Here is a 71,826-nt window from a genome sequence, read left to right on the forward strand (position 1 = left end):
GTGAACGAGGCTCACCTAGGTCTTTTGCTACTACTTCAACTGCTTCTTGAGATTATTACGCGTGTCTAAAATGCATGTTTTACACCTTGTTTTTCATATGAGTTTTACCTTATTATTGCATTATGTCTATAAAACTCATGTATTTTATGATTTATTTGCAATAACTGGTCAAAATAGGGAGGTGAAGTATGCAAGAAAAAAAGGTTGAAAAAAGGGTGAAAATGGCAAATTGGATCATGTGGCTTTGTTCACTATTGGATCGAGCTCAAATTTGGATATTTTTTTTACACTTCTGGATATGAAATTTTATTGGTCGGATCAACAAAATAATGTTTGTGCTGAGAAAACAAGTCAAGGCATGGAGCCAGGACCGTGTTGAATGTGCCAAGGTCGTGGATGTTGAACATTAATTTAAGCATAGTCGTGGCACTTAGGGCCACAACCATGGTGGCGAAAAGAGTCATGAAAGAGCGTCTAGAACATCTCCTAGACGTGTTTTAGATGTCTATATAAGGTTTCTATACCATAGAAGACTATATCATGCAAGACACCTTCATTCTAGAGTGTCGTGGAGGTAGAGGAATAGAACAAAGCATTTCAAAGGCAAATTGAATGCGGAGAGATCTTGTATGGTTCTTCTCTTTGTCTTTTATCCAGGATGTTAGCTATAATTAGGATTTATATGATTTCCATGTTTATAATGATTGGTTAAACATCATTCTCAAGGATGCAATTTACTTGATGATGTGAACCCCTTTTATATATTATATTGTTTAGTTTTATATTATTGATTGTTATTTTCTTTTGTACTTTAATTATATTGCAATCTGATCAACCATGGTATACATCCTAGTGGTTAATTTGATCTTGACAGGAGGGATTAATTTAACTGAATTGAGAAGGAATCGAGTGTATGCAATTAATAAAGAATCGCTCATAACAAGAAGTTTTAGGATTTGTTTCGTATGCTTCCAACTTCATACGTTAGATAGTGAAATATGTCGAGGACACTGTTATGCGATCAAGCCTAGTTTTACTTATCACCTTACAATGACGGTTTGCTTGTAAGTTAGTGCAGTATGGTAGGAAAAATAACAATAGCTTAATCGGTGAGTTAACATTTTAGGAGGGTATGGTTGGCTTTCATAGGAATCATATATAAATATAAAAAAATTTGGGGGATCTAATTCAATTGCTTTCGTAACATTGAGGCTTCCTTACCTCTGAACTCTCTTCCTTATCTCAATTGCTTTCTTTACATTCTTGCATGGTAAAAAACACATCCAAATCTTGATTTCCTAGACACTGAGTCTATCCTTTGAAACCATGTATTTACTTAGTCCTTTGGGTACGATAACCGATACTTACCATCCTATATTACTTGAGCGATAAAGTGCACTTGCCCTTTGCGTGTGTACTTTTAGAGCAACAGATTGCTGCATTGGGAGAGAGAAAGTTTTCTCAAAATTTTCTTCATCCCAATTACAATAAGCATTGTCATCAACTTTGTCATATCGGCTAATGTGAATTTCTTAGTTTGCAAGTTGTAGACTCAGTTTCTTTTTTATTGTGTGTTATACCCTAAGAAGATACATTGTGCAGTCTTATTTTCTAACATGAATGTAGCTTATAGATCCAAAGACTCGTAGGTGTTTTCCTTTTGGCCTCTTCCCGCTCCAAGCTTCAATTCGAGTCTTATCCTTTACTACCTGGGTTGGAGATCCGTCAAGTATGTAAACATCAATGTGAACTCCTTCAGCCCAAAAGGTGTTACGTAGATCCTTCTCCTTGGGTATCGACTCCTTGAGTATCATCTGACCATTTCAATAACAATGTGATTCTGTCTCTTAGATACTCCATTTTGTTGTGTAGAATATTCAATTGTAACTTGTCTCTCTGTGCCTTTATCCTCGCATAATTTGTCAAACCTGTGGGAAATGTGCTCCTTACCACGACCACTCGTGTATTTCTCACTTTACTTCTCGACAAAGGCGTTGAACTTTTTCTGTGTAAATGATGAAAACATTGATTTATATTAGTTTATAAAAGTACATAATATTTTAAAAAATACATTTTAAAAAATATTATGCACTTTATATTGGGGTGAAGATTTCATTAATTTCTCATTATTTATATGACATCATATCCTATCATTATCTTATCCACATCAACAAAAGATAAGATAGGATAAAAACAAATCCTACTACTATCCAACTCTCATACACATCATTGATCTTATCCTAACACCAAATAAGGTGTCTCTTCAATCTCTACAAATATCTTTTTATTTAATATTGAATTATTGTCATTAATGTAAATAACTTTTTTATTATTTTTATTTAAAAAAAAAAACACAAAAAACGTATATGGAAGTTTAGGGGTAGAGAGATGCCTACAATATTTAAAGCCATTTCTGAGAATTCAGATTTCAGATTCTGCCTCTCTTTCTCACTCAAACAACAACAACAACACAGTGCGCAGCCTCCTCAACACCGACCATGGAAACGGCGGAATCCTCTGTCAATCATCCCATCTTGTCTCTTCCGCTTATCGACCTCCGCCTGTTATCCCAACCAGAATTGCACTCCCTCTCCTTCTCCTCCGCCACCAACGGCGGCACCAACCACCACTTCGACATCCCCAAAATTCAAATTGACCGTTCAATTTTCAATGAGTCCGCCGGCAGCCGCAAGCAGACCTACTCCCGTCTCCGCCTTCTTCCGCGGAACAAATCCAATTCCCGTCGTTCCCCCTCCTCCTCCTCCTCCTCCTCCTTCCGCATTCCGCCGGAGCCAGAAAACTCCGACGTAGTTTCCTTCCTCAAAGGGCTTTTCGGCGTCGTACCACTCCGCGGTGCCAACAACGTCAACCCCCATGATCCTCTTCGGGTATTGGCCCTGCCGCCACCACCCGTGGCGGGCACCTTGCATAACGTTCCGATCGACGTCGTTGGTGGTAGCGGCCTGAACGTTCCGGTCGCCGTCGTTGATGGTAGTAGCAGCCAGACGAAGTCGAGGAAGCGCGGGCGGCCGCGCAAGAATCAAGAAGCTGTTGTTTCGGTTCCGGTGGGAAATGGGGTTGCGCAGGAGGAGGCGAAGGCGATGGCGATGGTGGTGGCTGTGGTTGAGGATGAGCAGAAGAATGGTTTGGTGGTGGGGGATGTTGGTGATCCGTTTGTTGAGCAGCTGATTGAGAGGACGCAAGGGTTGGTGACCGAGTCGCAGATGAGAGAGTTTATGGAGAGTTTGGAGGGAGTGTGGGCGAGTGATAGGAAGAAGAGGAGGATTGTGGATGCTAGGATTCTCTGTGATTTGTTGCCTCCTGGGTGGAAGCTCGTGCTTATTCTTCAGAGGAGAGCGGGTCGTTTTTCAGTGCTTTGTCGCTTCTACAAAAGGTATTTCTCTTTGCTCCTTGTGATGTATAATGTCTCACTGCCTTGAATTGGTCCTTTGAAATCCATGAGTAATTGCTTTGAACAATGCATTTGCCTTTTTCTGTGTGTTTTCTTTGTTTTGCTGTGTTTGAGAACTGGGAAGAGTTGTGCCATGCCATGCTAATATGTTGTGAATAATTGTTGTTAGTTTACTTTACTGTTGAGGTGATATGCATTCAGGCAGTCATGCATTAGTTCTATTAAGAATTGAATTGGAAAATGCATGCTTGTTGTTCTTGAGAGTTGTTCTTGCTTGTTGAGTTGTTTGAAGAGATGGGATGATGTATCTTGAATTTGTGCTAAGTCTAACTTTAGATGAAAAGCTAGCCCATGAGATCAGGTTTGCCTAAGTCTTGATATTTTCTCTACATTGGCCATATCTCTAGTCAATGTGAGATTTTAGCACATTCCCTCATGTCTCGGATTGAACATCTGGTGTGAGAAGGTTGTATGATTATTATTTTTATTTGGGAAAGTTGTGGGGGGTAGGTTGGTTACATTGGGAAAGTTGTGAGGACTTACTTGGTAATTGCACTTGGAAAGTTGTGGGGCTAGGTTGATTACATTGGAAATCCATGGGGTCAGGTTGGTTGCTGTGGGTGGCCCAATATTGGATGTAGGGTAGGCTCTGATACCACTGTTGGGTTGTAGGAGAAGCCTAAAATACTAGGGAGATCTCCACAGTGAGCTAAGAACAAATGACATGACTGAATTGGGTATCACAACTCAACCCATAATCGTAAGGTATTAGGTGTATGATTCCCCTTACTTATATGTTGCTCAACATATCTATTTCCATCCAATGTGCTTGTTACTCCAACAATCCCCCCCCCCCCCCCCAAAGTGTGTGCCCATTCCTTGGTCTCATAACTCACAACATTGCCCTAATAATCATGCCCTAATTTCTGAATTGGGTTGCACCAACTCCTTCTGTAATTCCCATAAAATGATGAACAAGAACCTAAGACAGAAGGAGACACAGACATAAACACAGCTAGAACAAGAACTTCATAGAAAGAGATAGAGGGTGAGAGGCTCTTCTTATGATAGAAATGAAATGGGAAAGGTTTCACCAAGGTCCGTGGGAGGGGATGAGGGAAAGAGTAAATACAACAATAGCTAAGTGATGACAAAAGGTTTTATCATGGAAGAGAGTAAGAGGAAATTTGTTATAGAAGTGGGGAAGTGGAAAAGATAAGTTCTGCTACAAATATCGGAAGGGCATATCAAAAGGGGAGTGTGTTACAGAGTGGGTGAGTTGGTTACGGAATGATGGAAAGTATAAAAATAAAATATAAGTTTAATTAATGAAGTTAGTATTGGAAAGAGATATAATAAATGTGAGCATGTAAAAAATAAATAATAGAGATAAATGATGCTTATTATAAATATTGACATGTGGAGATGTAATTAATATTAAAATTATATGTTTGTCATTTTTCATTTTTTTAACTAGTTTTAATTTTTTTTATTAGCTTATCAATTAATATCTTAAAATGTACTATGAAGTATGAACCCAAACTGTGTTTGCCATCTTTTTTTGGTGGAGGGGGGCGTGAGGGGAGATAAGTGGGCTGAAGTATTTGAAAAAAATGAAGAGTTAGGGGTGGCATCTCTAATCTTGGATTCTCGGATCTAGTCCTGGCTCCTTGCTGGGGACAGTTTTCTGCAGCTTCTGTGCCTGTTTGGATACCAAAGAGCACTTATGGAGCTTCTCTACTAAAAAATGCACTAGATAAGCTCTAATAAGTGCTATTTGGTCCAAATCCAAATGGGTTAATGGTTCAACTTCAATTAAATTGCTTGATTAGCTAATTTAGAATCCATGATTCCCTTTTGGAATGCCATCATTAATCATCTATGATTCTCTTTATGTAAAGTTTGTATCTTCCTATCTAGTATTCATACTCCTTATCTAATGATCATATATTTCTTTTCTGCTATATCTAAGTTAGGATGTGGCATATTTGTTTTCCTTTCCAGCCATGTTGTAATTTCTCTTAAATTGCTTTACATAATTCCTGCATTTTCTGCTAAAATTCATTCCTTTAACAACTCCTCCTGTTGGGAGTGATTTTTATTTATTTATTCAGTCAAACACTAAACCCACAACAATCCTATACTTCTATTCTATCCATTTCACCGTAACTTTGTTAACAGACCGTTTCACCTCAAAATACACCAATTTCTGTTGATGCAGTTATATGAAATGGAAGTTTTTTTTTCTTTTTGAAAAGAATACATGAAATTGAAGTTATTGGGGATTTGAAGTTTAAAATAAAATTGATTAGATTAATTCTGCAGGCTCAAAATTGCGAACCTACATTGATAAAAGTAGAGTTACATGTGACCTTTTAGGGATACACATCATGGGTTTAACTGTAACTTTGCTTTGTAGCTGCTTTAACCTAAATTCTATTGATATAGTTTATGCATAAAGTGACTATTTCTTTCTTGTGGCTATAATAGTTATTTATATTGGATTCTTATGCAATTTCCCTAATTTGATTCCATCCAGCCCTGATGGACACCAATTTGAGTCGTACAAGGAAGTGTGTACACACCTTTCTTCCAACAATGGCAATTTCGCCATGGCATCTGAAAATGTAAGTTAGTATTTTTTAATGCTGTATTTTTTCTTCTACTCCAATAACAAGGGGATAATGTTTTTTTTTTTTAACTCCAGCATCAGCATGTTGGTCATGTCCCTACATCCATGGAGACTGATGCCAATGCAATTTCTGCTTATCATGAAAAGCAGACCAGCATAGCATCATCGATTGGAACTGAGAAGCAGGCAAGCATAGCATCATCTATTGGAACTGAGAAGCTAAACATTTATGATGGGAATTCCAATAGTCATCTGGCTTTGGGTCATAAATTAGGAGATGCTGGTAGAGACTCTGACCAAACTGAAGATAAGCAACCATTGAAGGCTGATAAAAATGATGCAAATTCAGTTCAGGGATGTTCTCTTAAGCAGGATAATGAACCCCATGAGAATTCGGTTGGTGCTATTCAGGCTAGTGATGCTGCAGTTAATTTATATATTCCTCTGGTTTTCACATCTCCTTTATCTAATAATGATATTGGTATTGACCAACTTTCTGATGAAAGAAATGCTGTAACACGCACAAATAGTGGCATTTATAATTTTGATGGTCAGGATAGAAATACAGTATCCTATGAAACTGTTCCATGTGGAAAGGATCAAGCACATTTTGACAACTGTTCCACAGTCATGACACAGACGTCCATGCTGAAGGACTCTGCTGTGGGAAGTTTGTTTGATAATTATTTTCCTAGTGGTGGTGTCCCAGATGCATCCGGGTCTGGTGGAGTTGATTTTATTCCTGGCCTTAAAGTAGGTAAGGATGTTAATGATAATCATGTTTATCCAAATGAGGAAGTTGTGACAAGCTATTTACAGAAAAGGAGTTCCTCAGATGATCAAATGTTCACAATGGACAATTTGTTGGGTGGAAGTTTTGAAGGTAACTTATTTCCTCTGGCCAATAATCATCACCCTTCTGCTTTTCAAGATAATATGAATATCACTGCTGGAACTTTTGACGTGCTCAAATCTGTGGATGCTGGTTGTGTGGAGCCTCAGTTAGGCATTATTTCTTCTAGCAATGTTGTTGCAGCAGACGCATGTACATCTGCAAGAGTTATGCAGGGAACTTCTGAAGGACGTGTATCTGTTCCTCTTGGTGGAAGTATGTCAAACTGTTTTGACAAGCAATGCGATGATGATGTTAATAAAGAAAAGAAATCTTGCTTATCTGAGAAGGCTAAGAGTGAAGTTGAAATGTTCCAAAACGACTCTATGGGTATGTCCAAATTCCAGTAGCAGGCAGATAGATTCAGATGCAGAAGTGGTGACAGAGCAGTGCATGAAACAGTTTCTGAATAAAACATTTCCTATCGAGGATGGTATTGATAGCTTAGAAAAGGTAATATGATTTTATTTGCAGTATGTTAAAAGAAATATTTTCTGCAGAAAGACTGATTTGTTATCAAGGATCCATTTAAGCTTCGGATCAAAGTTATTGAAATTCATAATGAAATGAAAGTTAGTTTTGTTTAATGAAAAATTATTCTTAAAGGAACTTATGCCATCATATCACATATTACTGCTTTTCTATGACTAGTTTTATAAAGTTCCCATGTAATATTAGGGAAAAGATATGTTTGAAATGGGTGGATTTTGTATATTTAGTTAGAAACTATTGATTAAGGCTGTTTTAAGTGATAATGTGCTCATTGCTCACGTGCTTGAGTTATTGGTTTTGCTTGTTCAACCTTGTTAATAATTTTGGCTTAAATACTTTCTGAACTGGATATAATTCAAATCAATAATGATGTCATGTGGTGTAGAGAACCTGAAGTTTGTAATGATCGAGCAGATATTGAAACTTGCCGTAGGATCCCTGTATCAAGAATAGGCTTTAATCCAAAATACTTGAGGTTGAATGAATGGTGTTCACACGCAATATTATTTTGAATAAAGTCAACTTATGGTTAAACAAGTAACATGAACTTCTTTATGGTAGTTTAAGGTATGTTAGAATGGCATTTCTTTGTAGAAATATTTGTAGAATTTGATGCAAAAATTAACATGGTAAATTAATGGCTTCAAGCCTCTGCATTGAGATCATTGAAATGCCATGTTCTATCCAATAGCAAGATTTAGTATCAATAATAGATAACTATACTCATTGATTTTGGGTGTTGGTGCAGTCACTTAGCTTATATTAGGGTCTTGTTTCCACACACACACACAGGGAGAGGGAGAGGAGAGAGAGACAGTTTTGGGGATTCTACTACCAGCTGATTTCTTTGTGAGTGGGAGTAACATGTTTTAAGATCTTGTGTTGAATAGTCATTATAGTTTTTGTATATCAATCCAATTAAAAGACAATTGTGCTTATGAACCTGAACTTCAGTTGTGTCTTGTTCTTCTGATAAATACTATGCCAGGAAATGTACTGTAGAATTCTTCTTCTTCTTATGAACCTTAACCTTAACTTGAATTGTGTCTCGTTCTTCTGTTACATACTATGCTGGTAAATGTACTGTAGAATTGTTGTTTCGAGTTCCATCCTATATCATTGCAGCTTATGATTTCCCCGAGTTTCTGCTTATACTTATATTTCTTTTATTTTGGGACAAAACAGACAATAACTTGAAGGAAGCATTCTTTTGTGGGTAGATTCATTCCGCTGGTCGTGCACTGCTGTGACGCTTCTTTTGCTTCTTGCTAGAGCTCAGATCAGATACATTATTTATTTTGCAAGGGAAGTTCTTGTTTTAAGTCCATTCAATTCAAAACATTCTTTTCTCATCTGGGTAGACTGGTATACTGATATCAAATTTTTGGTAGATCCTTCAAATTCAGAAGGAACTAGTTTTTCCCTTAATTTTATAGGAGAAAAGTCAAATGACATTTTCATTTTCGTCTTTGACATGGATATTAATTATTCGCACAATCGCGCAATTAATTGTTTGGGGACCATCTCTAGCTAATGCTTGGGTGGCCGGTTTATTTATTCATTTTTTCATAAGTATTTGCACGGCCACAACGATTGTTTTGGGGCTATGTAATGCCTGAATGGCCGGTCTATTTATTTATTTATTTCATACTGTTATCTCTTGTGTGTTCGTCGGAGTTTTCATGCTATGGTGGAGGCATAAATAGCAGGGAAACCCTATCCCTATTCTGTCTCTCCTCTCTTTTTCTTTCTTTCCCCTTCTCCCTGCTAATCTATGGTGGAAGATGGTGCAGCATGGTGGAGTTTCCAATGGGCTAGCGACTGAGCAAGGAAGGTGATTGGTAACACATGTTTTTATGGTATGCACATTTATGGCGGTGCCAAGATGACATACACAAGCTGGCAGTGGCATGGAGTTTGTTTTTTTAATCTTAGTGTTGGGCCGCGGTGACAAAATCAATCTATTTGTCTATCTTCTATCATGTCTATCCAAAAAGAAAGTTTTAGATCATGAGCCTGTTTGTTGCAGTTTTTTCCAGAAAAGAAGTTTCTTGACAAAAAAAGCAGTTTTTTTTTTTAAATTCTTGTTTTTTAAAGGTATTTGTTTCACTTTTTGAAAAAATTATTAGTATCTAAAGGCAATTAGAATTGTAATTATTAAAACCAAAAACAATTTGTAATTATTATTTAGTGTAGTTACTTTGAGTAGCTTTTGAAAAATAAATTAGTTACTTTTAAAATAGAAGTGGTTGTTTATAATTCTAAGTTCCAACCAAATGGGAAAAAAAAAGCTTTCACGTCACATATGTCTATCAATTTTTCAAAATTTCAAACAAATAGCTTCAATGTCCCAATCCTCTTGCTACACCACAATGGAATGGTGTTTTTGGGAGGAGCAATTAGACTTTGTTGGATATGGTTTCAAGATTCATCCATGATGGCCAACCATGTTTTTCTAAGCACTTTCTAACAAAGTCTTGGATTGTATACAGCATTATGACCCACCCAGGAACTCAGAGGAAGATTTCAGCAATACTAAAGATGAGGAGTTGGGAGAATCAGGGGGGAAGGAACAAAGCTGGCATTGAGTTGGATCAAGACCGGGTGCTGGGAAAGATGGAAGGCTGGAAGGAGGTGCTTCTGAACCAGGCGGGGAAAGAGGTGTTAATTAAATTTGTCATTCAGGCAATCCCTACATATGCTATGGCGATAGTTAAATTCCCCAAATCTTTCTGCAGAAATATGAATGCTAATGTGGCTAGGTTTTGGTGGCGAGGCAGTAAGAAAGATAAAGGAGTCCATTGGAGAAAGTGGAGCATCCTAACCCAGCAGAAGAAAGTGGAGGTATGGGGTTTAAGGATTTTCCGCACCATAACATGGCTAATTTTGCCAAGCAAGCTTGGAGACTTTTAACGGAACCTAACACTCTATGGGAAAAGGTGCTAAAGGCCATCTATTTTCCTAATTTGAGCTTCCTAGAGATAACATTTATGCCTAACTCATCCTGGATGTGGAGAAGTCTATTGGAGGGCAAGGAATTCCTCAAACGGAACTATAGATGGGGCATCGGAACTGGGGACAACATTCGAGTATGGGAAGACTCTTGGGTATGGACAGGGGAAATTCTCCAAAAGTGATGCAGGGCCCCCCATGAAAGTGAAAGATCTACTGGAAGACCAACCTAAAGGGTGGAGCTATAGGAGAATCCGGGAACTGTTTGACTTACCTACTACTTCATGAATCCTACAAACTCCGGTAAGACTCACAGGGGGGGGAGATATTCTCTTTTGGCCACACTCTAATGATGGACTCTACAATGTCAAGACAGGGTATCAGAGAGAGAAAGTTGAGGAAAACTCAGTTGGGATGCCTGCTAACTCCTCTCACCATGTCCTAGAGGAGATTTGGGGTGGTATATAGGGTAGTAGGGTACCACAGAAAATTAAACTGTTTCTCCGGAAGGCTTGTAACAATGCCTTGGCAGTGAAAGCAAACATACATCGTCGAGGTATCCTAAGAGATGATAGATGCCCCTTATGTGACACTGGACCTGAAACTATAGAGCATGCCCTGCTCCTATGCTCGTGGACTAGAGCCGTGTGGTTTGGACCTCTTATCCAATGGAGAGCTTCCCCCATTGGACTGAGTTCTTTTGGCAGGTTGTTCCTAGCCAAGATGTTGATTATCAAGAGCCAGCCTACAGATCAAGAACTAGATCTAGCAGCTCTTACATGCACTATCTGGTCGATTTGGAAAGAAAGATGCAGACCTGTATATGGAGCAAGAAACCAAGTCCGGAGAATGCCCCGAGACAGATTCAAGCTGCCCAACTTAAGCAACAGGAAGCATACAAGAGACAAAACAAGGCAGGAAATAGAACAACCAGAGGTGATAGGAACACACATGAGATTAGATACTGGCATCCCCCACCTACTGAAGCCCTGAAGCTAAACGTGGATGCAAGTTGGGTAAAAGGGCAACCAACCTGCACTGTTGGTTGCGTTTCAAGGGATTCTCAAGCCAGGATGGTGTTTGGTACATATAGAAGAATCCATGCATCATCCCATTGAAGCTTGCAAAACCTAGAAACAAGTGGGAGAAATTAGGACCATAATTGAAGACATCCTCTTCTTCTTCTTCTTCAATGCCTCGCTCTAGGTGCGATGTTGACGGTCAGGAGCTGGGTGCTGAGGAGGACGACAGTGGGGATCTAGAGGCTGATGGAATTAGGGATGGTCATGGAAAGGGAGGCGCGTCTCGGAGTTTCATGACTCTCTTTATTGATGGAATCAGGAGCTGGGTACTGAGGAGGACGAAAGTGGGGATCTAGAGGCTGACGGAAATATGGATGGTCATGGAGAGGGAGGCGCGTCTCGGAGTTTCATGACTCTCTTTATTGATGGAATCTTAGAATCATTGGGGTATTTTCAAGTTAAAGATCTATTTTGTAAAGTACATAAAGATGTCGAAATTTTTCGTTCCAAGATTGAAGAAACATGGGAGGAATTTTTTATTTGTATTTGTTCGTTTTGTGGCTCAGGACCATGCTCTTTTGGCGTTTAAGTATCTATATGGGGGAAGGTGGGAGAATAACAACCGTTTGTGGCTCTAGCTAAGTTTCCTAAGACTGATTCAAAATCAAATTCTCTTAGTAACCTTGCAAGGAAGGATGAGGAAGGAGTTGGATCAAGCTCTCGTTCTAAGTCGTGGCATGATGCTTTCACGAGGAAGTTAAACGGTTGTCAGGAGACAGTTTGCTCTGTTGTTAGAAATAAGATTTCCTATTTGCAGGAACGCTGTCAAAGAGTTTCGTAGGCAGGCGAAGAGTTTTTTTGTATTCATAAATTGAGAATCAAATCCTCAATCACTTATTTAAGAGACAAAATGCTAAATCACTAAGTGAAACCCACTTCATTAGGGATAATTTTTTTCCCATTCACATCTAATGAAAGTAAATTTTAAATTTAAACAAAATAATAAATCTAGCAATTTCAGAGCGAATGATGTCACATAAAATAATTGAATGTTATAATGTAAGAAAGTTTAGGTTGTTGTCCCTCATCATATTGCATTACATTTATTAATGAAAATTTAGTTGGAGATGATCAAATAGAATAGAATCAAAAGAATAAAGAGAAGTCAAAGGCTAAAAACCATCCATCCATTCATTCATAGGTAGTGCTTGAAACACAAAGGCCATGAAGCATCCATCATCCAACAACAACAACAAGGTCTCTCTCTCTCTCTCTGAGAAAAGCTAAATGGTGATTCCTCCTCCACCGATCACACTCACACCCACTAACCGATACCTGTAACCTCATCACCACCTTCCTCTTCCCAATTCCCAAACCAACCCAACCCTCTCCTTCATTTTTATTTTTCAAAAAATAAATAAAAAAATAAAATAAAACCTTCCACTGAGGTTCAAGCACGTCACATCCTGTTATATCTCTCTCTCTCTCTCTCTCTCTCTCTCTCTCTCTATCACCCTTCATCTCGCTCGTTTTCTCAATCTCGCTTCTTCAAACCCATGCTCGCCAATTAGGGTTTCCCGATTTCGTGAAAGGGAAAAGGGAAATTGAAGAACAAGAAGATGATGATGATGAAGATTTGGGGATTGAAGATTGTGTTGGCCATGTTCCTCTGTTGTGGGACCCTCTCCTGCACCGCTCATCCGCGTAGGGTTTCTCTCTCCTCCACCGTTTGTCCTGCGGAGACCATTTTCGATTTCATCTTAGGGTTTCCCGACAAGACCTGTTCCGTGCCCGATTCTCTTCGATCCATTCGTTATGTTGGTGTCACCGAGGTAATTCTTTCTCTTTTTTGAAGAATTTGATTTGTAAAATATTGTAATTTCTTGATTTGAATAATTTTCATGTGATGAATATGATAAGAGAAAGAGATCGATGGAGTTCTGAAAATTTTGGAATTTTGTTCTATTCAGCTCGTGTTTTTGATACTCTGTTTTTGTCTAACATAGATTGGGTGGTATGAGAACTTTTGAATCCAAAGTATGTTTTTGTGTGAGTGTGTTTGGAAACTTGAGAAGTTTATACTTTTGGAGGGGGTGTGATTATATGAGAAGCTATTAGGAGTAGCTTTGTTGATGGGAGATGTGATTTTGAAACAATTGAAAGTGAATTCGAACATGCTGAGATTAAAGTCTTGTTGAAATAAGCTTAACATGCTGAGAAGCTTACTGAGATAAGGTTAGAAGAGTTTATGGATAAATTGGAAGCTGCTAGAACATTTGCGTAGCTTGTAGGATAAGCTCAAATAAGATATATGGAGGGTCTTTCAAATGCAGTGGAGAGTGCGTAGCTGGTGATAGAAGATAGTAATAACTTGTAAAATTGTTTTTTCACTGAATTGTGCGTTTGTATTATGTAGGGAGATGAGGTTACTTTGCAGAAAGCGCTGAATATGGTTCACAAAAATAATCAGGAGTATGTAGCTATACTGTTCTATGCATCGTGGTGTCCTTTCTCTCGGATATTTAGACCAGTTTTCTCCGTCCTCTCTCTACTATATCCTTCAATTCCTCATTTTGCTATTGAAGAATCATCCGTGAGGCCAAGGTTTGTGTTTTCAAGTTTACATATTTTGTTTTCATTTAAGGGTTCTTTTCATTGAGTTCCAATTCAATTCTTGCAGCACGCTGTCTAAATATGGTGTCCATGGTTTTCCTACGCTGTTCATTTTAAATTCTACCATGCGAGTTCGTTATCAGGGATCTCGAACCCTTGGTTCTCTCGTTGGTTTCTACAGTGATGTCACTGGTAAGTTCCATTTTTTATTGCTTATCCTTACTTTGAGGTTTATGTTTTATTATCTTTTCTTTCCTATCATGGTATGAATCAAATTTAACTCTAACTTTTACTTTAGATTCTCATTAGAAACATTCAGTTCATGATGGAATTTAAATTTTATCACTGCATTTAACCCATTTATAAAGCTTTGTAAAAACGTAAACACAAATACGATTTGTCTCTTTCCATAGTATTCATTTTCTTCTCAATAGCTTGGTGATTAATTAAGGTTATATTTTACGACTTGATCATTGTTATGCTTTGGATGTGCCTAATTTGTCCTGTATCACAATCAAATGATTAGTGTGTCCTTTACACGACAAAGGGGAAACAGTTTGGGCTTGGGAAGGTGCGGTGTTATAAAGGTCATGCACTGTTTGTTGGACAATCTGTTAAAAAAAAATTGAAATCCTCCTCGTGTTATGCAGGAGCACATTTTGCACAATTTTGTTGTTGTATGTATTTCATTATTTTGTTGTCTTTGTAGGGATTAGGATTGATTCACTTGATCAAGTGTCCCTTGACAATGTTGGGCGTCCATCAGCTAATGAGATTAATGGTAACACTGAGCCAGAAAGCTGTCCATTTTCATGGGCTAGGTCCCCTGAAAATTTACTGCGCCAGGAAACTTATTTGGCTCTGGCCACTGCTTTTGTGGTTTTGAGATTACTCTACTTATTTTTTCCTACACTACTTATATGTTTTCAATATGCTTGGAGACGGGTCATTCGAAATGTAAGATTAGGGAGCTTGCCAGATCATGCGTTGGTTTATTTGAAGCGAATAATACAGTCATTTAAGTCACTGAAAGAGCCATGCAAGAGAAGTAATCTGCAAGAAGGAGCATTCAATGCTAAAGCATGGGCTTCCAAGTCCCTTGCCACAGTTTCAATTGGAGAGGAAAGTAGCAGCCGTGGGATTCACCAGTAAGTTGACTGTACCGAGCAGTTTTCCCTTGTGAAGTTGGAGATTTGAATATCCCCTATGAAAGGCTTGGCTGCAAGTTATGCCATGTGTTTTTGTATCAAGCATCATCTTCACACCTTTGAACCTCATGCTTATGAGGTCAATTATGTTACTGAATGATGTAATCGACCTTGATTTGTCGATATGATCACGAAATACTTCATTTAGCTTTCTAGAAAATTGAGACTTCAATGTGTATAGTTTAAATTTAGCAAACTTGAGGTGCAATCTGTAATTCTTTGACTTGTAGGTTTTCTTTGAAGGTCAAATCTTTTGATCATCATAAATTTATTTTTGTTGGGAATGAAATCGTTGTAATTCTTGCCTCGTACTGATTGGATACCATGTTCATGTGTGGTTATTTGTAAAATTTCCAAAGCAATAAGTATGACTAAAATATAGGAGTATTTATATAAAAACTAGAGTATTTGTTTGAACCCTTTCCTCAGGAGTGATTATCGATTTTGCTTTATTAGTAACTACTCCCCTCTTTCTTGTGCAAGTTTTGCATTTTTGGTGTAGGATTTTTTTTATCTTTTTTCTTCATCCTTGGTACTACTTCTTGATGGTGGTTGATTAGGGATGGCAGAGAAGCCCGAACCCATGGGCACCCGACCCGACCCGACCCGATTTCTTGGATGAAAACCCGAGTTAAATGGGTTCGGGTTCGGGTTCGGGTTTTACCCGATCACTTTCGGGTTCGGGTTTGGGTTTGGCCAAACCCGCACCCGAACCCTACCCGAACCCGGATCTGTATAAGTGAAACCTAAGTATTCTGCTTATGCAGTACAATATATGCAGCATCTTGCATATTAATTTAACAGTAACATGGCAATTACAATGTTACATTACATAATATAGCTCTCTTCACAGTCTTTTTCAGGTCGGGTTTCCGAGTTCAACTGTTTGTTTGAGGTTGTGTGCGGGTGTGGGTACGGGTCGGGTGAACCCGAAACCCAATGGGTTCGGGTGTGGGTTTAAGTTCACCACCCATTTCGGGTTCGGGTGCGGGTGCGGGTGTGGGTTTTTGATTTCGGGTTTGGGTTTGGGTTTGGCAAAACCCGCACCCTACCCGACCCATTGCCATCCCTATGGTTGATTAAATTGTGATAATTGAATTGGTAGTCTTGGTTGAGGATATGAATTGGGTTATGGTTTCTTTAAGTGTATCACTGTGGTTGCAACTCAGTGGTACGGTGGCGGATTTGAATTGTTTTTGTGAATGGTTGGCTTTGCTGGTGAGGGTTATACTGTAAATTATAGTGGTACTGCAAAACGTGTACAACTGATATAAACGGACAAAGGCATTGGACCCAACGGGCTAGCGACTGAGCACTCTGCACAAATGTTTTTATGGTGTGGACAGTGGTTTTGATTATGGCGGTGCAAAGATGACATACCCAAGGTTACATGGAGGTTGCTTTTGGATGGAGAGTTTTTTATTTTTTTTGTTGCTTAGGGTTGGATAGGTTGATGTTGGTTAATGGGACTGTAATAGTTAGGTGGAGGTGGTCTTAGTTCCTGCAGAGGAGGGTAATCTTCGGGTTATGGCAAGTCGAGCACTTGTCCATTCTCATTCAATTTCAATATTGTTCCAAGACGACTTGAGTTTTGAACACTTGATGCAAGAAGTGCACCACCTTTAGTATAGCATAGAGGCCAAAAGCGCTTCTTGTTCGTGTTGTAACTAGTGTTAGGAGGCAGAACAAAAGATCTAGTCCAAGAAGACGGCACTTTATATTTTTCCATGACCCATATCTCATCAGCAGCATGGTCTCCACCCCTGTAATACATACTAAGACATCCTCCTAGTACCCTGAGATAACGTCCTATACATCCTAAACCAATTCGAGACTCATACAATTCCACACAAACAGGTGATAGAGGAATCTCGGATAAACTTCTATCTATCAAATTAAAAGCAAGAACTACTGGAATCCCTGTGGCCTTAGGTTTAGCCATCCAATGAAGAGACTGATTCAAAAACAGCCCGGCTGTAAACTCAGCCATATATTCAAAATCAACATCATAAATAAAAAAGACGATGCATTGGTTTTCAATGAGAAAATCTGAATTCGAGGATGTGAATGTGGCACCTCGTCAATAACATATGCAATGTACCGAATCAGGACCAGGAAGTAGTCATCAGTTGCTTCGTGATACCCAAAACCATATAAAATAGTATATCTTGCATTTGGTAGATTCATTGGGCCGAGCTTATGATAGGAAATTGGTATTTGCATGTAAGCACCAGTTGTTGGATTCCAGACCATGACATCATCATTGGAGGTGGCTAAAAGCACGATTCCTCTGCAATTACCCACAATCTGAATACCATGGTCACAGAATCGACGAAGTGGGTGAGGAATGTTAAATATGTGGATAGTTGTGGAGAAATAAAAAATTGGCTACTACTAGGAACTAGAAAAGGAGTAATGCTCAACAGACATGTTTCTGACAACATCACGTGAATCTTCTATTCTACTTCTATTCTATGTTTTGGAACATGATTTATAAATCTTATTTTACATTTTTACTCAATCTTTGAAATTAGTTGAGGTCAGTATTTTACTTTTAGCCAAGGTTCACATTAAAATATCATAAAATATTGTATTTTTCTTTCATTAATGAAAAAAAGTTCATACCCGCAGTGAGTCCTATTCTATGTTTTCAGTAATGAAAGAAAAATCTATTTAACAAAGAGTACATGAGTCCTATTCTATGTTTTATTTACATTCTTCAAACTTGAACTTCAATTTCTTTAGTGTAAGTTCTTTAAACTTGACCTTGTGTAACATTTCCACCAATTTATAAGACATGCACTTATTCTAAAGTTCACTATTATAGATTCATTCCACCTTAGAACTTAGTGGAAAGTATAACTAGCCAAAAGTTTTACTACTTTGGTGATAACCAGTGACGGATCCAGAAACTTTTTATTGTGGGGTAAAAGACGCATATAAATTTAGAATGTTAAAAATATAATAATAATACTATTAAAAATCATTTGAAGAAAATACATCTGATTAGTATAAAAAAATACATATAGGCAGGTGTTTGATTAATTAATTTTTCATTTTCCTAATGGACGGAATTCAATTAATTTTTCTATCAAGATAGATTCTAGAGCTTTTGGTGGCGGGGAGCTGAAGCTGTTTCTATCAATGATTTTATCTTCTAGCGATCTTTTCTTTTTTCTTCTCAAGCTAATGGGCCATTAAACATTAATGTTATTAGTTTCTTTATAATCTCAAATAGCATCTTTTGGGCCTGTATGCAAACTACAATCTCATTTCTGCAAAGAGAATTAGTGAAGCATAATATATTTTACTCTTTTTCTTGACAATAACCAGATGTGAAAGTCAAAAACTATAATCACATTGGAACAAATCGCCAAAATGCCTATATAGTTCCTATATGTATATGGATGTGGGGTACGTGGGGGCAAGGGGCAACTTAATACATTACTCCCTCCGTTCCTAAATAACTGATACTAATTTGGTTCTTTTTTTTGTTCCTATTTAACTGATACTTTTACAATTTCAAGAGAACATTAATGCTACTTTATCAATTGTGCCCTTCATTTATTGTTGGTAGGAAAATTGAAAAGTTAGAATTGATAAGAGAGATAGAGGATATAATAGGAAGTTAAATAGTAATTTTAGTAAAACAAGAATATTAATTGCTACTTCTTAATATTTGTGCCACAACCTTAAAGTATCAGTTATATAGGAACGGAGGGAGTAACATACTCTCATATCAGTGGTATATTAACAAAGAGAAGTGCAGTGGCGGATCCAGGACCCGGGGTCAGGGGTTCAAATTTTTCAAATGAGTAAATCGATAAAAATGTAATTAAATGAAGACTACAAGCACACTTTTTTTTTTGTCATCAAAAGTGAAATTAAATTAATCAATCCCACTACAATAGACTAGAATAGAAGGACTGATTTATTATACACCACTAAAAAGAGTACTAAATTACTTAAGCCATAGAGATACCTCCAAGGAGTACTATAGTCTAGACTATCTTCAAATGCCAAAGCTGATTCCTAACACCAGCAATTTCAGCCATGGAAATTCATCAACCAATTAAGCTGACGCAACTCTGCCAAATGCCCAAGAATGAACCCTGCAAAACTATCAACCTTCTTCTCACATAGATCCTCACAATTAAAAGCCACATATCATATTGTTGTCAAGACCATGCCCCCAATATCGCTAATGAATCCCAACAATATATAACAAAGCTTCATGAATTCCAAGATGCACTTCTAGTCCGCACCATGCCAATTGAAATTCAGATGCCAGAGTCTCCCAGCATTTAAACACGCTGCATCTATTCATACCTTACCTTACTACTCCTTTGACCTTTCCAATAACATCAAAACCATATCACTCATTAATCAGATTAAAAATTTCCTTCCTGCTGCAGCAATATCATCCTCAACTCATCAGCAATACACGCAATACCATTCTCCAAAAGCATGTAGGAAATCCTTATCCCTGGCCCGCAACCTTAATTTTTGTAGCCTATTCCTACTGCTGTTGTGATTGAGCATCTCCAACACCGACCTAATTCACTAAATATGATATTGCCTAATGAGACTATAGAGGAATGGACACTGAAATGGGCTAAGGGTAGGGCTCGGTAGTGCGTGTTTGGGACAGGCTGGTATCAGTTATGCAGGGCTCAAAGTGTCTGATTTAGGGATCAAATGCTCTTCTTTAAGATGCAACAGGAATATACTTACAAAGTTGAAGTCCATTGGAACTAAAGCGTGATTTGCTGAAGTGTTTGTTTGATGATTTCGTGTTGTTTATTTCCAAGCAGTGTCGATGATCTAATGTTCTTCAGACGACGTAGTCGAATATTTTGTTTAGTACATGTCCTTTTTTGTGTGTTGTCAAGTGTTATCAAGTTGTGCCAAAAAATCTGTTATTGTGTCCTTTAAATTAATGTTGTTGCTTTTGTTTTTGACTTTATAGCTTAAATCCTTTAATATATTCCCCTTTTTTATACAACGAAGGGGTGTGAAACTTTTTTACATTTGATTTGTTTTTAATTTTAATTAACAAACTAAATTTTTATTTTGGCATAAATCCGGTAGTTTTACAAGTAATGGAAACAAGTAATGGAAATTCACACTACCTGTTTAGCCTCTATTTTTATTTTTAGATTTTTAAATTATATGTATAAAATATAATGCTGTATCTAAAATATAATGGTGTATCTACATTTGAATAATAAACACTTATAAATTACATTATTTTTGGGCTATAACTTATTACGTATAATCTACTAATAACAAAATATCATCATACGTCCCGATACTGCAATTAACTTTTCATAATATAATTGTGATATTACCCCTATTTATAAACGTACGCACAGTTAGTTTCTATAAAATTCTATTAATCATAAACCTCAAAAAATTACATATGAAGACCCCGTGCATAGCACGGGTTTATATCCTAGTGGAATACATTATAGAAAGCTAGCAAGCTATTATTTCTTTTTCTTTTATTGCTCTTGCGTAGGTTACTTCATCCATGAATCTCTATATAGCCTCTATCCACTTCAACTTTCGGATATGGAAATCAATAACATGCTCCTTCCACATGTGGCCATCGAGATAAAGTTCATAAAAGCTTACATGTCCACTTGATTTCACGGTTAAGGCAGCACTACTCCTAGTACCATATAGACCCTGCACATAATATAATAGGATTTCTGTTATCATATATAGGTTCCAATCTTCCATGATTTTGATCACTTTGTTTGAAATTTTTAAGTTACCATTGGTGTTTGTACTTCAACAAAAATGGAGCTAAGATTGAATTCCCAATCAAGTGAGCATATACGAGGTAGTAAATTTTTGTCAGCTTTAACTGTGTCCTTCATTAGCTTCTGAATTACCTCCTGCACAGGTATCTCACCTTCCCCATATTTGGCAACATGTTGTCTAAAACTGAATTCAAGGCGCAGAGCCTACAAGAGGTAACTCACACATTCCTTATTATGTACAAGATACTCAATCGCCTATAATGAACTTCAGGATTTGGAAGGAATAATTTATATTTTTCTAATAGCTTGCATAGAACGTAAATAACTGATATATAATGATATTTTATCGTAAAATGGAGAACTGTTAGTGTATTCTTCAACTTTTTCAACATAAATAATTTGTGGACCATGCATTTAGCTTATAAAAACTCTACAGTTTCTTCCACAAACTGCATGTGTCTTGTTTGCTCGAAAAATGTGGTACACTAAAAAAGACTCATGTACCAAATGTACAAAGAAATTGTTTTTCTCATCCATCATCTATGGACCACAGATCCCTATAATTGGTAGGTATGTGAAGGGAGAATAAAAATAGAAAATGGATCTAAATTAGTTGCTAATTTAGATCATAAAAATTAAACACAGAATTTTGAGGGAAACCATGGAATACATTTTTATTATTTTGTGTTTGACCCAAAGTTTATTTTACTTTTTTTCCCATATGTCAAAATAAATATAAATATTACTTTTACTTTTATCATAAATAATTTTACGGTAAATTATGTCCAATTCTGATTTACTAATGAACCATGTATTTAGTAAATATTATTTACAATATAATTCTTAGAATGTGATAAAATTAATTTGTAGAAAATGTGTTTTACTTCATGAATCACATTTTTCTTAGTTCGTGATAGATAACGTTTATTGAAACAATTTTATAATAACCATGTTAAAAACTGATCCACCCACGAACTATATTTTTACAGCTTGCATTTAATAGATGTTATTTACAATATGTCTTTTATATGCTAAAATTTATCTACTCTTTTAACTTGTGAACCATATTTTTCGTGGTTCACGGTAGAAAAAACCTATTAAGTAATTTTTTTGGGGTCAATCTTTGTTAACCAACCTTATGCCATGGCGAATCTAACTTTGCATTTGTAAGAACATGCAGCCCTGGCGGAACCTCTTGAATGGTAATAGGTTGTCCCTTGGGCCTATTGGAGATGTAAACCATGGATTTTGATGTAACATCGGCCACGATTAAGTTGAAGCCATTGTAACATGGAGCCTCTGTTTTCAGGCTTTCTGCAAATTCTTTGGGATGCTTGTTGCTCTGAAAAACAGAAAAAAAAATGAAGAAATTAAAATGAACAGTAAATTTGGATGTTAATTTGTAATTGTAATACAAACATTTCCCACTAAAACATATGTGACACCAGTTTGTGACAGTTTGAAATTTACAGTTTGCCACAGTGTTTCTGCAGAGATAATTCTTTTTTATAAACACTGCAGATTGTAGTGATAAAATTGTCACCTACTGCAGGTGTGTCGCTAGAAATGTGTAGTTCAAAAATCTTTATCGTTTCTGATATACTCAATGGGTGTAGACATATCTGGAGTGTGGAAGTAAAAGAATAGAGAGATAAATAATGAATAGGATGTATGATGCAGTGATAAAAAAGTGAAGAGTAATGATACGTAGACCCTGCATTTCTAGAACTATTGTTTGGCGTACGCGTTTAGTGGGGTGTTTTCAACCTCCGCCAATAAACACATCAATATTGTAGCATCATTAAAATGTTCCCAAGCTGCTGGACTTTTTTTAAAGTACTCTGCATATTGTTACTTTTAAAAACCGATGTCGGATTGTGGTTAGAGGATTCATATGTATTAAAACAATAAAACATTAGAAAAAAGTTAAAGATAGAGAGAAAGTGGCATATTTAATTTGTGAGGTGTTATACTGTTTAATGTGTACCTATCATGGCCAAAAAATTTAACATGAAAATATCATCATATAAAATTCAGTTCAGGAAAGAAAATAACAGAGGACTAATGCCCATGCTTATACCTTGAGAAACAGAACGGGTAGGTCTCCTCGACTTTTGGCCACAGGGAGTGTATGAAGCTCCAAAACATTGGTCAGAAAAGCCACCCTTCCTTGTGTGGAACAAGCTAACCATGTACCCTTTGCTATTTCGTCCCTCCCTCCCACTATATCACAACCTTCCCACCATGACACTGGCTTCGTAGGCCTTCATCCAAATCAACATTTACATAAAATTGAAAGTTAATGACAAGCAAATGCATGCATATTTAACCAATCAAACAAGTACCAAACGCTTTTAAAGAAAAATAATAAAGAAAACTTGCCTATTGTGATATTCATCCCTGTTATTCAAAAGAAGGAACGGATAGAGTGGGTGGGATTGCCAAAGAAATAAAGCTACGCACATTGTTCACAAACTTCTTGAGTTGGCTGCAGTATCAACCAAAACAGAACAATGTATCTTATAACTCGCAAAATTGTTTTTCTTTTTTATTGACTGGAATAATGGAATGGCTTTAAATTAAAGGCTACCTAGCTATATAAGTTGGCAATTTTGATTGAATCATTTTTGTCATTAAAGCTAGCTAGTAGCTAATGAGCACAGCACCGATACACAAAAATGCCAGCATTAAAAGAACAATCCATTGCTAATAACCGATTATGTGGTTACATTTTTGCTATAGCTCCTTCATGTCCTAGGTCCTAGCTGTGAATTCTGGAAGTTGGAATATTTAAGAGAAAGTGTGGGGGCACAGAAGGAGATCATCAATATGATTAAGTGCACAAGAAAGTAAATCACAAAATTCATTCATGAAAACTTGCAAAGTTTTAACATTCCGATGTTTTTATTTTTAAACCAGGACCCAATTATTTGGAATCTGAACCCCTTCCCCACCTTAAACGATCATGTGATTGATAGCATGCTTAGATTAGCATACTTATTCAGAATCAATTCTAACATTCTTAAGTTACACTAATAATCTTTCTAAAACCGAATCAATAAAACACTAGAATTTTTTAGTGATTTTATCAGTTGATCAAACTTCAAAGTAACATGTATATGCTTCACAAGAACTTACAGTTTTTGAAGTACCAAAAGAAGAAAACATAACTGGACATGCTTCGTGTAACACCCCATTTTCTGTATTAGGTTATTTATTATTTTATTTTAATTAGTATTATGGTATATGGTAATTAAGTGATTTTGTTAGATAATTAAGTGATTATGTGATATAGATAAATAAGGTTTTAGGGTTTAGTGTGAGTAATTGAGAGTGGGGCCCATTGTATGGCTATTTAAGGGTTAGGAGTGAAATAGAAAGAAAAAAAAGAAAAAAAAATAAGGATTAGAAGAGAAGCAGAACAAGAAACACGTGAAAGCAGAGAAGGAGAGGAGAAAAGAGGAGAAAACTTAGAACTGATCTACAAGAGGTAAGGGTTTGAAATCATGTTTTATGGATTGGTATGATAGTGGATAATGATAGAAAGCATGATTTAGGAACCCTAGGTTGCAAAAATTCCCAAATTGAAATAGTTAGGGTTTGGTTTTTAGATGATTTTGGGGGTAGATGATAGGCTTGCATGATGCGCAGAAATTTACGTTCTCTTGTACCCTTTTTCGTGCTATGTTAATGGCCGAATTTGAAGAAGTAGTCTTCATAAAAGTTGTAGGTTTTTCTGTTACGAAACTTTTGCCCCTGGTTTCACGTCATTCCGACGTCTGTAGCTCGAGTTATGTGTTTTTTAGTGAGTATAGGTTAAGCTGTCCAGTTTCTTACGAACTGCGGTTAGTGTACGATTTTTCCTGATTTTTGTACTTTGAATTGTGACTTGAAAATATATAGAGGTTTACAAAACGTGTATACGGAACCATGATAAAAATATTAGATTTTTCTGAGTATATTTGATAATTTACATCTGTTTAATAGTTCATTAGATGTGTGGTGCGCGCACATGGCGAGTTGCGCAGGAAGATGTCGCAAGATGTCGCGACATGGCGAGTTGCGTAGGGAGATGTCGTGAGATGTCGCGACATGGCGAGTTGCGTAGGGAGATGTCGTGAGATGTCGCGACATGGCGAGTTGTGCAGTGAGATGTCGCGAGATGGCGAGCATGAGCATGTCGCGAGTTTTTGGGAAAATTTAGAGAGAAATCCAGTCTTTAGGAAATAGTTGCAGAACCTGTTATATATGAATTATATTTAATTTACATCTATTTTTAATAATCATTATATGATGTTGTTTATGAATTGATGTTATGTTTGAGATGCTAAGTTGTTGTGATTGCAAGTTGTATAATTGATAACATGTAATATGTGTTTTGTGCAACTGGTGATGAATATGCTAAAATAATTAGGACTTGGAGATGGTCTGAATATGCATATGTTAGTTGAGTTTTGCACAATACACTGCATAGTTATCAAGAGGCAATGTTTGCTAGTTCTCGTGGAGGCTAGTGACTTGTCCCAAAACTGGAGTGGTTTTGAAGCCTAGAGCGAGGGCTTTATTGGTGGTTATCTGTCTGGAGTGGACGCGGTGATACCGCTAAGGATAACAACTTTGGTACCAAAGGCATTTGCACGGGTCTCACTTGAGTCATATGTGTTATGGTGATATTTTTGGAGAGATTTGATGTGGTGGTAATTAGAGACTATTATATATGTTCTAATTGAGCTATAATTTATGGAGTATTTGCCATAACTGTGAACTTGATTAATTATGTTAAAATTACATAATTTATTATTTGTTAGTGAATGTGAGTAATTTATGTGGAGCATAGATAAGCTTTTACATTATTTATTATTATGCTTATCCATATGATATGAGTTCTCACCCTTCTGTTGGAATGATGTTCTATGCGACATCGCTTAGGTACCGAAGATAGTGGAGCTTCTCGCGAGGGTTAGTTGGAGGAGCTAGTCTTTCATTTACGGTTTAGTTAGGGGAGTCATGCTCTGTTATGTAACACCGGGAAACGTTTAGTTTTGTACCTTGATGTTAAGAGTTACCTATGAACTCTCTTTATGTTAAATTTTGGAGTTGAAATAAATCCGCTGTGCTATGCATATGATGTTGCGACATTAAAGTTGGAAAATTTATATATTTATTATGAGCATGACAGGTGTTTTGATTTATGTTTCTGGAGAATAAGTGTGACACCCTCTGTGTTATGCATTTTACTCTGATTTATGATATATTATTATGCGGGGTTTAGAGGGTGTTACACTTCGCTTTGCTGAGTTGTTTGCTTTATGATGGGGAAATGTTATAGTACCCTGCTAGTTTGTCATCAAGGTAAGCACTTGATGGGAGTAGAGCAAATTAATATCCCAAAAAAAGCTACATTATACTCACCGAGCAATTTTCTAATGGTGGAGCAGTATAGATGACCCCAGTGAAAAAGTTCATTGGTTGGTTGGGTTCAATTAGTAGTTGAGAGGGCATGTTGAATTTAATACATCTATATAGTTAGGACACCACTTTCAATCCTAATTCTGATATGATAGATTGGCTAGTGCTATAATGTGCCACCATATTTGGAACTGTTGGGAATTCTTTAAGTGTGAGTAATAAGAAAAAATATATAAAGAAGTCTCAAATTAAAAAAAGAGGAGACTAATGAATAGTTTATAAGTGAAATGACTCATACACCTATTATCTTAGGATTTTGGGAAAAATATGTAGTGTACTTTGTGATTCACTCCTCATAAAATGTGGTTAACATGATCATGCCTCCTCTCAGGTACACTCCTCATATTAATAACAGGAACAAGAAAAAGCAACCCCATATGTTAGATACCAAGATCCACATGTTCAACATCCAAGCAATATTACAGCTCATAATTTCAGCACATGTTTTTCTAGGATTGAAACCTCTCTTCAAGTGCGAGTCACTACTACATTCTCATGCTATTCACATTTGCATTGTCGTTCGCTTCACGGCGTCAACAGAACACGCAGCCTGACCACATCGCCAGGTAAATTTTCGATACAAGGAGCTGTCTCGTGGCTACACCAACATCGTCTCTGATACCACTTGTTGGGAGACAGGTGGAGCCTAAATCATGAGATCATGTATCAATGGGCCAACATCAAAGATCACCAAGAGATTTAGACACAACATATTTACCCAAAATCTTAAGGTATTGAGTTTATAGATCTCATATAAAGTATTCACTTCACTCATTGTTAACCATATGTGACTCCAACTCACATTTGAATTCTGAACAGTTTCGTTATATGTCTTTACCAATTAAATTATATTATGTCATTTAAAAGATAAACGTAAGGGTATAATCATCATGCTCATACTATGGTAAAATTCCATTGGTAAATTATAGGAGAGACCAATTAGGAAAACTACATCTGTATTTCTAGGTTTTGATTTTTTAATTCTTAGTTTTTAATTGGCTTAATTGCAACTTTAGTCCCTGACGTTTACTAAAACCACGATTTTAGTCCCTCACCTAATTTAATTACAAGAACAGTCCCTCACGTTCCCTCCCGTTTGCAGCGTTAGTCCTTCCGTCCAATTTTTAATAGAGAAGTCTTATGTGGCAACGCGCATGCCTCTCATGTGACCAAGAAAAATGATTTAACTGCACTTTTAGTCCCCTACTTATACACATTGTGTAGTTTTGGTCCTTAAAGTTCAAAAAATGCATCGAAATTAATAAAAAAACAATAAAGAAATAAAAAATGATAACTATTCATCTTCTTCAAAAATTCTACTCAAATTAAAATTTATTTTACTATGCCTGATTATGATTTTATAAAATACCTATTTAAATTCTTATTCAGTAATGTTTTGATAACAATCATAATTGTTTCTCTTTCCATCCTATTTAATTTAAATTGAAATTATTTATATATAATCCTTCATGTTTTTTTTTTCCGATATCTTTTATATTAAGTTAAATGTATTGATTAAATATATTTTTATTATTCTATAAAGTATACACAAATCAATACATATGTTTTTAATTATTTAAAATTAAAATTTATAATATTATGCCTGAGTATGATTTAATAAATATGTAATTAAATTTGAAGAATATGAATACTTATCATTTTCTGGTTTTTTTTTTTGTTTTTATATAAATGTGAATGCAATTTTTGGACTTTAAGGACCAAAACTACATAATGTGTATAAGCCAGGGACCAAAAGTGCAATTAAATCATTTTTCTTGGTCACATGAGAGGAATGTGCGTTGCCACATAAGTCTTCTCCGTTAAAAATTAGATGGAAGGACTAACGTTGCAAACGGGAGGGAACGTGAGGGACTATTTTTGTAATTAAATTAGGTGAGGGACTAAAATCGTGGTTTTGGTAAACCATAGGGACTAAAGTTGCAATTTAGCCTTTTTAATTCAAGAGTTATCTGTATATTCTATCATATTCTAACATTATCTTCACCCTAGATCTACATATGAAGATATGAGTATAAAACGAAGATATGAGTATAAACCAAATGCTAAATCATATGTATTCTATATGCCAATATCAAACTCATACCTAAATATGAAAAGCAAATACATTTTTCTAATAAAAAATTGTTGAAGGCTTCAAGAAACTCAACTCTTCAAATGTTTCTTATAAACCAAATTGGATAGGTCAGGGGTGATCAGGCTTTAAGGTCGCCTGAATTATGTGCAAAGTAGGGTGACATCTTCTTCTAGTTGCCTCTACATACTAGGCCCTGACGGGCAAATGATCTGTTGAGAAGCACGGGGTGACCGATTTTGGCTAAAGCCTTGAGACGATCACTTGAAGGTTGTGGAGTATTTGGAAACTACCTCATCCTACAAGCGACTAGCGAGTGAGAACTCCCTCATTAGGCGAGCGAACACTTTATTGTCGACTTCCTTATCTGGAGAGAGACATCTTCGTGCAATGTATAGTGCTCTCACTTGGTGAGTGACCTTGGTTGGGCGAGCGACAACATCTTATTTTGTAGTGACTCAAACCTCTTGTAATTATGTGTGTTCACTATTAAAATGAAAATAGTTAGGATTAAGATTCCTTCCGTAGAAGTTTTTAATCTAGTCTTGGTTCACTATGTGAACACAAATGCTTCCTCATATTTTAAACGAGGAATTCAACTCTTCAATTGAGATCATACAACTTAAGCAAAAGGTTTAGGATCTCAATAATATCTAGCCCCATTTACACAGTGCATGATAAGTTAATAAAATATTATTGAGCCCGAAGAGCCTTATACAAAATAACATTGGTAAGTGTGTTAATTGTGTCATTCTCTTATGTCATACCTTATTTTCATTGTCTTCTAGCAAACTAGTTGAATCTCGTGCACTGCACGGGTGACTTTATCATTAAATTTGTGTAGTAATATCTTTTTTTAAGTTTTGTAATTTTAATTGCACAAATATTTTTTAAAGAACTTTTTAATTGCATAAATTTATAAATGTTTGTTAGAAATATATATTTAATGAATTAAACCGTAAAAAAAATTTAGTTTGTTTATGAATTTATATATTAATATTTTCTTAAAAATAATAGATGTTAATATTAATTTTGAAAGATCTTTAGGATGATAATTTTACATATGATATTTCAATTTAATATCATAATAATAAAAGAAATAAAATTAAGGGGTTAGAATGATAAACTTGCTTGGTAATTATTTTCATAATTATCAATATATAAAATTGGTATGACCTGCATTTATTCATAAGAGGAGCTCATTTTGTCGTTTGCTGACCACGTTAAGTTCCGTAGAGGACAAACAGAGGCTTGATTTGCTTGTGTGAACATCTTTTAAAAAATTAGGCTTAATACATCAGAAGGCCCCTGTAATTGTAAAGGGAATCAAATCCAGGGCCTGAAAAATTTTCGCATCAAATTGGGTCCCTAAGAAATTTTTTTTAATTCAATTAAGGCCAAAGTGTGCCAGCCCTCAATTTTGTCCCAGTCATCAATACCACGTGGCTTTTATTATTATTTTTTAATTAAAAAAATTAAAAAAATTTATTTTTCATTCCAACTCAATAATTTAATCAGAAAAAAATTTAAAAACTTAATAAAAAATCTTTATCATCATCATCCAATCCCTGATACATTTCCTCATCCTCTTTAATTAACCCCCACAACCCTGCATCCTTACCCTGCATCCTCACCCGCAACCCAACCTCAACCTCAACCCCACCCCACCTGCAACCTCACTTCACCTCCCCACCCGCAACCTCAACCCGACCCCTAACCCCAACCTCAACCTCAACCCCACCACCACCATACCCACCCAAATCCTTTTCTGATTTTCGTTTCACAGATTTGGGGTTTTTGAGGGTGAGGTTGCAGGCTAGCTTCACCGAAAACGAAGAATCTGAGAAGAAAGAAGGAGGAGTAGAAGCTTCAGTGCTATCGGTTTCTCCTCGTGGGTTCCTGAGAGAGAGAAGCACAGGGATGCGGAGAAGGAGCTTCACATTTAGCCAGATCAGAACCAACAACACGTTCTTGGAAGTGGGTCCTCAGATTTGGTTGCATATGGGGCTGGGGGTGGGGTTGGGGTTCACTGATCTGGTTGCAGGTGGGGGTAGGGCTCACAGATCTTGTTGCAGGTGGAGGAGGGTTTGGGTGAGGAGGTTTGGTGTGAGGTCGTGAGGGTGATGCCGTGGAGTTGGATGGAGGATTCCATGGCGTCGAAGGGGTTGTGGTGTTGGAGGAGGATCTTCGAGACCAACTCGGCGTCGGTTTCGTCAGTGGAGGTGAAATGGCGAAGAGCGAGGAACGTGGTGGAGGGATTATGTGTTTCTGGGTTTTTGTTGCTGGGAAATGGGTACTCAGATCTGGAAACGTGGTGAAATGGTGGTGAGCGAGGCACAAAATTTGCAGAGATTATTGGTTAAAGATCCAAGAATTGAGGTTCTCTTTCTCTACTCAACTCAGATCTTTAACGTGGTGGAGGGATTATTCTGATCTGGGTTTATGATATCTAGTGTTGCTGGGTTTCTTCAAGTTGGTGCTGGAAATTGATTATGTGTTTCTGAGTTTTTATATTATTAGATTAGTTTATTTAAATTATTAGATTGTTTAGTTAAGGGATTATTAGATTAGGTTTTTATTAAGTTTTTTTTTTCTGATTATTTTGTTGACTTGTAATTAAAAATTATTTTTTTTATCATTTTTTCATTAAAAAAAATTATAAAAGCCAGGTGTAATTGATGACTAGGACAAAATTGAGATTTGACCTTAATTGAATTAAAAAAAATTTCTTAGGGACCCAATTTGATGCGAAAATTTTTCAGGCCCTGGATTTGATTCCCTTTACAATTACAGGGGTCTTCTGATGTATTAAGCCAAAAAATTATATACATTTCTTTTGTTGAATTTATAGTATTTTTTTGGTACATCGGAAAAATAAATTACACTTGCGAGAGATTGATCTCGGAACCTTTCTAGCACTTACCACTTAATTAAGCTAACATAATATGATGAAAAAATAAAATAAATTAAAAAGTAAGTTTTTTTCTTAATTTGATTTTCTAGGATAAAGTTTATTTTCGTATATATATATATATATATATAATGTTGAGAAACAACCCCTCTCAAGATGGGTAAAGTAACCAAGTTAACAGAAAGCCGACCAAAAATCCAGCTACTACAACAAAACCCTCCACCACTAAAAAACCCACAAGCATGCAACCATGCTTTAACACCCAAATCAACAACCCCTAATGTCAACGTCTACACCTCTAGGAGAGCCCCCATTTGAAATCGTAAACAACGACAGGTTCAACCGGATGGGATCCTATCAAGTCACACGACACCTGCAAAATATGTTGGTACATGTTGCCATGCATTTTGTCAAAACAACCGATTGTCGAAGCAGATGTCGTGGCCTCTGACCTCGTGAAGCTAGGGCATCAGTCCTCAGCTTGTGTTTCTGTTGTGGGCCCTCTGAAGATTTACTGAAGATATGTTTTTGAGTTACTTGAGGAGAAAGTATCTATTCCAGAAGGGTTTATTTGTTGGGTTGTTATTTGTTGAAACAATCTTTGTTAAAAGATTGGTTTCTATCTTTACTTGTGCAATAAGAAACCGAATCTATCAAGATTGCGTTTTGAATTGCTGTTACTGCGATCTGTTTCTTCAACCCGTGCCAACCCTAAAGCCCATGCTACCGCTGCTGAAGTCTATAAAAGGATGAAGACCTAAAACGTGAAGACTGTCGAAGCTGATAGAGAGAGATCGAGTGTTTTAGGATTTGTGTTTGTGCTTTGTCCTTTGTTAGTTGTGAATCTGTCTTTGCTCACTGATCCTATAAAGCAAAGAGAGATTCTGTGTGTTTGATTGCGTTCAAACTCTACTTGTTCATTGTGTTCACCAATCACTGTGGCAGTGATTGAGAGAAAGTGAGAGGGGCTCTCATACTTAGGTTGAGATTCTAAGTAGAAATATACTGGGTAGATTAGGAAGTGAATTATCAACTGAGTTGTTCATGAGTGTCTGTAATTCCTGAATCTTGAGATAGTGGATTTCCTTTCTTTGGGTGCAAACCCTCCAGACGTAGGTGAAAGTTTTCACTGAACTGGGTTAACAATTACTGTGTGTTATTGTTTCTGCTGTTAAGTTTTGTTTTACTGTTAAGCGGTTGTCGAACCTCTTGTCCCAGCATCGTGCAGGACGATCGTATCAGAGGGAACCTGAATTACAAAATATATCTAACCCAGCTATGCAAACCAAAGGACCCAAGATTCTAGGATAAAGTTAGTTGACTATTTCTAAAATAAGGTAGAGCTTATTGTATAGGATTACTTTTTGGCAAAGCAAATAATTATAGGACTTCAAATTCAATTTTTTTTTAACAAAACATTTATTGTTTTTTTAAAGGTAACATTTGTTGTCAAAAGTGTTAAAAACATCATAATTTTTATGTTCTTCGTAAGTTTTTTTAACAAATTTTATTTTAAATATAATATATAAGAGTTTAAATATGTCTTTAATCGTAAGACCTTCCATATTTCTTTCTAATGGACATGTTTTTTAGAAATTAATTTTATTAGGGTAAAGTAAAACTTCTTTAATCAGAAAATAAATCGGAGGACCCCCCTCAACCCATGAATGAACATAATTACATAAAGCTAACTTTGATATACAGTTTGCCACCACATTAGCGAAAAACTTCACATGAACCAAACTGCAGGAGGCAAAATCGACTAAGGTCCAAAAAATCCTCCACAATCATCCGCGAGTAGGATGCCACTGGTGATTTCTGCCCATCCTTCAACAAAAGACTATCTGTTTCAAAAACCAGATATGAAAACCCCGATGGATAGCAAATATGAATATCCCATTTCAAGAACAGGCTCTTGGCTGGCATAGGATCCAACGTAAGTCATATCACGCTAAAGCCATGATCTAACTCTAATAATCGATTATAATTAGGCTTAAACCAGCAAAATACATGATAGATTTTGTCTAATATTAACGCTTGAATCTATTTTTTTAATAATTGTTGAAGAATTGAATTAAGTAATCTCATATATTTTGTCATTTATAAAAAAATTGATAGTATATTTAAATCATTTCATATAATTTTTAAGTATTATTTAACAAATACCAAAAACTCAAAAACATAGAATTTTTAAAGTGAATGATTATGATGTTCGTATGAGACATAGATCACATCTATAAAATAAATTAAATCCTAAAGTATAATATTATATTCTTGAAATCGTTCATGGTATTGGAATTAAAAAAATTGTATATGGAGAAATAATAGACCTTGGAGACAAATCTTTAAAATGTTAGCTTAGAAGATAAAACACACTATCTCATGGGTAAGAAGAAAATAAATGTACACATGCACCTATTGAAATTGATGAAACGATTGAGTGTTGTCATTCGCTAAAAGGCAAATAAGAAGAAGTGAAGAAAAAATATGTGTATAGGAGAAAATGATGTGATAGTCTCTATCTCATCAACTTTTAAAATAGGATATCAAGTCAAATCTAGTAATTACGATGATATTGATGATGATTTATTTAGTCCATTAATTTAAATTTTGAATTTTAGAGAATCTTTGGTTTTAATTAAAATATTTTCTAATTTACTAGTGAATATTTGTGACGTTCAGAAAAAATAAATGAATACTTGTGTTTTAAACTTGAATATTTTTTTCACCAAAACAAATTTGAATTTTTTCCAAATTCGAATTACATTAAGTTATAACCTTCCTTTTATAGCTTTCATATTTATGAATTAAATATAAATATCCATTAACTAAGGGCATTCATGTAAAAAATTAAGTTAACAAACAAATTAGAATTTACAGTCTAACTATAAAAAATATGAAAAATGTTTATGACTCATGAACCAAGACTCAGTTAAGGAGAGAGTTATAAACTTAGCTATTTTATTATCAAGGTGAACATTCATAATATAATAAGTCATCCCTATTTTATAGAGGTGTCTAATCCTAAATACATGGATTTAGAATTGCTCATACAAACATAATCTGCCCATAAAAGTGGATTGGTCACCTAAGCCTGTAAAAACATATATCGCTATTATGAGATAAATAATACATGAATCGCTAACATGACGTAAGAAATACATAAATAGTGTGAGATCACCCATATATGGAATAGGGTGATTGAGTTATAATTAATGGTTCGCCACATGTGAGATAGCTCGCGTGATAAGGATTTGCTCGCCAAGTAAACGGGGTCACACGCCAGGTAGTAAGACCGCTCGCCTGGTAGTGCTAGAGTCGTCCAATTAACCAAAAAAATGTAAATATGAATTTCATTGTTCATATAAATTAAAGAAAAATCTAGGAAGTATGAATTAAGAAAGAGATAATTCAGTTATAGTTACTCTGTGAAAATATTGAAAAACATGTTGCACTTTCTATGTGTTAAGGAACATCTAAAACAACACAAACCAACAAAAGATCAAAATTTTACAAAGAGAAAGCAACAATACTCATAATAGTGAAATAGGAAGATGAAGATTTTGGATGTGAAATGCGAAAGTAAAATATAAAAAGAGCACATAACCTTTTTCCTGCAAAGAAACTCACCTCTCCTTCCATCTCACAAATGCATTCTTTCCAACCTTGTCTCTCAATGTATCAGACCTTTCATTGAAAGCGTCAAAACATCCATCAAGTTCTCCAGAGGAAATATTTTATTTTTGGCACGGATAAAAATTAAAAAATATACGGATGGATGGGGTGGATATATATATTTTTTTAATGCAGATTTAAAATTGAATATGTATTCAAGTTAAGAGAAAACAAAATCTTGCATATTTAATATTGAATATGTATTCAAAGTTAAGAAAAAACAAAATCTTGCATAAAAATATTAAATAACAAAATTTGTATATTTTTTATTGGTATGATATGAGGGTGACACATTTTTTTTAATGCAGATTTAATATTGAATATGTATTCAAAGTTAAGGAAAAACAAAATCTTGCAGATTTAATATTGAATAACAAAATTTGTAAATTTTTTATTGGGATGATATGGGGGTGACACGTGACAAAACATTCTAGAAAAAAACATTTCTTTTAGTATATTATATAGAATATAGAATAGATAGATGAGTCAGATAAGAGTTTTAAAATGGTTTTTAAAAATTAAATTTACTTAATAAACTCGATTCAAAAAGTTGTTTTAAAAAACACAATTGAATTTCACTTCTTGTATCCATGTGGTATTTCAATGATCATGTTGTGTGGAAGGGAAGAAACGCGTTGGAGTAGATGGTGGGATATTTTTGTAAAAAAAATTGAAAAATGTTAGCAACGCTATCTTTAACCACTGTCTTTCTAACGTTCTTTCATTGATTAGTTGAAATTCATGTGAGGTTAACTAAAAATATGACCTACATAAATTACAAATAATTAATAAAAGTGTTTAAAAGTAAGTGTTGCTAACAGTCATTTTTAAAAAGAATGGCAAGATTGGAAGTGAGGGTGGTGAGAATAGGAACTCCTCATTTTTTTGGTTGTCACATATAATATTTTTTATTTTATTTTTTTGGTCAATCATATAATATTTTTTAAGAAACTCATAAGTATTGGTCTCTAGGCCGTACTTTAGCCAAGTCCAAATATTGACCCAGAATCCATCTATGGCAAATAATGTTTTGGGCTGCAAGAATAACGTATAAAATAATTGAGGTGTGCACACCATATAAAATTACTAGTGTAAATGTTTAGTCTGGCCTAATCAATTTACAGCACCATGTTTTTTGACTTTTTCTCATAAACCCACAGTACTAGCGATTTTCACTTCGTGCAGATGCATTATGAGCTTCATATATCTGTAAGTTTAGGGGATCGAATAGATCCTCTAATATTAAATTTTCCGGTGTGTTTTCTCAAGTTAAAAATTGTGTTTATCTCAGGTTAAAAAAAAAATTGTGTTTATCTACGTATTCAAAAATACTTTGAGCGTTCCACCTACAATTAGTTAATGGGTTAAGCACCGCGGAAATTCACCAACTTGGTAACCAAAGGGGTGTTGGCGAAGGAGAACGTCAACGGCGATCGATTATTTCCCAGTTTCGATTTTGTTGAGGAAGCAGAGTATGATAATATCTGTCAGCCATGGCAGGATTGTCTAGTTGTCAAACTGCTAGGCAAGCATATCGGCTATACTGCCTTGTGTGATAAGCCGCGTGCGCTTTGGAGACCTACAGGAGGTATGGAGGTGTTCTATCCAAGAACATAGAATAGGGGTATAGTACCCAAAGTGTGAGGAAAGTGATGTGAATGCTTAGAGAGAGAGGTTCTAACCGCTAGAGAGAGAAAGAGTAACTGATTTTCAATCTTGTTATGTCACAAATGAGCTAAGAGTCCCTTACATTTGGTAACCGTCCCCTATTTATAGGTGTCGAGTTGGGCTTGGCACCTCTAATGTACCTTAATGGGCCAGTTGGGCCTCGGGGAGGGAGGCCCAAGTCTCAGGTGCGCCCTCGCCTGAGGCCAGCGCTCTTGGGCGAGGGACCCTGGGGTCTCGCCCAGACCACAAGTTCAAAAGACACCGAGCTCGAAGCATGAGAGCTAAGTGTGTCTTTAAGCAGGAAAACTAGGGCGAAGGCCATAAGAAACTAATCAACGCTAAATCCTAAAGCCTAAAAACGAAGATCAATGGCTAACACGGCTTGGTGAGTAAAGCTTTTAAAATCTACATCTCAAACTTTTGTTGTGCTCCTCTTCTCTAGGCGGTCTGAGTCCACAAGTGAGCTTGTGGCGATGGCATTTGGTCATCTCGCCCCACCATAGCTATGCGCGTGCTCTGAATCGTGACATTTTGACATGGGTCGAGCCTTCGCCACGCGTCGTGCCCTGAAGTGGTGCTAGGGTCAGAGAATCCACCGAATCCCAACTGCTATCTTTGAAAAGTCCTTTCGAATCACGGTAAAGCCTGACAATTTGAATTCAAACCAATCAGCTTCAACCGTTGTAACTTTTCATTTAATGCGTTGCCTTCGTTTCCCGAAATCCGCACAACAGTCCCTTAAGTAATCATTCCACCTTTGTCATGATAAGGCACGATTCCCCAACCGTTTCTTATATCAACTTTTAATTTCTCCTTCCTTCTCTTGCTTACCGCTTCTGGAATCCTAACACTTTGCTGATGTAACACCCCGGTTTCTCAACTGAGGAGTCACATTAGTAACCTAACAAAGTCTAAGGACTATTTCGTAATCCTAAGATAACACGGTAAATTTTTTTCCTTTTCAAAAAAACTAAACACAGTTTAATACATAACATAGTCTTAATTAAACAACCCGTTCCCGACATATAGTAATAGTGTCTTACAATAGCATAAGTAAGTTTCCAAAATAAGTGCGCACACTTAAACAGTGGCGAAAACAGGATTTTTGTAACAGTTTTCAGATAGCGAAGAAGACTCAAAACATAAACTACTAAGAGGAAACTATATAGCTTCTTCCATCCTTGCTCCGCCAGTTACTATCCCTTCTCCATCTCAGCATGGCTAAGCATCGCCAGAAGGCTCTTCATCGCCTAATAGCGTTAAGCGCCCAAATAACAAGTAGCAAATAGAAAGGGTTAACTCCATGCAACTACCACATATAAAGGAGAAAATTATGCTATTCAAATTTAATTACCTAGCATGGTAAATAAACTAGCAACTTAAGTTAATCCAGATATCAACAAAACCAGCAATATAACTAAACTCATATATCAACAACTTAACATAGATTAGCCTAGATAATAATAATCTCAACAATATAACATCAAATCAGATATCAATAAACCAATAACTAAAATCCAACAACATAGGGTTAGATGTTAGTTCCCTATAATGCAACTATATGCTGCTACCAAAATGGATCGATCAATATCGTCTCTCAAGACGGGACAATCACGCGGGACCACACCCACCTCATCGCCACTTAGCGCCACTACGGACAGGACAATCCCGTGCAATGTTAGCAAAATCTATAGCAAAATCGCAAAATCCTAGGATTTTGCGATTTTGCAGCACTGTTCCGATTCAAAATGCATGCAAAATATTTTTTTGGTGGAATCCCGTAGAATCTTAGATTTTAATCGTAAAATCGTAAAATCCTATTGAATCTTACGATTCTAGTATTTTTTTAATTTTTGAAGCTGATTCCTAAAATTGGGGAAACTAGAGAGTTTTTTGACTTTGTGGAAAAAACAACCCACCACCCAGCATTTAGGAGATTTCGAAATTGAAGCTCTAATTGATTGTAGTTGCCAAATTTGAATGGTTAATTGATAAGAATTAATAACCGATCGTATATTTCGAAAAATCAACCCATGTGATCCAACCTTCATGCCTCTAATTGCCTATTTACTTCACTCATAGTAGAGTGAATTGAATCACGCATTCATGCTCTGTTTTCTATAGTCTCTATCTAGGTCTCTTCCTCTTATGTTTTCTCTTCATTCTTCAACATCTTTGTTTTCCTTCATTCTTCAACGTCTTTGTTTCATCTTTTAATTTCATGTTCTAGTACTCTTATGATTTTGGATTGAGATTATGACTTATATGGATGTTAATCTGATGAATTTTTATTCCAATTTTTGTTAAATGATGTGACTTACAAGATATCAATGCTATTTTTTTGTTTTTCTATTTATGGTAGAATCTTACGATTCAATTTACGATTATACAATTATACGATTTTGAACCCCTCTCCGATTCTACGTAGAATCTAGCTTTTCACAACATTGATCGCGTGGGACCACACCCACCTCATAGCCACTTTAGAACATCTCGAAAGATGGGACAATCCCGCAGGACGACACCCACCTCATTGCCTCTTTATAACGCCTCGAAAGACGGGACAATCACGCGGGACCACACCCACCTCATTGCCACTTAAGGACCAAAGCCTATACGCCAAGTCAGTCAACAACAATGCCCAGCAAATGATCAATTCAGAGTAACCACATGTTATTCCTATTATCAACGAACATAAATCAACTCAATTGCATCCCAACTCAGTTCAATGACAGAAACCAGTAAACGGCCAAAGCCTCTCAGAAAACGAAGACACGCGTCTCAATAAGTTCACTCAGCCGAAGCCTTCAGAAAACATTTTCCCGGTTCAACACAATAGTCATAATCAAATGTCAATCAATTTAAACAACTTCATCTCAAACGCAAGCAGTGCCATTAAAGCATGCAAGACTCAAGGACACTCTAAAACTGAGTTACCCTTACCTTCGTGATTAGAAGTTGTGCATGGAAGTTGCGAACCTAGAACAAGGAAACACAATCATCAACACAAACCCTACTAGAAGCAATCAAACTAATAACACTAATCGAAATCGGAAAGAAAGCTTTTAAAGCTTCGGAGTTCCTATTTAGGCACGAATTGACGACAGAACTTCGTTCGCTAAAACGCGCATAACTCGAGCTACAGAACTCGGAATGACACGAAACCAACGCCAAAATTTCGACAACGGAAAGGGCTACGCTATAGCTCAGGCCATACTAACCCAAAAATTATTTTTGGACACGGTACAGCTCCAAAAAGTTTCGGCCACTTTAGAAAATAGGGTTTCCGAACTTTTTCTTCGATCTAATTTAATTCCTAGGTATTCGTAGGTGATATCTAGGCCAGGGAAACTCTCAGAAATATTTAACGACTGAAAATACGACTCAGGGGTATTTTGGTCCAGAATTAATGACCAAAACTCAAAGTTGAAATTCTGAAAAACAAAATTGATGGGGTTGTTCACAACGACGTTTATAGTACTTAATCTCAAGGGTACTAAGCTTGGTTGCGACTTTTTGATAATAAAGTAAGAATATGTGAAGAAAATGGGTTTTTAGTCAGTTTTTCAGATCTACGACGACTCGGTGAAAATCCGAACGATCCGACAGTGATTATAGCATGTTGGGTTGCAGTAGAAGATAGTTGGAAAGAAAAATCGAGGTAATCATACATTTTTACAAAAAGCTCTAAACTTTGAACACAGAAATAGATAGAATAAGCCGACAGAAAGCATAAATATAAGTAAGATTAAGCATCATTACCTCTGTGCCTACGCGTAGCTTCTGAAATCAGGACGATCGGGCAAGAATTGAAAAAAAAAATCTCACTCTCTCTTTCTCTCTTGAAGCTCTCGGCCACTTTTGGGAAGAATGAGATATTTTCTCATTTTTTCCCTTTTTATAGGAGAGAGGAAAATCCGAAAAATCGATATTTTATGGTTCCGATCGTTTTGGTACTTTCGTCTGCTGATAGAAATTGAGTATTCGGCGACAGAATGTCGAAACTCAAATCAAGGTTCATTTAATTGAGGAAAACGTCTCAAAGACGGTGTGAGTCGATTTATGCCGAAAAACTACTTTTTGCAGTCGACGTCGGATGAGGAAACTTCCTTCAGGAAAAATATCACAAACGTCGAAATAAATGAGGCAACGCGGATGGAAACTTCGTTAGAAGCTCCGAATAGAAAAAGTCTTCATTCAAGGTCTTAGTTAAAGTTCCCGAGAAGTTAAAGTCTGGCTTCGGAGGACTTCCAGGAAGCGAAACCTAACAAGCATACAGTCCAGGGTTTCGTATCGGAAAGTTGATCATGGGAAAAATACTCAGAGATTCTTATTCTCTCTTTAATTCTAAAATTCTCTTAAACAATGCTCTAGGAGCGGATATAGCCTTTTTCGGACACTCTCGACCTTAGTCGGGTGCGAATATGACTCTTGCTATCAATCAAAATGACTATAGTGTCATCCTTAAACATACTGTGAACTTTCGTCTTCATAACATTAGTCAAAACGTCAAACACAAGTCAAGTTCCACTCACGCTTACATAGAGTCCTATGCGTGAGCTGGAAATTAATTATTTAATTATAAAATCCTAGGTCTTACAACTGAAGTTGACAACTTTGCATCCCCTCCCCTCTCGTCCTTTCACTTTCTCTATTAGCGAAAAATGACTTCCCAACGCCGCACCAAAGGATCCTCCCGATCCCGTAGCACCGCAAAAGCGTCTCCCGCTCCGGTTAACCCTCCTCCTGCCGAGGGGCTCCCCCTCGCGAAAATGAGAAGAACGCTTTCTGGCACCAAATCTTCTCCACCCTTCCCCAGTCTACCATTCGGGAACCCACTCAGGGGGCCATCTGCCAACCTTCTGAGTTGTCCACCGACAAGTCCATCGCCGGGTCGGCCCGCCAGGCCGGCCGGTTTTGCCACGAGAAGTCTCTTGAAGATGTCCTCATCACCGGCCAGGGCTTGGACATCCGTCGTCCCTGGAAGTGCCGCGCGATCGATCAAGGCGCGGAACAGCCCCACTTCTTTAATGTTTATGAGTACTTCTTCCTTGATCTGGGAATCAAACTACCCTTCTCTCCCTTCCTCTGTCAAGGTTATGAGAGAGATCAACGTAGCCCCGAGCCAACTTCATTTGAACGCCTGGGCTTTCATTCGATGCTTCGAGATTCTCTGCAACGCCGTCGGTCTTGAAGCGAAAACCTCCCATTTCTTCTATTCCTTGAAGACCCTAACTCCTGGGTGGGTCTCTCTGAAATCCCGTACTGGCCGGCAGCGCCTCTACCCTTACAAGAGCAACGTCAAGAAGGGGCCCAGGCGCCGATACTTCCGCATACTCGTGCATCCTACCTACCCTGAGGCTTTTACTCGCTGGGACGGGACTGCTCTGTTCCCTTTTTACTGGACCGATAGCCCTTGCGACGTTCCACAACCGTCTGATGCGTCACTGAGCAACGAAGACAAAGCCATCCTTGGCTTTTTCGCTGGGTTCCCCATCCATGAGTGCTCACAGTTGCTTGAAGCCGCTCGTGAAAACACCCTCCGCTCATTTTTAGAAGGGATAAACTTTACTGAAGTCGCGTTGCAGCGCGCCCTGGCTGCCGATGCACTTGAGTTCCCTCCTGTTTTTAATACCACGGGAATTAAGAGGAAATGCGCCGTCGCCGATTCTGATGCCGAGGCTTTCGTTCCCCCTTCAAAGAAGGCCAAAGGATCTTCTTCGATTGACCCTGCCCCCTCTGACACGGTCGTGGCCGGCCCAAATGCCGTTGGGTCTGGAGAGTCAATGTCGGGCACCGCCCCATCGCCGGAAATTGAAGATCTGGTCCCAAGGTCCAATGACAGTGCTGCTCAACCCTCCCAACCAAGAAAATCCCAAAAATCCAAAAGGGACGATTCTGGCGCAGATGGAAAATCTGGGGTCGAGGCTTCTTCGCCTCAGAAGTTGGAAAAGAAAAAGAAGAAAACCAAGAGATCTAAGGCTGGTGAAGCATCTGCCCCTCGCCAAGACCTGAGGGCGAGAAAGAAACAGACTCCATGGGCGACGCGGGGTCCTCGCCTCGTCTCGAGGGAGTTCCCGTTGATCAACAAGCTTCCGAAGGCGTTCCTTCCAGTGCTCCCTGAGCAATCCCTTCTTTCGACCGCTCAAGTCATCAGGCCGAGGCGAACACACCTGGGGTTTCCCTCGTCCATCCAGTGAGTCCCAACAGTGGAGGTCCAACTCCCAGCGCCTCACCCACTCCTCGCCACTCTTCCCCTGATACTAGTCATCCCATTACTGATGGTCAGACGGGTTGTGCTCTAAACCAGCAACCTTCTCCTATCGACTTCATGTTGACCGATTCCTTTCTTGGAAGTATGAGGGGGTTCGAGAATCTTGACCTCGACGATGTGGTATAGGAAGCCATCCTCAGCCTTTTGCGTGCGGGGTGTCTCTTCGCCAGGCTATCTCAGGATTCCGCCTTGTCTGCAGAGGTGGAAGAACTTCACCAGAAGGCTGAGGGTTACCGCGTGGCAACACAAGAATTTATGCATGGTTTCGTTCTTAAATTTTCCGCCTTGTGATTGCCTCGTCGCCTTTTAGGCCTTGTTTTTCCTTTCGCGCTCGTGTAGCGATTTTGAAGGTGTGCCAAAGAAACTAGGACTTTTGCTCAGTTTTGAGCTGAGGCTTTTCTCCACACCAATATTTCCCGTAAGAGCAGGTGCGACCTTGAGGGTTTTGTCCTGACAAGAACTTACATTGCTAGGGACCCAGTGGCCATATAGGTTTACCCAGACTTACACCTAGTTTATGTTCTCGCCCATATTTCGAGGAGGCCTCGTATTCCCAGATTTCGGGGAGACTAAGGGGATAAGGGACCCACCCCATTTTGGGGATAAGTCGCTTTCCCGCACACATCGCCAACGAGAGGTCAGCGCTTCGCACCGGACTTTTCCGTAGCAATCCCCAGACATCAAGGTCGTGTTGGGATTGCCACCTTCGGGGAATGTTTCCCACCGAGCGAACGTGACATGTTAATTGAGTTGCTATCTGGGTAGCACCGGTTCGCGCCGGACTTTTCCGGAGCAATTCTTAGACATCATGGTCATGTTGGGATTGCCACCTTCGGGGAATTTTTCCCACCGAGCGACCGTATCTTTGCAGTTTGAGTTAGGTTGGTGAATATCCTTTTGTATTTCATTCGTAAAAGATTTTTTTTACATTGAGGGATGCCTCATTAAAAAACTCCTGAGATGGAGAAAAAGAGTGCATCTTTATTTTTGGTCCTATTCCTTCTGATCTGGTTCCTCGGCTGCATCCTCGCCCCTGTCGCCAAGCCTCCAAGGCTCCAAGTCAAAGTATTACGCCCAGCACCTCGCCCTTCATGCCTGACGTACTCTCTACCCACTCACCGTTGTTGCGGAGTTGGCTTTCTCGCCAGCGCGCCTCTGATTCACTTTCTTGTTCATTCCATTTGGCTTTTTTGTTTTCAAGGATCATTGTTCTCGTCGACTTCCACTGCTTCGCCTTAGCCTTCCCCTTATTCTTGCAGTGGTAGGTCGGGCCTCTCTTCCCCGCCTTTTGCTTTTCTCGGGACCGCCCGAGCACTTCATTTCCCCTTTGCTTGCAATCTTGGAGCTGTAGAATTCCTGGGTCCATTTCCCGGCTCATCGCCGCTTTCCTCTTCTGCTCGTTCGGTCCCTTACTCGAAAGAGCTGGTGTCCTGAACTGCAGAAGTTCCCATAATGTCACATCCTTTGGACTCCAGCTGAAGAGGTCAAAATTGTCCTCTACCAACTTCTCCAATCGTCGTTCCTGTCCGGGTGTGAGCCTGGGCTCGATCGCCAGCACCCCCTACTGAATTTATACTTTTCCAAGTCGTCAATAATTCCTGCCCAGCGCTCCTCTGCCAGGATGTCTGTAAACTGCCCATTCCTTCCTGCCTTGTCACCTTGCTTGCCTTGACTCTAACTGTCTCGTTGCCTTTTTACCTTCCTGTCAACGACCTGTTCTGTCCTTTGCTCCTGCTCGCTCAACCCTTCTCGTTTGTCTTCTAAAATCTCAACCTTGTGGCACCTGTGTCCCTCCCCGGCTCCTTTCTTTCCGTAAATGCTAAGACAGTTGTTGTAGCACTCTCTCGCCCTTCTCTGGTCCACCACGATCTTCCCCACTCTTCCACACATCAGCGGGTATTTCACTGCCAAGTGAGCTGTCGAAATTACTGCGCAAAGGCGATTGAGTGTGTTCCTTCCAATGATGACGTTGTATGAAGCCACAACCTGCAACACTAGGTACCTTATGCGAAGATGTTTGGCGTTCTCGTCGACACCAAAGATTGTGTCCAAATCTATATACCCTCGTACCCAGACCTGCTCGCCCGAGAAACCTACCAATGTCCCTGTGTAAAGCATCAGATCTTTATCCGTTAATCCCAGCTGGTCAAACGCATCCCCATAAATGATGTCAGCAGAGCTTCCCTGATCCAGAAGAACTCGTCGCACATTGAAGCTGTTTATCCTTATCATGGCAACCACCAGATCATCCTTGTGCGTCTTTATTCCTTAAAAATCTGCCGACGATATCACGATATCTGGATGCTGAAAGCCGAAAGGGGTCTCATATTGTTGTACCGACGTTACTGCCCTGACGTGTCTTCTCCTCGCCGAAGCCGTTTCCCCGCCTCCACCGAAACCACCTGCAATCGTTTTTATCGTCCCAACCGGCGGCTCAAGGTCCTTATGGAAGGTCTCCTCCGCCCCCTTTTTCCGTGTGGCCAGTGTTTCCTTTTTGTCAGTGCTTAGGGTACGGCGGCGATCCTCTCGCTTACGATCATGTTGCTGGCGGGCCCCATTATACCGGTTTCCTCTTTGCCGCTCTCCGCTCCAGCGATTACCATGATCACTCAACTGTGAACGCCCCACTCGGATGAGCCTCTCGATCTCATTCTTCAGAGTGAAACTGTCCCCAGTGTCATGTCCTGCTGAGCGGTGGTATTCGCACCACTTGGTCTTATCTAACGCTGCCCGGGGCGGGCCTGTCTCTTGCTCGCCTTCCTCAACTACATGTGTCGCCTTAACCTCACGCAGCAGCTCCGTCAGATGCGCACTCAAACTCTTCCCTGACTCCTCTCGACGGCGAGAGTCGACTTGACGCCAGGGTCAGCGACGCTCGAAATTTTCCTTTTTGGGATACAACGGTTCCCTCGGCACTTTTTCACTCGTACGCACCTTCTTGTCTCATCTCTTGCTTCCTTCCGCTTTCTCCTTACTCGTCTTGTCCTCTTGCGATGCATCCCTCTGATCGCCATCTTTCTCTACCTTCGCGCGCCTTCGCTTAAAAGCATCATCCTCCTCGTCAAGTATGTAGGTGTTTGCTTGCGCTCGAACCTCCGCCATTGACAGGGCGGGCTTGCGACTTAATTTGCTATTCAGTTTTCCAGGCTGCAAACCGTTCTTGAAGGCTCAGGCGCAGGCATTTGGCTCTGAACTCCTCAATCTTCACCGACGCGGCGCTAAATCGTTTCACATACTGCTTCAGAGTCTCGCCCTCGGACTGGCGCACATTGTACAAATCCTCAAATGTCACTTGCTTGGTTTTACTTGACGAAAACTGGACGAGGAACTTGGATGAGAAGTCACGGAAACTCGTGATTGATCCTCGGGGTAGGGTTGTGAACCATGCCATGGCAGTTCCTTTGAATGTAGCCGGAAACATCCTGCACTTTACAGCATCGGAAGCGGCACTGATTACCATATTCGTGTTAAAATATAGCAGGTGTTCCTTGGGATCAGCCTTCCCACTGTATGTCTCGAGGACAATATTTTTCATATTATCCGGAATTTCAACTTCCCTTACTGCCGCGGAGAACGGCTCGAACTCAGCCACGGCCTCTGCCTCGCGCTCCCCCTCGTCCTGCTGCTCGAAACAATAGTACTCCAGTTGTTCTTGTAAGTAATCGTTTCGTTGGCGTATGTCATCGACACTTCGATTCAAGCGCCTCCAATCTTGACTGGAGATCGGTGCCTGAGGTGCCTGAGTCTTTTCTCCCGAAGCCGGAGGTGAATTCACCGGCGTCCTCTGCTGCTCCGGCGAGGATGGTGGAGAAGGTAGCGGTGGCATCGGAGAAGGAGGAGGCGGAGGCGGTGGCGGAGGAGGAGGAGTTAATCGATCTGTTTCTTCACGATGAACTTGCTCGCGTCGCGGCCTACCTCTCACGCGACGCGGTGGCGAAACGTGCTGCTGCTCTTGATCCTCATCACGTTGTCTACGACGTGTTTCCATCGAGCTTCGCTAGTGAACCGAAGAATGCAAACAGAAAATCTTGAGAGCTGAAAAAAATCGCACATAAAATCGAGCTCCTCTCAACCGAATCACGATCCACGTAGTCCGAGAATCGAAATCTACCGATCCCCGCAGACGGCGCCAAAATGTTCTATCCAAGAACATAGAATAGGGGTATAGTACCCAAAGTGTGAGGAAAGTGATGTGAATTCTTAGAGAGAGAGGTTCTAACCGCTAGAGAGAGAAAGAGTAACTGAATTTCAATCTTGTTATTTCACAAATGAGCTAAGAGTCCCTTACATTTGGTAACCGTCCCCTATTTATAGGTGTGGAGTTGGGCTTGGCACCTCTAATGTACCTTAATGGGCCAGTTGGACCTCGGGGAGGGAGGCCCAAGTCTCAGGTGCGCCCCTCGCCTGAGGCCAGCGCTCCTGGGCTAGGGACCCTGGGTTCTCGCCCAATCCAGGAGGTAACTGATGTTCACCATGGGTATTTCATGGTGCGGTTTGACCATGAGGCAGACACAGAGAGGGCTATGGCTGGAGCTCCGTGGCTAATTTATGATCATTACCTATCGGTGAAGCCTTTGACAAAGGACTTTTGGCCGCCGACGTGAAGATAAACACTACAATGGCCTGGATTCGTATTCTTGGGTTAGGAATGCAGTTCTATGATGAGGATATCCTAATGACTCTAGCCACTAGAGTTGGAACACCGATCAAGGTGGATAAGAAAACAGTTGATATGCGTTTGGGGAAATTTGCGCGTATTTGTGTGGAGATCGATCTTGATAAGCCGGTGGTTAGCATGCTCCGTTTGAGAAGAACATGTTATAATATTGAATATGAGGGGCTTCACTTACTATGCCCTAGGTGTGGTTGCTATGGTCATATGGCGCGGAAGTGCAAACTGGTGGCACCAACGCAGACAACGACGGTGACACAAACGCCGGCGGCAGCGGCGGCGGGTGCAAACACGGTACCAATCAATGCAGATGCCATGCAGACCGAGATTGTAACTCAAAAAACGGTAGTTCCTACTCCATCGGTGGCACACGACAAGTGGTTAAATGTGGAGAAGCCAAAAAGGAAACAAAATCTCCATCAAGCCACAGGTCCAGCAAAATCTAAGGTGAGCAATAATGGTAATAGATTCCAAACTTTGACAAATATACCAGAGGTGGTATCTGGTAGCAGTAACGGTGCTTCACTTGCTATTAATGGCAATTGTGAGACTCGGATTTTTAAAACTTAGAATAAATTAATTAATTTCCTGTTCACAATTAGGATTTAATACAACGTGAAAGGAATTTACATAAGTGGTTGCTGTTTAAAAATAATTTAATGAAGAAGAAAATCCATGGATTAATTAATTCTATCCCTGTAGTCAATTTAGTTGATAACTTGACTCATTTACATGACTGTCTTAGAACGAGAGCGTTTATATAGAGCCAAAGTACTCTTAAAACACTGTAGAAATTAAGTCATAAGAATTCTGGAGATATAGAGAATTGCTCGTATACCTTCCTACGACAAGCAGATTAATACGAAACCCTGGAATTTACGAACACTCATTTCCGATAGCGGGAGGTTTGCCGAAACTGAATCCCTGGTTTTTCTAGAGCTATTAAATTAACCTACGATGAAGACTTTTCCTGTTCGGAGCTTCAAATAAAGATTTCATCCGCGCACGTCCACTCAAATCGACGTTCCGAATCTTTCTTCAGAAGGAAGTTTCTGCATCCGAGGTCAAAACCATAAAGTGCATTTTAAGCCGGTAAACATTAAAAACAAGCCTCGAAAACCAAAAATCATACTGATATTTCTTTGAAGAATTAGAAGATTCAGCGGGAAGAATATCGTGTCTAAAAAACGTTGGAATCAGTAGGAAAAATCGGAATCGTGAAATAATCATTTTCTCACGTTTTCAATTTCCTATAAATAGAACTTCAAAAACTCAAAAAAAAATCACACCATCCTTTTCATTTTCTTTGTTGGCCGTGGGTGAGCTTGAGGGAGAAAGGAGGAAGAGTTTTTTTTCCGGTTCTTGCCTGATCGTTGCTCTGTTCGTTGCTACGCGTAGGCCTCGAGGTACTGATGTTGTTTCTTTCTTCTGATCTTAAATTTCGTCGCTTTTTGCTATGTCTTTCTGTGCTTCAAGTTTTGAGCTTTTTGTAAAACTGTCCAAATAGCTTGATTTTAGTGTCTAAAAATATTCTCTTCGTACCCAAGAACAAGAATACGTCATTATTATCGCCAAATTCCAGCCGGTTTGTCCTAGATCTCTATAACTGTGAAAATGACCCATTTCTTCTAAAGTCTCTGTTTTTATCATCTAAAACTTGCGACTGAGCTTAGCCTCAGTAGGATTAGTTGTTCTAAATAATTTTAGGAACGTACCCATCTAATTTATTTTCAGAAATTTCAACTTTGAGTTTTCGAGCTAAAAACACTGACCAAAATACCCCTGTGTTAGTTTTCCACACGATAATTTTTCTGAGAGTTTCTCTGGCCTAGATATTGCCTAAGAATACCTAGGAATTAATTTAGATCGAAGAAAAAGTTTGGGAAAACCCTGTTTCTAGCACTGGCCGAAACTTGTAGTAATTGGACCGTGTCCAAAAATAATTTTTGGGTCTGTATGGCCTGAGCTATAGCGAAGCTCTCTCCGTTGTCAAAATTTTGGCTTTGGTTTCGTGTCATTCCGAGTTCTGTAGCTTGAGTTATGCGCATTTTAGCGAACAAAGGTTCTGACGTCTATTCATGCTTAAATATTGTACTCTGAAGCTTCTTAAGCTTTGTCTAACGCTAGTTAGTATTGTTTTGACCGAATTGACTTGTTTTGATTGACTTTCGCTTCGTTTGCTCAAAGATTCGTTTGGAGGAACACTTGGAGAAGGAAAAGAGGATTGTGAAGGAGCCTTGCTTGAACACACTGGACGAGTTCGAGGTGAGGGCAACTTACTTACTAGCTATTTTTTGGTGTAGGCGTCGATAAATTCGACTTGAATATATTGTGATAGTGAGTGGCAACTCACCGTTATTAGCTAATGACCTAGAGTCGACTTGTTCGACTTATTTGTTAAATTCTGCACAAATATTGCATGAACTGTTCTGAAAAATGTTTTCTGGAGGCTTCGGCCGAGTGAACTGATTGAGACGTGTGTCTCCGTTTTCTGGGCTTCGGCCGACATGGGAGATTAGGATTTATCGCATTGATATGTTGATAATTGACTCGCATGCTTAATTGTTAAATGGTTAACTATAGGCTATGTGATTATTTGTTCACATGATATTTGAATTACATATGGGATTACTTGTTCACATGATATTTGGATTATATTGATTATATTGTGTCTTTCTATTACGCACTTGAATTGCTGACTATATTGAATATACCGTGCGATTGTGCGAATGAGTGAGGAACGTCAAGATAGTGGATAACGGGTAGTTATGCCAGACTCCTGACGAGTTTTTGGATAAAGTTTGATGGGACGGACCGAGGTTCGTACCCTATTACTGTTTTATGGATCGAGACCTTCTCAAAGGAAAATTGAGTTTGAAAATGATATTGGAAAAAAACCCCATTTGAATTCACGTAAGAACTTGGGTTGTTCTGTCTAAGGCAAGAAGGGCTTTTAATGGGGCATTGTGCCCGGTCAGCTTACCTGGGAACTTCTCGGGCCATTACTTGGGTGATGATGGACCTTTTGTTTTGAGACCTTCTCCAGGGAATCATTGAAATTATGGGATCTTTGAAACTAATAAGATTAGAGACGAAACTTACACAATTTCATAATGAACCTCCATAATGTATTAAACAACCTCAAAACCCTTAATATAATGATAAAAGACTCAGACGAAAGTTTAGGGCTTGAACATTAAGTTTTGAAAATGAGAAGTGTCGTCGGATCCAGGTTTCTGGGGAAACCATTGTGCGTTGGCACTTTGCTCGATGAGCAAGTTTTATTGGTTGGCCAATCCAAGGGATAAGCCGGGGAACTAGTCAGTTCTGAGTATGTTGATACTCTTTTGCTCGTTGAGCAGTTTGTTTGGCCATCGAGATGGTGAGCCATGGTAAGTTGAAAGGTCACTGAGTGCGAGCTGCATTCTTTTGCTCGTTGAGCAGTTTGGTTGGCCATCGAGACGGTGAGCCCAAGTGACTAGGAAAGTTACCAAATGCGATTAGCACTTCTTTGTTTACCTTAGGGTATTGTAGAAACAATGTACTCTAGCTAGACACGCGTACCTTGGTGAGGACGATTCGTTGTTTGGCTAACCATATTGCATTCATTCATACATTTGTTGGGGAGCGTGCAGCTTTCCGAAGGACGATATCAGATCGGACTTCATTGAAGCGAGATGCTTCACAGGAGCGAGATGCTTCATAAAAGCGAGATGCTTTATAAAAGCGAGATGCTTTACAGAAGCGAGATGCTTCATAAGAGCGAGATGCTTTAGTGGAGCGAGATGCTTGGCTCGTCCCATCCATCGAGATGATGACATTTTATCCGGATCATCTTTTGAGCATGACATAGCATTGGCACACCATGCACTTAACTATATTCGTTGATATATTGCTTATCGAGTTTTCGAGATATAACTTATTGAATTGTTGAGATATTGAATATTGAATTGTTATTAGAAATCTGATAACATGTTATGTATATACCTTAGGGTAGACGATACAGAACTTATATGTATATATATATACAACCTATATATATATACCCCTTTATTCATCACATGTAGCTTGTATTATCTATTATGTTCTGTGAGTTGACCCTAGCGCCTTGGCTTTGTGTGTATGGTTGTGTTTAGGCGGTCGGCCTGCTGCCAGACGTCCAACAGCTGATTCAAGATGGTTCGTCGTTCGGGGAGGATCCTAAGCGCAATGACTACTACTCAGCCTTCGACGTGGACCCGGACTTCATGCATGATCGGATGAGGGTCGATGTTAGGAGTGTATTATATGGGGGATTGTTTTCACAGCTCTGATTGTCATTTCTCATTTTGGGGCAGGGTAGGTCCCCGACTATTAGCTTTTGTGTGGTTCTCTTCCAGGAGGATCACAGGGAGTTTGTCGGACGTAGGAGGTCTTTTGGGAGCCGTTATGGGCTAACTTACTTTTTGGAGGACTGTATTTATAAAACTTATGACTCTATCTATGGGTCGCACTTGTTTGCCGTTGGGCAATACTTTTAGTTACTAGGTGTTACTTTCCGTCACTCGAGGACACTCGTGACGATGATTTTGGTTGAAGTGAGGGCTGTGCTTTTATTGTATGTTAGTCGCTGTTAATCGTGATTGGGTTGAGTATTTAAATTCGACAAGTCTTTTTATTTAAAAAGAAAACGAAAAAAAAAATACCTGCTTTTCCGCTTTATTTTATCTTTGGTTACTAAAGTGACGCCACCGAAATCGGGGTGTTACAGCAATCAAGGCGGGGACAAAATGATTGGTGAATTTAATGCCAAAAAAGAACCAGGAGAGAGGATGGGAAGCATGGTACGTGAACAACCAGCCACCGCCACGTCCTCTCGTACACCAAGGAACTCGTCTGGAGCAATCACCAGTGCAAAATAATGGGCCATCTGGAAAACAGAGGCAGACTAGAACAAAGATGATAGGAGATAAGGTTGTGTACGATTTGGGTGGCGGCGCCATGTCAACAATGAATCTCCAATCAACTGGGGGTTGTGGATACAGGATACTAGATGATATTGTCCATGTAGTTGGCAGTAATAATGTGTAGTCAAATGCTAGGGATCCAGTGGACCCAGGACCACCAACCCAAATGGTGGTTGTGACACATCATTAGTGGTGCTACGTTCCCCTATTCCAGCAATACTCATGGATAGTACAAACTTTCATATTATTGCATGGAATATTCGTGGAGGCGTTGGCGCCCGTGGGCAGCGTCGAGTGAAGGACTTATTGCAGTCCTTTCAACCATCTGTGATTGCTTTGTTTGAAACACACTACAAATTTGAGCGAGTCCAATCCTTCTAGCTGCAACAAGGCTATGAACTCATCCATGAGGTGGAGGCTGCAGGTCATAGTGGGGGGCTTTGGCTCTTAACTCCAGCCGTATGAAGCTTTACTGTAAATCTAGTGGAAGCTTGGGACCAAGTCATATCCGTGGAAATTCTTAATAGCGGGAAAAGGTGGATGTTCTCTGCGATTTATGCATGCCCTAACCCAAACCGTAGGCAGGAACTATGGACCTTCTCTCGAGCTTCCGGTCACGTTGTCAGGTACCATGGCTGGCACTTGGGGACTTTAATGAAATATGTTCTCCCTCGAAACTGTGGGGTGGAGGGTTTTGTGAAGCGCGAGCTTTGGAGATGATGGCAATGATGGACTCGTGTAGCTTCATGGATATGGGATTCACGGGCTCCAAATATACTTGGGAAAGACATGTGGACGGGCAACGAGTACTGGTCAAACGTCTTGACCGAGCATTAGGTGATGTTGCTTGGAGAGTATTGTACGCGGAGGCATATGTGGAACACTTGGCGAGGGTATACTCAGATCATGCACCTCTCTTGGTTCGTTGCGAGGCCAGCCTGGGAGAAAGAAGGTCGCGACCCTTTAGGTTCCAGGCAGCATGGGCCACACATCCATCCTTTGAGAACTTGGTAGGGCACGCTTGGGAGCCTCACGGTTTGTCACTCAAGGATAAGCTTGTGAACACTCAGCAAGCCGCTCAGAAATTCAATAAAGAAGTCTTTGGCTGCATTCATAAGAGGAAATGGAGGGTTGAGGGTCGCTGCAAGGAGTCCAGAGAGAGTTAGATTGGAATGCTTCTGAATCCTTGACTAGGCTTGAGAGGGAACTCTAGAGGGAATATGATGATGTTCTTTTGCAGGAGGAGCTTCTTTGGTATCAAAAGTCTAGAGAGCAATGGGTCATGTTTGGAGATCGCAATACAAAATTTTTCCATTTTTAAACTATTGTGCGCCGCAAACGGAACAAAATTCATGGAATGTTCGTTCAAGATGGCACTTGGTGCACAGATCCTACAACGCTTCAGGAGGAAGCAAGGAGGTTTTTTATTAACCTGTTTTCTGTTGATGTGCAAGTAACTAGAAACCATATTATGGAGAACATGACACCTTCTATCCCGGAGGCGGAGCGTGTGAAGTTAATTGCACAAATTTCCATGGAGGAAGTCCGCAGAGCAGTCACGGGTATGCACTCTTTTAAGGTGCCAGGATCGGATGGGTTCCAGGCTTTCTTCTACAAGCAGTATTGGAATATTGTGGGGGGAGACCTTCATAGTATGGTGGCCAAGGCTTTTCAGGAAGGGAAAGTTGATCCTGCTTTGTTTGATACTCTCCTTGTGCTAATCCCAAAGGTAGACAATCCTTGTCGCTTTAAGGAGCTAAGACCTATAAGTCTCTGTAATGTGGCTTATAAGGTGATCAGGAAGGTCTTAGCAAATAGATTCCGTCCTCTCCTAGAGGATTTGGTTAGGCCTCTACAAGGGAGCTTCATTCCTGGCCGAGGCACACGCGATAATATAATCCTTGCTCATGAGGTAATGCATACTATTCATACTCATAAGAAGGGATGAGGGTTAGTTGCATTCAAAATTGATATGGAGAAGGCATATGATCGAGTAAATTGGGATTTCCTTCGGGCTACCTTGTATCATTTTGGGTTTCCTCCCTCACTTGCGGCACTTATCATGTGGGGTGTCCAAGCCTCAAGTATTTCTGTGTTGTCGAATGGGTCCAAACTGGAGTCCTTTGTACCCCAACAAGGACTTAGGCAAGGAGACCCTCTTTCTCCTTACCTGTTTGTTCTTTGTATGTAGCGTCTCGCTATTCAGATTTAGAGGTTGTGGAGGCAGGTTCATGGCATCCAATACGAGTCTCAAAGGAAGGCATAGGTATCTCTCACCTATTCTTTGGTGATGACATTCTATTGTTTTGCCAAGCCTCACGTGAACAAGTCCAAATCGTCACTGATGTAACACCCCATTTTTCTCAAGGCGGTCTGTCCCGGGGAAAGTTTAGCTCCGAACTGAGTAGGGAGCTAGCATGCTCAATGACGGAAGTCCGCGCCCGAGCGCAAGACTACATCCTAGAAGAGGAAATCGAGGCGCAAAAGAGGAAGCACGAGAGGGCAGCGAAGGTGTCGCTGGCGAGGAAACGGATACAGGATAAGGAAGCGAGTCACGAGCAGAGGGTCAAGGAAGCTGGCCGATTTCTTAAGAAAAACAAGGGAGGGCTATTCAGTTCGAGAAGAAAAAACGTAGGGTACTAGCGCTCTCGGCGAACAACTGAAACGAGCCGGCGAATAAGACCGAAGGGGCGCTCGAGTAAGGAGTTGACAAAATTACTTTTGGAAGCATGGATTGAGGACATGGATAGGGCAGGCGAGTGCATAATGGATCCAGGGCACGTGGCGAAGGATCAGCCCAAGTGGTGTGAGTACCACAACTTGGAAGGCCATAGCACCACTGACTATTTCACGCTGAAGGGTCAAATCAGGCAGCTAATCAAGGTGAGACAACCACGGGCGGCGAGGAGAAAGGAGGCTGAGGAAACTGACAGCGGCAAGGGCAAAGGGACGATTGAAACGGCTAACACGATTGTTGGGGGTTTCAAGGGAGGCGACGGCGTATCGACAGCAACACGAAAACAAGAAGGGGTAACAACATCGGTGCAAGAGTATCAAGCCCCATTTGGGTGCCAACACCCAGACATAGTAGTATCGTCCGCGGATTTTGAGGGAATCAAGGCCCATATAAATGACCCGTTGGTGGTAATGGTGAGAATTAAAGGTTTCAATGTGCAAAGGGTGCTCCTGGACCAAGGAAGCTCGGCGGATATAATATACGGGGACGCATTCGAGCAGTTGGGACTGACGGACAAGGATTTAAAGCCATACACAGGACACCTGGTAGGTTTCTTGCGAAAGCAAGTTCAGGTACGCAGCTGTGTGGAGTTGGACACAGTTTTTGGAGTGAGCGAGGACGCTGAGCTTTTGAGGATAAGATATCTGGTCCTACAGGTTGTGGCAGTTTATAACGTCATTATAGGACGAAATACTTTAAATCGCCTCCATGCAGTGATATCAACAGCTCACCTTGCGGTAAAGTATCCGCTGCTCTACGGAAGGGTAGGGAAAATAATGGTAGACCAAAAGGGGGCGAGGAAATGCTACAACCATTGCCTTAACTTGTACGATAGGAGGGGAGCTGGCAACGGACACAGGTGCCATGAAATTGAGGTAGTCGAAGGCGAGCAAGGACATCTACATCTAGCAACACAGAGCCAGGGCGAAGCAGGCGAACAAAGAGGGCGGGTCGGCAAGCAGGTGAATAGGACGAGGAAAGGGAGAAGTCAGGACGAGGAATCCCGAGAGGTGAGGGAGAGCGGATCCATTACTCGAACAGATAGTGAGTGGTATGGCGAGAGCCGAGACATGAATGCAACCAGTAGAGGCATATTGGCGATTGAGCCCAGGCTCACCATTGAGCAGGAGCGACGCCTAAGTGAGCTGGTAGGGGACAACGTCAACCTCTTTAGTTGGGAGCAAAAAGGAGCCACTTCCAGGGGGCTGCCCACACTTAACCGACCCTCTCGGAAGGCTGGAGGAAAGGATAAACAGTGGCAGAGTCGTCAGGATAAGAGGAAATGCGAGCAGCTAGTGGATGGGAGTAAGAGGCCAATGAAGTCAGCCCGGCACGCCGAGTGGGAAGATGAACAAGGATGGATTCCTTTTTACAACAAGGGGGTCAAGCAGGGCGGAGAGGATGGAATACTAGGTGTGATACTCTGACCAAGGAAACAACCAAAAAGCTAGGACTGAAAATAAAGATGCACTCTTTTTCTCCGACACGGGAGTTTTTTAACGAGGCATCCCTCGATGTAAAAATTTATGCAAATCAAATACAAAAAGGATATTCTCAGCAATACTCCTAACTATTAAGACCGAGACGGCAGCCTGGTGGGAAAAATTCCCTGAAGGTGGCGATCCCAACACGACCTTGATGTCTGGGGATCGCTCCGGAAAGTCCGGCGCTGACCGTAGCCCCTGCAGGCGACGTGTACGGATGAGCTTCCCGTCGCCACCCGTTGGCGGCGTGCGCGAATAAGCTCCTTTATCCAAAGAACCTCCCCGAAATATGGGCGAGTCGAGTCTTCCTAAAACGCGAGAAGCATTTTTAACTAGGCAAAAAGTCTCGGGTAAACTCATATGGCCATTGGGCCCCGAGCAACTGTAAGTCCCCACCTAATAAGGCTGGCGGGGCCACACCTGCTCTTACGGGAAATATGTGATGTGCAAAACTGTAAGTGTACAGTTTCGCCCGGGGTTTTAATTTATCGAACCTCAAGGATTGTGATAGTTTACTTCCTAATGTTACCAAATTCTCGCTGTAAGGACGAAAAGCGAAATTAAAAGATGGTTTAGTTGGTTGATAGAACGAAGTAACAAGAAAACGTGGAAAAGATAATTACTGATTTGAAATCACTTAGAAAAAAGCGCACCGGGGAATTGATTTCGTTTACCCTTCCTATGTTTCTACCCGCTACAATTATATATGAATTTAGTTAAATCTGTTCCTGGTGCTAAGCCTATATGTTTACTTGCTAATCCCTTAGTCAAGCACCCCTTCTAGTTAATTAGTGATAGCTAATTCCATAGTACATAATCCTAATTAACTAGAGATTCAATTTTATGTTCAGGAAAACACAAATAAATTGCTACCCTTATCCCTAAGGCGTAGAGACCCTTATTCAATTTCTTCCTAGATCCCTATCATCTACCAATTTCCCAATTGTGCAAAGGATAGCATGAAACCCTTTCGCGATTGGATTCAATAGAAGTAAAGAAGAAATTCATGAACTAAAATAACCATTCATATATAACTGAAACGTATCAAAACATAGTTTAGAGAAAACTACACCATATCCCCAGTACAAGAGAGGATTAGTTCCTCATAGTTATAGGAAACAATTCAAGAAAAAGGTAGCAAAACATCAAAATTACAATAGAAACCTGTAAGGGATCCTAAAGAATTCAGAGCTCTGCCTCCAAAGGTCTCCCCAAATGTTTCAACGTGAAAAGATTCATAAAATAGGTTAAAAACGCACTTAAATAGAGTCTGGCTGTCATTTCGCGCAAATGCGCGAATTCTGTGAAGGATCTCGCGCAAAACTGGCGCAAAATATTTCAGAAGCTAATTCCTTCGCGTAAATGAGCGAGATGCAAGAGGAAATTGGCGCAAAACCAGCGCAAAGAAATCCAGATTGCTCCAGACTTCGAGATTCTTGGCTGTCTCCTTTGATTTGCTCATTGATTCCACATCTTCTCCTAAAATAACAATAATAATAAAGGAAAATAATTAAAAACCAATAATAGAGATTAGCTAGAAGATAGAGTAAGATACCGAAATCAAATAACTTGATCAAATCCTAATGAAATCTAAAAAAAATAACATAAAAAATATAGAAAATTACTAAAACTAAATGAAAACATTAAAATGCATGAACTAAGCCTAAAGTGTCCTAAAATGACCGAAATATCATAAAAACTATATTAAACTACATGCAAATAAACCTGGAAAATAGCCTTAAATCTCGGGTCATCAATATGCGTGTGAACAAAAGCCTCGGTCAAATACCGAGCGGAAGTCCTAAATATACACAGCACACTCTCGAAAAATTACTCACGCAAAACTCGGAGTCCAGCACTGAAAACACATGCTAAGCGTCGAACAACGGAAGGCGAGATAAGTAGCGGGCCGCCCGCCTCGCCCGCTTATCTATTCTTCGCTTATTTAATTATTCATTTATTTGCTCCACATCATTTCACTGATTCGTTGCTTGCTTACTTAACACATTCATGATGGCACATATCTAAATCATTCAGGAAACAAAACTTTTATTAATATCATTGCATTACATTTCAAAATGAAGGATTTCTCCTTATAAGCCTACATTGACGGCGAAACTCCCTTTTTTCAAGTTCCAGGAGGTGCTGTTTGTATTCCAGTCGGGCCTGGTTCCGGCGAACCTCCTGCTTCTCAGAACTCTTCTCCATGGCCTCTAGAGAAGCCTCCACCGCATATATCTCGGCGTAATTATCCAGCTCCCGCTGGAAGAGATCCTGCAGTTCCTCCACGAAGCCGAGGAACCATCTGAGGATGTTGTCCATCTCTTGACTCAGATCCATCCCCAGTAGCTGATTGATCAGCTGGTAGATGCTAGGATCCTCTAGGTGCCTAGCATTGGTAAAAAGGTCTTCATCAAAGGCTTTCGTCCTTAGTTCTTCGATGAGGGCTATGTAGGATGCCATTGCAACGTTGATTTAAGAAGCAAATTTGATGTGAGGACTATTATGCTTTAGTAACTATTTATAAGCCCAGTTCAGTCTCCGGAAGTTATTGCTGAAGCAGTTTCTCGAGGAGTTTTCCTTGAAAAGGGTGCGACTCGCAATAAAGGCTTAAGTATTCATGGCCGGTGGTCAATGATAACCGTTGGAATTTGGAGAAAGGCACTTAAGCAAACATCAGGATTCTCTGGGGAAAACAACTCACAAGATTTACAGCCCAGAGCCTTCTTGGCGGGAAGCTTATACATGAAGTTCGTGACAAGAACAGCGTCGGCGGAGAGGAAGAACATAAGCTTGATTGAATTTTCAAGAGGAAAATAGAATAAACATAGAACGCAAAAAGAATTTGGTGTTCTCATTTAAAAACAATAGGGAAATCAGTCATTGAGTACAAAGTTGACCTAAGAATCGCTAGCATTTTTGGTTTGCTCTACATCTTCTTCGGTCAGGAAACGCTCGGCGATGAAGCCTCGAGGATCGTCGATTCCGACCAACCATGTGGGGGTAACCTTTTTGAACGCCCCCATTTGGTGAAGATCGATCCGGGGATAGAGGTGCTGAACTTGGGCTTTGGCGAGGAAAAAGTCACGGTCGTGCTCAAAAACGGCGGAAGCAGCGGCGTCTGACCTCATTCTTTCCTCCAAGTCCTTCGCGTCGAGCTGAGCTTGTGCTCTCATCATGGATGAAGCTTCATCCTTCTTCGCCAGTTCGGCACGAAGGTGTTCGAGTTCAGTCTCCATTGAGGAAAGGGCTTAATCCTTGGAGGCCACCAGCTCCACTTTTGCTTCAGATTCCTCTTGAGCCTCCAGCCGAAGCTTCGCAAGAGCCTTCTCCAAATCAGAGATTTTTCTGTCTCGGAACTCCAGATTGACTTCAGGACGGCTAGTTTGTTCGGCCAACTCTTTGGCAAACGAGGTCTCCTTGGCGTTTAATTGGGCGAGGAACGCCTTACGCTCCTCAACAAATCCAGCGTTGAGGGCGCGGAGGCGCGCCACCTCTGATCGCAACACCTCGACATCCTGGGCGGACCGCTTATAATGATGAAAAGCGTGGAACATCGTCGCCAATAAACCTTCTGAAACCCTGTCCAAGCCTTGCTGCTTGACCACTTCGTCCATCCTCGCAATCTGCGCTGGTGTCAGGGACAAGGAATAGGGAGGCTCTAGATTTACAAAGCCCTGGGGAGGGGCGGGGCTGTGATTGGGCAGTGAAGCACTAGCATATGGCATTGAGTTTTGACCAGAAGGCGGTAGGGAAACTTTCGCACTAAGGGCAGGCTTGTCGACAGAATCACCTCGGGCGCGAGGCGAGGAAACCGGAGTCGCCAGTAAAGGCTCGCCGAGCTGGTTCGGCTTGGGAGTCTCCTTAGGCCCGCAAAAAGCTGCAGGGATGACAGGAGTTCTTTCCCCGCTAGAAGACGATTAGCGGCCGCGGAGTGTGGTTTGTTTGGGGACGGCCGAGAGGCCTCTTCCCACTCCCTTTTAACAGGGACGTTTTGTCGCCCTTCAGATTGACTCGGGGGGGGGGGAACGAGACGTTTCCTTTCTTCTCGAAGGAGGTCAGAAGGCCCTCGCTGACTAGGCGTATTTTTCCTTAAGCAAAGAGCGGCAAGGGTAAGCTACCAGAAAGCGGGAAAGACGGAGTAGGTAGTGAGAAAAGATTTACCGATTACACGAGTGCAGTCAAAAACCGGGAGTCTAGCCAGGAAGCTGATGACAGTTTTGTCCTCAGGGGTCAGGGAGTCCTCGGGCGGGTCAGTTACTTTGGCGCACTTCCTGGGTCTAGTAGAGGGGAAATCGGGCGGTGCCGTCCCTATGGGTAAAAACCTCGGGATACTCGTGAGACACCACGACCCTGAAGAACTTCCGAGCCAAATCGACAGCAATGTTGGGCCAAAAAGGGTTGAAGCGCTGACGCCCGGGTCTGGCTTCCAGGGAAACCCAGTTACGTGGCGGCAACGGCTGGGCGGACACGCGATAGAAATAGAAAAAGTGGGAGGGTTCAGGCTCTTGCTGAATCACGTCGCAAAGGATTTAAAAGCACCGTAGGAAAGCCCAACTGTTGGGGTGAAGTTGGCTAGGAGCGACATTGATGCTGTGAAGCACGGAGCATATGAAGGGGGAAAAGGGAAACCTAATTCCCAAACTGGTGAACATGTATCCATACACATAGAAGAAGTGGGGAACACCCATGTGGTTGTCTTGGGGACGAAGCCAAGGACGTTCGGCGGTTGTGCACACGCCGTAACTCATGAGGTTGTCAAGAGGTTTCTCATGATTAAACCTACCGGATTCTTAAGAAGTTTCGCAAATGGATGACCACTGATCCAAGCTGGATGGTTGGCTGGGCATCGTCCCGGCGGGCAGGGCCTTAACGGCGGGAACCGGCAAGGATTCCCAGGTTCTCGTTCGGAAGGCAACGATGTCTTTCTCTCCAAGCGGAGCTCCCCCTAGGGGGGCAGATCAACAGGAGGAACGCACCGCAGGGGAGTGGTGACGGTGACATTACGCTTGGAATTTCTGGTTTGGCGCTTTGGCGTCATTATGAAAAGGGTGCAAGAAGTGAAGGTTACTCTGATGCTGTGAAGGTTCGCTGCGAGAAAGGCGGTGCGTAAGAAGTCGTGAAAGCTAAAGCAATGAACTGTGGAAAAGGTTCGCGCAAGACGGAAAGCAAGATTGTAATCGTGAAAGGATTAGAAGAATGAGTAGGACAACACCTTTGTAAACGAGAAATATCGTTTGGAAGGAAATGTATGAAGAAAAGCTAAGGGAGGTTGTTGTGAAACGTGGAGGAAAAGTGGGGAACCGTGCCCCATGACGTCAGGAAATGATATGATGGCAGTTGCGGGATTTTTGGGAATGGAGAGGACGCATTAAATGAAAATGTACCACAATTGAAGCTGATTGGTTTAAATTCAAATTGTCAGGCTCAACCATGATTCGAAGGGACGTTTCAGGGAAGCAGTTGAGATTTTGCAGACCTAGGCTGCCACGTGTCGTAGGCCCAAAAGCATCATGGTCTCAAGGTGCAAGACGCGTGCGTGGCCACGACGGGGCGGGCAAATCACGGTCATCGCCACAAGCTGGCTTGTAGACTCAAGCCGCCAAGGGAACGCGACGAGGAGTTCGAAATTTCAAATTTTTAGGCCTTAGATTACCAAGCCATGTTGGCCATTGCTCTTTACTTCCGTGCCTTATGTTTAGCGTTAGTTAGTTTCTTACGTCCATCGCCTTGTCTCTTTTGTTTAAAGACACACTTAGCTTTCATGCTTCGAGCTCGGTGTCTTGTGGACTTGTGGACTGGGCGAGACCCTAGGGTCCCTCGCCCAGGGACGCTGGCTTAAGACGAGGAGTGCATCAGGGACTTGGGCCTTTGTCCCAGAGGCCCAATTGGCCCATTGAGATGATTTAGAGGCGCTAGGCCCAACTCCCCCATCTATAAATAGGGGGCGGTTACCAATTGTAAGGGACTCTTAGCTCATTTATGAAATAACAAGATAAAGATTCAATTATCCTTTCTCTCTCTAGCGGTTAGAACCTCTCCCTCTAAACATTCACGTCACTTTCCTCACACTTTGGGTGTTGTACCCCTATTGTATGTTCTTGGATAGAACAGTTCAGAAAAAAAAAATGAAGATGTAGATCAAGATTCAACAATCAGACTTCAGAAAAAATGAAGATTAAAGATTACTTTGTCATCCCATTACAAAAGAAAGTCATAAAAAAAGTAAGAAAGATCTGGATCGTGGAAGACCAGATCTGAAAGGTTGCATCTTCATGATGAGGAACCTGAGGCGGTGGTGTGGCGGCTGTTGATGTCAACATCACGAGGGTTGGACAGACTCCGGTTGCGGTGGCGTATCTTCATCTGGTGGCAGCGCTGGACCTCAAAGAAGGAAGGGTTGCGGCGGCGCTAGATCTCCATGGGTAGTGGTGAAGGCGCACGACATCAGAGAAGGAGAAGGAGGTGGTGGTGTCGTGTGGCGTGGTGGAACATAATCAGAGAGGAAAAGAAGGAATTCGTGGTGCGGCATTGGACAGGGAGAGAGGAAAGAAGAGGTGGCAGTTACTGGTGTTTGGGTGGGTGCTAGGGTTTGGTTGTTGAGGGTGATGAGGGTGAGTAGCCGGTTTGAGGATGGGTGCTACGGTTAAAGGTTTAGTGTAGAGAGGTTGGGCTGGGTTAGGGACTTAGGGTTAAGTGAGTTTTTTTTTATATATGGTTGAAAGGTTTAATTCTCTCTCAGAAACATATGGGCTGTGCTGGGGTTGGGTTGTATTTTTTTTACATCGTTGTTCGATCGGGATGAAACTCAAACCGGAACCGACCGGATTAGACTGCCTGGACTCGAACCAGGCCACCCGAAAATCCGAAAAATCGCCCGAAAGCCTTTTTTTGGCAACGGGCTGGTCGGTTTCGGTCGACCCAATTTGTTTTGGGCAGCCCTAACAGTAGGGGATGGACAACATTTTCTATAGGAGAGGATCTGGATTCTAATTTGGAATCGTGCTTTTCGTTTCATAAGAAACGACAATTTTCAATATGAGAAATGCTATTTAATTTGAACCACGCGAATAAGCCTTAGCAAATTAAGCACTCAAATTAAAATGGCCACAAGCCTTGGCTATGCCAAGTGTTGAAAGATTTTTACCACAACTACTTTCAAATCCCTTTCAAGATTCAATTGTAGTACAGTAAGAGTTTTTATCGTCCTCAGGGAATTGAATATACAATGACGTTCTTTAGCTAAATTACTTAAGCAAAAAGTTCAAGAAACGTTTGGTTGATTGTTTTGAAATACGTTGTGACACAAAAGAAAAGCAGTAATAAAACAGGTTGTGAACAAGTTGAGAAAATAGTTGGAATTGGATTTCGCCGATTAAATCTTCAGTATCCATATGATTTCACATATAAATTACTTCCTATGTTGAATTTCATCACATCATTTGTTATCCTATCATAGTTCCCTCATAAAAAGGATCATTCAACTCACTTTCTAACCATCAATCCCTTGAATAATTAAGAAAATAAGTTGTGTTAAGCTTAGATGTTACTTGACTAATGAAATTAATTTCATTCCTAGAACATAAAGTCACTAGATGATCCTATCTATTTCAGATTCAAGTAGCTAGTTTCCACTACTTAATCAAACCCAAAAACAAATTTTAGTTGATCATTCTAAAACAAGCATTAAGAGCAAGATAGATCATTGAAATCAACACCTAGAAACATGAATTTATACATGAGATTCAAGATGGATACATTTAAGATAACAAACTACATCCAATCCTAACACAAAAGGTTTAGCAATCCATTTCCATGGATGCTATAGGCTTACAATAAGGTAAAATGAAGAAGAAGATGATCCGTGCGGCGTCGGCGTGTTCCCTGCTCGACGGAAGGTCACACAGCCTCCAAGTTTCCTATTCTTTCTCTGCTATTTCGTGTTTCTTCTCTCAAAAGTTGGTTTTGTTGTCCACTGGTTCTGTTCTTATTTAATTTTCCTTTTAAATGACAAATCTGGACACGACCGTTCGGCCCCTTTTCTGGCCGCTCAGCGCCTTGTTACTTCAGTGATGGGTTTTCTTTAACCGTCTTGAAACCGCTTAGCCCCTTTCCTGGCCGCTCAGCCCTTTTCTGACAGGATAAAAGGGCTCAGCTGGTTTCTAAATGGCTCAGCTGATCTTTCCCAAACCTTCCAAAACTCTTTATTTCTTCACCAAATCTTCATTTCTTCACTAGATTCATGTCCCTACGACAACAATTGAGATTGGATCTCTATTTAAACACATTCTATCTCAAAATTCAAATTTCTACAAGTTCTAATCAAAAGAGAGTCGATTTGCAAGATAATTCTCATGAATACAAAAGATAAGTGTCACAGTAACAATTGAAAACATGGTAAATTAGACACTTATCACCAAGCGAAAGTCTTAAACATAATATTACAAGAACAAGCCTTAATAAACATTGAGCATAAGCTTAGTATACAATAAGCCTAAAAAGAACAGTTAAACGAACAGTTATGGTTGCCCACTTTTTATATTTTTTATGAAAAAACGCTTGTTATTGCAAAAGTAGAATGAGTAAAGATTATGTTATGTAGATAAATGAAATTCGATAGATGTGTGGAATAGACTTGCATAACTTATGATAGTCGTAATAGCCCAAAAAACGAGAAAAGGTCAGTAAAGACCGGTAGACATGTTAAATTTAACCCAACCTCGGGATATTGCCATTAAGTAGATACTTCTTCACAAAGCAATCTTCCTTTTAAAAAGTTTATTAACATTATGCAATGTTTTTGAAAGACATGTGCAGGAACATGGAATAATCACTACAAAAACATGAATACTTGGTCAAGAGATAAGGATGAAATGAAGATGAAGACACATCTAGGCTTACCTAGCTTGGTTTCTAGGGGGTTGGTGAACTGATCCGGCTCAACAGACAGTTTGCCTCTGACATATGTGTACATTAGGTAAATGGGTCTGATCATTAATGTCCCATTTAAGAAAAAGGCTCAACTGATGCTTTGTGATGAATGTTGATTGATGGGATCATGCTTCCCTCCCATGAATGTTGACCACATGACGGGTTAAGATAAAGACCAAGAGGTCGTGACTAAGGATAACGAAGGAGAAGGATCAGTGTTAAGAAAATCGAACCGGAACGGCCGATCGAACGGGTTCAACCGGGAACCAGGTTGTAGGTCAGTTCGGTCAGGTTATTGAACCGCTATTTTTTGAACCAGATGTTGGACTGGTGAATCGGTCAAGAACCGGTAAACGATTTAAGAAAAAATCATTTTTGAATTAAATTTTGTCTTCATTGTTATTTGAACTTTGGACCTTGCACTTCCAAAAAGCATTGTATGTCACTAGGCCACAAGTTCTTTTGTGTTTTATTGTGTATAGTTTCATATTTATTATAAAAACACAATGATTGAGAAAACAAATATTTTTTTTGTTACATATCCTTTTTTTTTGTTACATGAAAACAAATATTCATTCAAGGCACATATTTAACTTTTTTTTTTTACATCGGAATCTAAATTGCACCCGCCAGGGATTGAACCCTGGACATTCCCCTCCCATCTCATATGTCCCCCGCTCTTACCACTTGAGCTATCATTCGGGGACCACATATTTAACTAAAGTAACTATTTTTAATAATAGATGCATATTACTTAACATATATTTCGTTAAAAAAAAATATATTTGTTTATATTTATCTAACATTAATATATATTTTATATCTTATTATTAATTTTTATTATTATATAGAAGAAAAATAAATTTAATGACATATTAAGTTGTATTTATTTTCAATAGAGATAAACTAAGTAATAACTTTTGTAAATGTAATATTATATTCTTCACTTTTATATTTAATAAAAAAATAATTTTATCATATTCTATTAATAAACTATTCATTATTCATAAAAATAGTATATATTATCTAGGGTTAAGCGTCATATTTGTTCCTGTCTTTGTCTCGCCGTTTGATATAGGTCCCTTCTCGGAAAATTTATTGTTTTGGGTCCTCGTCTTTGAAATATTTTTGGGGCAGATCCTCGCCCGAGGTCGGAGCTCCGGCGAGTGCATGCGTGGCATGCTGACTAGGGTTAATGAAGTGACGTGGAATTAAAAAAAAAATTTACAAGTCAGGTTTTTAAACCTAATTAACCTATTCCTAATTAAACCCTAACTTAATTAACCAAAATTAATTTCCCCCCAAACTTAACCCAATTCACATCAATTAACCCAAACCCCCAATTCAAAACTTCTTCCTCTTCCTCCTCTTTTAACAACTCAACCCTCCAATGCTCTGTGTCTGGATGAAGATGAAGAGTCTGGGCCAAGAAGATAAAGAAGAGTGGGTCACAGAGAAGAGAAGGCAGTGACGGTGGCGCTGCACTTCAGTGTAGAAGAAGACAGACCGGATCTAGGAAAGGAGAAGTCAGAGGGTGGTGGTGGTGTCAGAACTCTGAGAGAGAGGAGGAGCGGCGGCGCTGGATTTTATCATGAAAGGGAGATGATGAAACACGTTTTTGTGTGGGTCTGGTGCGTTTTTGTCCTCTGTGGTTGTGTGGGTGTGGGTACAAGCGTGCATGTCCTTTAAGAGCTTGTCGAAGAAACTGTCCATGGAACCACTTCTGGGATTCTCGTCGTTGTGGCTTGCTGGTGGGGGTTTTTGCTTGCTGGCTGCAGATCTGGAAAAATTGGGGTTTTGGAGATGTTGATAGGGTTTGGTTTTTTTCTTCTTCTTTTAGGATGAAGGGAAATAAAATCTGGGTTTGGGGGAGGCCTTTTCTTTTGATTTAGTTGGGTTATTAGTTTAGGATATGGAATTTGGTGATGTAGATTTTCAGATATTTTGTTTCTTGTTTTGAAAATTTGTTTTATCTTCATCTTCTAGGATATTTGTTTTTTTTCCAAACTAGATAAACACGCACTAACCCATGTGATTGTGCTTCTTACTTAGTATAATTGATGATCTATGATGTACAATCTGTATGAAATTTGCCAATTTGTCGAAGCATACATATGACAACATGATGCTTTGTTCTAGTTATTAATAGAATTATGTGAAGGATGAAGATGAAGATGAATTTGAGATGAAAAAGTAAAAGGTTAATTTGTGGGTAAATTTTCTGGGTTTAGATTAATTGATGTGAATTGGGTTAAGTTTGGGGGAGGGAATTAATTTTGGTTAATTAAGTTAGGGTTTAATTAGGAATAGGTTAATTAGGTTTAATAATCTGGCTTGTAATTTGTTTTTTACTTTGTTTTAATTCAACGTAACTTTATTAACCTAGTCAGCATGTCACACATGCACTCGCCGGAACTCCGCCCTCCGGCGAGGATCTGCCCCAAAAATATTTCAAAGGCGAGGCCCAAAACAATATATTTCCGGGGAGGGACCTTTATCAGACGACGAGACAAAGACAGGGAGAAAAATATTAATATATATAATGTATTATTTAAATCACCACAGTCGGACCTTGGTTCGATCCCGGTTCAACATTTAAATCTCGAACCTGTTCCTCCACTGGTTTGATGACCGGGCTGATTTTTTAAACATCGACAAGGATTGAATCTTCTCTATGATGTAATTAAATGATTATTAGTATAAGATAGAACTAGGTCTGATGTAAGACGATATGATCACGAATATTCTAGAGCCTGAGTGTGAATTACTCCCTCCGTTCCTAAATATCTGACACTATTTTTAGCTGAATTTTGTTCCTAATTATCTGCCACTTTACAAAGTTTAAGAGAGTATTAATTATACTTTACCAATTGTACCCTTCATTTATTGGTGGTAGGAAACTTGAAAAGTTAGAATTAATAAGAAAGATAAACGTTATAATAGGAAGTTACATAACAATTTTAATAAAATAAAAACATTAATTATTATTTCTTAATACTTGTATAACAACCTTAAAGTGTCAGTTATATAGTAATGGAGGGAGTACGTTGGTTCTATCTCGCTACCTAGAATTCAGGATGTAAACTCCTCAATCTCTAATTTAGGTTGACTTGTTATGAACTTTACCACATGCCACTGGCACGTGTTGTTGGACAATTTGTATTTCAAGGGAGTAGTTGGAGTCAATCGGGAAATAACTAGGTTGATTGAAATGGAGTAATCGCTTGCTCAAGAAACTCTTTTAAAAATAGTATTCAAATTTTATTTGTCTCCTTAAATTTTTTATACCGCACACTCCAATTAGCTATTATATTAATTTTATTTAATAAGTCTTAAATTCTTTTTCCTCCGTATGAATTTTTTATTTCTCCATCTCTTGGGGTCAAGTACTTGATTCACAAACAAACTTAACTATATGTTTGAGCTCACAATTTAAAGTATGATTTACAAGTATTTCATAGCTTCTTTTGAAGAGTATGTTGATGAACTGGTACGTAGTTGTACATTTTGACTTAAACACATGTCTCGACTCTAGGTGTATATAAATGTAATGTAGTTCTTTTGCCGCTCATAATAGTCATATTTTAAGGTGCGTATAACCTGCACCATTCAATTTGGTAGTGTATCTGTACACCACAAAAGGTAACCACATGATATAATATTAAAGAATTAAACGGTAGAGATTGAAGATAGATCATTGGTTTAAATTACATTCATACCCTATAATAATAAAATGAAAAAATAGCCTGAAGAACTTCATCAGCGGTGCTGCGGAGGGAGGGCGGCGGCGGTGGCGAAAGTGACAGCAGCTGAAGCAGTGGTGGGTGATAATTCCTCCCCATCGATTTCGCTTTCCACAACTCCATCGCCGTCTTTCCTTCCACCGCCCTTTTCCACGGCGGCGGCAGCTGATTGGTTTTTTTTTCTTCTTTGGATAAGCAATACTTTATTATAATGGGGTATAAACTATAAACCATACCCAAGAGCAAAAAACAGATACAAGAAAACTGGGCAGAACCAGTAAAAGAAGAGAACAAAATAGATAGAAACCCAATCAGCCTACCAAAGGACAACGCCTACAGAACCCCAAAACAATTCCCAGGTTCGTTGACCCATTCAGAGAACTTCCAAGAAGTCAATTGAATGAGATTGGGTGAAAGAGAAGAAGATGAGATTTGGGATGATGTGAAAATAATAATAAGAAAACTCAAATTTCTCAGTTTTTATTTGGTAAATCAGTGGTGAATATGAAAATTCAGATCTCAAATGGTGAAAGAGCAAATCAATTGATAAACAGTTACAGTAATTGGAGCATTGGATCGAAATAAAAATGAAGGAGTGAGAGCTGCAAAACCAGAGTTGGAAGGTAGAAGACAAGGATAACCTAGTATTTTCACACAAGAATTTAATGGTGTATCAGTACACCACCTAATTAAATGGAGCAGGTTAAACGCACCCATATTTTAACTATAAAAAATTGTCTAGTGCAAAATATATGCGGTAATAATAAAGTTGCGAAACCAAAAAAGCTTGCAGTTATTTGTGAAACAGAACAAAAGTAAAGAAAAGTTGTGGTGAAAAGAGGTGAATGACAAAAAGAAAGAGCACTTAAGGCGCATGCTACCTGCTAATTCTTAAGGAACATTCCAAGCAAATGGCCCTCGATCCACTATGCATTAAGTTATCATTTACTAACTTTTAAGGATTGTTCTCCTACTGCCAACACTCACCAATGGACATTGTACCCTAAGAATTGCTAGTAACATTCACTCTAACATTACCTCTTTTATTTACTAGTTAAACTTTATGTGGATCCACCAAATTGGAGTTGAAAATAGAGTGTTATAGTGAGTGTTAGTAACATTTTTCTTCTGTTCTGTGTCTAGATTTGGAATTCCAACCTAAAACCATTCAATGGAAGTCCACGGTCCACCCGCCCCCCCATCTTCTTCCTTATAAGGCTTTTGGAAGCACAAAGGGAAAATAAAAGAATGGTATGAAAACATAACATGAATTATGATAATGTGTGAAGCATGTGCAGTGCCGTGAAGAAGTAGCAATTGGAGAGTAACTTGATGAGCCCCCACCAAATCTGATAGAAATATCTCTTGCTGTGACTTGAAAACGACGGTTTTATTGGATCTACTACTCCATTTGCTGAATGGTCCAGAAAATTCAATGCCTACACTTCTCAACTACGCAAGAAATCTAATCAATTGTTTTGTATTCCCATCTTTCCAGCTCAAAATGTTGAAAATCGGGGTGCATCATGACAAACTCAATTAATTCTCCATGAGAATCGTACATCTCCATCAATTGGACTTTGTTATATGACTCGGCCTACCTGCTTTACCTTAACTTCTGCTTCCTAGTTCCTTGTCTTGCTTCATTGGTCTTCTGTTTTGTGGTGTACCCAAACACTGATTCATTCATTAATTCTAATTAAACTATTTGGCGTTTAATGTTAATCCAAATGGATTAAGAAGCTTTTAGTTAGCCCCGTAGAATACCAACAAAAAACAAAGCTTTTAGTTTATTGATGTAAAATATTATGATGTCTGGACTAAAATAGACTTAATTAATAGTTAATAGTGATGGCAAATAGGATATAAGGAATATACAAGCTCGTGGACAATGCAAGGTTATTTAGGTAAAGGCCCCAAAAATTAGTGCCTATATAGTATATAGTATATCAAAAGAAATTAACACTTTGATAAAAGTATCGAGTTATACTAAAACTTAAAATTATTTTCCATATGTGTACGTGCGCACGTGCGTTCTGCGTGCGTGTGTGTATTGTCTATAGTGTCAATCCATGTAACAGTTGCTACTGCTGAAAGAAGTTTTTCAAAATTATGATTGCACAAGTCGTATCTAAGGTCAACAATGTTATAAGATAGATAGACGCAAGGGCGTAGGGGACACTATAAGTTACCTGCACATATGTTAAGAAAAGTAAATTATTTTATTATTTAA

General features: G+C 39.5%; 5 protein-coding genes across 7 annotated transcripts; 3 read left to right on the plus strand and 2 right to left on the minus strand.

Moving 5' to 3' along the window:
• Positions 1–2,413: 2,413 nt before the first annotated feature.
• On the plus strand, positions 2,414–8,985 carry LOC130731630 (uncharacterized). The gene is made up of 4 exons (XM_057583908.1): positions 2,414–3,394; positions 5,952–6,039; positions 6,120–7,389; positions 8,614–8,985. The coding sequence occupies exons 1-3, from the start codon at positions 2,499–2,501 to the stop codon at positions 7,284–7,286; spliced, it is 2,151 nt and encodes a 716-aa protein (XP_057439891.1). The 5' UTR covers positions 2,414–2,498; the 3' UTR covers positions 7,287–7,389; positions 8,614–8,985.
• Positions 8,986–12,377: 3,392 nt separating this feature from the next.
• Positions 12,378–15,640, plus strand: LOC130731641 (5'-adenylylsulfate reductase-like 4). The gene is made up of 4 exons (XM_057583914.1): positions 12,378–13,234; positions 13,819–14,006; positions 14,083–14,207; positions 14,725–15,640. The coding sequence occupies exons 1-4, from the start codon at positions 13,022–13,024 to the stop codon at positions 15,165–15,167; spliced, it is 969 nt and encodes a 322-aa protein (XP_057439897.1). The 5' UTR covers positions 12,378–13,021; the 3' UTR covers positions 15,168–15,640.
• Positions 15,641–16,748: 1,108 nt separating this feature from the next.
• LOC130739716 (F-box/kelch-repeat protein At3g06240-like) lies at positions 16,749–17,213 on the minus strand. Its single transcript, XM_057592101.1, has one exon. It carries the CDS (start codon positions 17,211–17,213, stop codon positions 16,749–16,751), a length of 465 nt encoding a protein of 154 aa, XP_057448084.1.
• Positions 17,214–20,551: 3,338 nt separating this feature from the next.
• On the minus strand, positions 20,552–24,176 carry LOC130731931 (uncharacterized). 3 transcript variants are annotated; one of them, XM_057584092.1, is made up of 6 exons: positions 24,130–24,176; positions 23,374–23,479; positions 23,072–23,255; positions 22,127–22,333; positions 21,004–21,195; positions 20,552–20,914 (listed from the first exon to the last, which is right to left on the minus strand). In XM_057584092.1, exons 2-6 carry the CDS (start codon positions 23,454–23,456, stop codon positions 20,765–20,767), a joined length of 816 nt encoding a protein of 271 aa, XP_057440075.1. In that variant the 5' UTR covers positions 23,457–23,479; positions 24,130–24,176; the 3' UTR covers positions 20,552–20,764. The 3 variants fall into 3 exon arrangements, with proteins under 3 accessions (XP_057440075.1, XP_057440076.1, XP_057440074.1); XM_057584093.1 differs by lacking the exon at positions 24,130–24,176 and adding an exon at positions 23,582–23,939; XM_057584091.1 differs by lacking the exon at positions 24,130–24,176 and having other exon boundaries at positions 23,374–23,552.
• A 29,112-nt stretch (positions 24,177–53,288) lies between these two features.
• Positions 53,289–53,864, plus strand: LOC130739735 (uncharacterized). The gene has a single exon (XM_057592125.1). It carries the CDS (start codon positions 53,289–53,291, stop codon positions 53,862–53,864), a length of 576 nt encoding a protein of 191 aa, XP_057448108.1.
• The last annotated feature ends 17,962 nt before the right edge of the window (positions 53,865–71,826 follow it).

Source organism: Lotus japonicus, chromosome 1 (genome assembly GCF_012489685.1).
Source record: "Lotus japonicus ecotype B-129 chromosome 1, LjGifu_v1.2".
NCBI lineage: Eukaryota > Viridiplantae > Streptophyta > Magnoliopsida > Fabales > Fabaceae > Lotus > Lotus japonicus.

Coding starts and splice junctions, on each gene's coding strand:
- LOC130731630 (XM_057583908.1), top strand. CDS start 2,499: ATGGAAACGGCGGAATCCTCTGTCAATCATCCCATCTTGTCTCTTCCG. Junction 3,395..5,951: donor CTTTGTCGCTTCTACAAAAG/GTATTTCTCTTT, acceptor GATTCCATCCAG/CCCTGATGGACACCAATTTG. Junction 6,040..6,119: donor TCGCCATGGCATCTGAAAAT/GTAAGTTAGTAT, acceptor TTTTAACTCCAG/CATCAGCATGTTGGTCATGT.
- LOC130731641 (XM_057583914.1), top strand. CDS start 13,022: ATGATGATGATGAAGATTTGGGGATTGAAGATTGTGTTGGCCATGTTC. Junction 13,235..13,818: donor GTTATGTTGGTGTCACCGAG/GTAATTCTTTCT, acceptor TGTATTATGTAG/GGAGATGAGGTTACTTTGCA. Junction 14,208..14,724: donor TTTCTACAGTGATGTCACTG/GTAAGTTCCATT, acceptor TTGTCTTTGTAG/GGATTAGGATTGATTCACTT.
- LOC130739716 (XM_057592101.1), bottom strand. CDS start 17,213: ATGGCTGAGTTTACAGCCGGGCTGTTTTTGAATCAGTCTCTTCATTGG.
- LOC130731931 (XM_057584092.1), bottom strand. CDS start 23,456: ATGTGCGTAGCTTTATTTCTTTGGCAATCCCACCCACTCTATCCGTTC. Junction 22,334..23,071: donor TACCCGTTCTGTTTCTCAAG/GTATAAGCATGG, acceptor TCTGTTTTTCAG/AGCAACAAGCATCCCAAAGA. Junction 20,915..21,003: donor TTGAAGTACAAACACCAATG/GTAACTTAAAAA, acceptor TATTATGTGCAG/GGTCTATATGGTACTAGGAG.
- LOC130739735 (XM_057592125.1), top strand. CDS start 53,289: ATGGACCTTCTCTCGAGCTTCCGGTCACGTTGTCAGGTACCATGGCTG.